This window comes from Camellia sinensis, chromosome 3, assembly GCF_055761805.1.
Source record: "Camellia sinensis isolate YWXY chromosome 3, ASM5576180v1, whole genome shotgun sequence".
NCBI lineage: Eukaryota > Viridiplantae > Streptophyta > Magnoliopsida > Ericales > Theaceae > Camellia > Camellia sinensis.
In genome coordinates this window covers 223850696-223922784 of record NC_138963.1, presented here as the reverse complement: position 1 = coordinate 223922784, position 72089 = coordinate 223850696, and the positions used below count along the sequence as shown (strand labels likewise).

General features: G+C 40.7%; 4 protein-coding genes and 1 long non-coding RNA gene across 9 annotated transcripts in view; 4 read left to right on the top strand and 1 right to left on the bottom strand.

Moving 5' to 3' along the window:
* The first annotated feature begins 34629 nt into the window (after positions 1-34629).
* On the top strand, positions 34630-45758 carry LOC114283063 (serine/threonine-protein kinase/endoribonuclease IRE1a). Of its 4 annotated transcripts, XM_028225891.2 has the most exons (7): positions 34630-34957; positions 35214-35313; positions 41564-41798; positions 42093-43717; positions 44264-44436; positions 44737-44983; positions 45189-45758. In XM_028225891.2, the coding sequence occupies exons 4-7, from the start codon at positions 42102-42104 to the stop codon at positions 45637-45639; spliced, it is 2487 nt and encodes an 828-aa protein (XP_028081692.2). In that variant the 5' UTR covers positions 34630-34957; positions 35214-35313; positions 41564-41798; positions 42093-42101; the 3' UTR covers positions 45640-45758. The 4 variants fall into 4 exon arrangements, with proteins under 4 accessions (XP_028081692.2, XP_028081689.2, XP_028081691.2 ...); XM_028225888.2 differs by lacking the exon at positions 35214-35313; XM_028225890.2 differs by lacking the exons at positions 35214-35313; positions 41564-41798.
* LOC145823129 (uncharacterized) lies at positions 37558-38258 on the top strand. Its single transcript, XR_014365326.1, has 2 exons — positions 37558-37704; positions 37959-38258. It is a non-coding gene; the product is annotated as an uncharacterized LOC145823129 (long non-coding RNA).
* Positions 45759-50495: 4737 nt separating the features above from the next.
* On the top strand, positions 50496-52922 carry LOC114283066 (glucan endo-1,3-beta-glucosidase 12). Its single transcript, XM_028225896.2, has 2 exons — positions 50496-51982; positions 52674-52922. Exons 1-2 carry the CDS (start codon positions 50611-50613, stop codon positions 52703-52705), a joined length of 1404 nt encoding a protein of 467 aa, XP_028081697.2. The 5' UTR covers positions 50496-50610; the 3' UTR covers positions 52706-52922.
* Positions 52923-53750: 828 nt separating this feature from the next.
* On the bottom strand, positions 53751-65178 carry LOC114283065 (glutamate receptor 3.3). 2 transcript variants are annotated; one of them, XM_028225894.2, is made up of 7 exons: positions 64844-65178; positions 64251-64631; positions 62352-63697; positions 61950-62227; positions 60950-60981; positions 60451-60857; positions 53751-54427 (listed from the first exon to the last, which is right to left on the bottom strand). In XM_028225894.2, the coding sequence occupies exons 2-7, from the start codon at positions 64513-64515 to the stop codon at positions 54017-54019; spliced, it is 2739 nt and encodes a 912-aa protein (XP_028081695.2). In that variant the 5' UTR covers positions 64516-64631; positions 64844-65178; the 3' UTR covers positions 53751-54016. The 2 variants fall into 2 exon arrangements, with proteins under 2 accessions (XP_028081695.2, XP_028081696.2); XM_028225895.2 differs by having other exon boundaries at positions 64251-64566; positions 64844-65170.
* Positions 65179-71008: 5830 nt separating this feature from the next.
* The window catches only part of LOC145822264 (uncharacterized), a 19319-nt gene continuing 18238 nt past the window's right edge, over positions 71009-72089 (top strand). The window contains exons 1-2 of the mRNA XM_082918884.1: positions 71009-71508; positions 71596-72089. The exon at positions 71596-72089 is cut by the window's right edge and continues 89 nt beyond it. Coding sequence (XP_082775010.1) covers positions 71122-71508; positions 71596-72089 — 881 coding nt within the window. The 5' untranslated portion in view covers positions 71009-71121. The remainder of the gene's footprint in view (positions 71509-71595) is intronic.

Sequence of the window (72089 nt, the reverse complement as noted above, 5' to 3'; positions counted from 1 at the left end):
GACTATGGGTTTGGTTTTGATTCTGAGTTTGAGGTGGAAGACAACTGTGATAACCGGGTACGTTATTTATCTCGTTCCTCTTTGTTTAACCTTGGGTTTGCTTTTGTTAAAGTGTCGGGTTTAGTCGGGAGTCTTGGCTGGAGAACAGAGCTGCACGTGCGGAAAACAATGTGTCACGACCCAAACCCGCCCCTAAGGGTTTAGCATCGTAACCGGCCAATAATCCTTGGATTACCGAAAGCCTCTGAACAGAATAATATATATAACGGGGCTGCAGAAGCAAATATACAAAGTTACATAGTCCATAGAGTTGTGCAGACATATATGGAATAGAATATTTGAAACTTTTCATATACATGTTTGCATACATACATATGAGGCATTTAAACACAATAGTCTTACATCATCCAAGCCACATGTACAAGATTACTACATGTTCAGGCCAGACATAAACATTTCAGAAATACAAAAGTCCCATAGACAATGAACTCGGGTAGGTCTCAAAATGGAACCTCCGCGGGAGGCGTGATAGCTGGCTGACACCAAAACTCACCAGGCGGCACCTTAGGCTTGGTTACGTGCTTGCTCACCTACATAAATATAAATAATACAGTAAGCTAGAGCCCGGTGAATAATAACTAGGTAAAGGATTAAATGAATGATGTCCATCACAGATTCAGAAATCAGAGTTAATATCAGAAACAGATTCATATACATATTCAGATTTGTAAATAGTTATATGTGGTACACCCATTAACAGACATATCAACTTGGTCCTAAGACCCACATGCATAGTTGGTACCGACGACCATAAATCTGAATATGTATATGAATCTGTTTCTGACAAGCAGAGCAGATTAATCAAATGGTTCGAGGCACGCGACCTACACGAACCTACATACAAATTCACACTTGAATCACACGCTCAAATTATGCGTAACTTGCTTTATTTGTTATGGGTGTGTTTCTAGTCTTTAACCTCATTATAGTGTCTTAAATATGGCCTAGGAATGCCTAGGATGGAAAGAGGATACCACAATGCACTTGAAAATAGTTCTCAAATGTTGCTGAAAACAGGGTCCACGCTCGAGTGTACATGCAAGATGTGAAGGCTCGCTTGAGCGTGACTTTCCCCGCTCGAGCAGACTGTAAACTTTGAAAAAGTACTGGTTGCATGTTTTTCACGCTCGACGGACGCTCTATCCTCGCTCAAGCGTGAGACTCAGGTCTACACTCGATCGTGAATCCCTTCGCTCGAGCGGACTGCAAAACATATGAACTTCTGGGTATATGCATTTCACGCTCGAGCGTGACTTACGTCGCTCGAGCAGAAGCACGCGTACTCAGAGTGTCCGCTCGAGCGTGGATCAAATTTCTGGAATTTCAAGATTTGATCCACAAGTTCAAATTCAACCTCTAAGGTACCAAACTCAAATTTTCTAGGCCAAAACTTTGGAAAACTCATAGAGGCTCATAAAATAACATGTTTCAAGGATTAATTCGAGAAATCATGGCCTAAAGACTTGCCAATTGAACAAAATTCAACATGAAATTCAAGAATGTTTTATGAACATAACATGCATGAACTTTCTTGAAGCCCAACACTTCAAAACATGATCAAACTTGATGAATTGATGGAAAACATGGTAATTTCTCAAAATGTAGGTGAGATGAGCACATACATGATAGAAATCTTTGAAATCATGCTCAATTTATGGGAAAATGCACATGCATGCATGGTATGGCCTAATTCTTCTCAATTCTAATGCAATTCCTCCATGAATTCACTTAATTCATCAATAATCTTGTAGAATCCAACATAATGACTCAATGAAGAGTTCAATTTCTTACCTAAGGGCTTGAATTCCCAAGAGGTGAAGTTAAAACTCTTAAATCTTCTTCAAATGGCAACAATTTTAGCAATCCATTGATTTGAGCCCAAATTCCTCAAGTCTTGAACCAATTCTCCCCTCTCTCCCTCACTCTCACGTTTGTATCATCCAAGGAATGAATTGGGAGTGTTTTGGTGCTCAAAGAAGTCCACTAAGGCCTTAATTAGATTTGGACAAAAGTGTAATTAATTTAAGGCCAAATAAAATCTAATTTAATCGTTCCAAATCAATTTTTAATTAAACTAACCATATAATCCTATAAATCTTAATTAACATACAAATCAAGTTAATTTCTGAGTCAGATGCCGATAAAGCTTTCAATTCACAAACCGAAACCAAAACATGAGCAGATCTTCCTACGCAAAACAAATATAACCACAGATAATGCAACACACACATGCCAATTAATTCAGAATTCCTCTTCAATTAATGATTACGCATAATTAAGTATGGATTAACGTTAATCAGGGATCGGGGTTGTTACAGTCTTCTCCCCTTAAAAGAGTTTGGTCCTCCAAACTCGAATTACCTTCATTTCAGAGCAACATTGGGTCCAACGAAAACAAATCCGGATATCTCTTCATCATGTCTTCTTCCGTTTCCCAGGTTGCATAGGTTCCCCCATGATTCTGCCAATCTACCTTCACTAACAGGATTTCTTTGTTTCTTAGTCTTTTAATCCTGCGGTTCACAATTTGAATAGGCCTCTCCTCTTAAGTATAATCATCCTTTAGGAGTACATAGGTCGGCTCAATCACATGTAATGGATCCCTCAGATAATCCCGAAGCATAAAGACATGAAAGACATTATGCATACGCTCCATAACCGGTGGTAAGGCCACCCGATATGTTACTGGGTTGATTTTCTCTAGAACTTCATATGGCCTAACATATCTTGGCGCTAACTTACCCTTGACACCAAATCAAGTTTGCCCTTTCATTGGAGTTATTTTAATAAACACATGGTCCCCAACTTCGTATTCCTTAGCTCTTCTTCGAACATCAGCATAACTCTTTTGTTGGCTCTGTGCGGTTTTCAGTCTCTGCTAAATCAGCTTAACGTTTTCAACTCTTAGAAGGCAGACTCTCTCTGATCATTCCAATCAAATGAAACATTTTTCTGAGTTAACTGGGTCAATGGCATGGCGAGTTTTGAAAAGTCCTTCACAAATCATCTGTAGTAACCTGCAAGCCTCAGCAAACTTCTAACTTCTGATACATTGGTTGGTCTTGACCAGTTAACAATGGCTTCAATTTTCTGTGGGTCCACTGATATACTATCTCGATTGATTACATGGCCCAAAAAGGCTACACTATCCAGCCAGAACTCACACTTGGATAATTTTGCATATAATTTCCTTTCTCTCAGAATCTGTAAAGCAGTTCTCAGATGATTCTCATGTTCTTCCCTGTCTTTAGAATAAATCAAAATGTCATCAATGAACACAACGATAAATTCATCAAGGTATTGTTTGAAAACTCTATTCATTAGGTCCATAAAAGCTGCTGGTGCATTTGTTACCCCAAAAGGCATGACCAAGAATTCATAATGTCCATATCTAGTTCTGAATGCAGTTTTCTCCGCATCCTCAGCTTTTACTTTTAACTGGTGATACCCGAACCTAAGGTCAATCTTAGAAAACACTTGGGCTCCCTGAAGTTGATCGAACAAATCATCTATTCGGGACAAAGGGTATTTGTTCTTGATAGTTACCTTGTTCAATTTTCGATAGTCTATGTATAATCTCAAGGATCCATCTTTCTTTTTGACAAATAGGACTGGAGCACCCTAAGGTGGGGTACTCGGACGAATGAATTTCTTGTCTATGAGTTCCTGAAGTTAGATTTTCAATTCTTTCAATTCAGAAATTGACATCCTATATGGAGTCTTGGAGATGGATTGTGTTTCAGGTATTACATCAATGGTAAATTCAATTTCCCTATCAACTAGATCCCCAAGTAGATCATTGGGAAACACATCAGGAAAGTCACAAACCACTGGAATGGTTTCCACACCGGTGCTATCTAAAGATTCAGTTAGTGCGCAACACAAGTTGCCTCGGCAACCTTTCCTTAATAATTTCTTAGCTTTCATAAACGAAATCAAATATGGTAGAGGAACTAACCCATTCCCAGTAAAACTAAATTCAGGCATACCTGGTGGTCTAAACACAACCGATTTACTTGCACAATCAATAGTAGCACAGTATTTAGTCAACCAGTCCATACCTGTAGACGCGCCCGCGTGAGGCCCTCGTGCTACAGTTCGGACTCAATTTGTGTCACGGTTCTTAATCTGAACCAAAGAGTCCAAATCAGGCAAATCGTTTTGAGAAAACAGATTTTTGAAAGAAGTGCCAAACATGGACTACTTTGCCAGATACAGAGTCGCCACCTAAATATTTTATTTTGGGGGAATTTAGGAAACCCTGACTCGGTGCCAAAGGCCACGTGTCCGTCATCACCAAAGTTGCCTCGGCTCGGGAACTTGGGTACGATTAGGGAAGGTCAGCTATGAGCACCCCCTCTCGCCCGATCCGAAGATCGGCCTCTACTAACCATGATATCCGTTTTTGAAAACGTTATGTGTTCTTATTCCGGTTATTAGCCTAGAATTACTATGTTATGCGCACAGCACAAAAGTATAGACTAGATCGCCTAAATTGGAAATAAGCATTGCATATCCGTTTGTTTTGAAAAATGTTTTGGAATTTGTTACTCGCAAGTAGGCTAAAACATGGATTTCAATGAGCTATTCCAACTCAAGCAATCCAACCTTCATCCACAGGCATTCAAGCAATTTATAACACATAAGCATCTAGCCACATGGTAAGCATACTGTCATGTTAACATTCACACTCATGCGAGATGCTAAAGCATAAATACTTACATCGTATTCCGTGTCAAAACAAAGAACTCGTTAGCAATTAATGCATGATCCAAGTCCATGTTTAAATGCCTAATGCAACACATACGGAATGTCACTAGAGTAGGCTCGGCTAGTCTATGAATGACATGTGAAAATGCACCAACATCATGTATTCAAGTTAGATTTGAAATACTAATGCAGTTAGCATGATGCGCCGAGCCCGGTGCATGCAATACTGATGATGATGCACGCATGCATAGCATAAGGTATGCTAAATTAAACATGACCTATTACTAACCATCAAAGCAGGTAAGTAAAAGGGAGAAAGAAGTGGGGGTTGGAAGACATGCACACACTCACCCATACCTATTACAAATTCGCCCTCGCTTGGAGGGACCGAAAGAATAATACAAATTAACTAATCCGCAAGCTAATTAATTATTACAAATCACCTAATTAATTAACAAATTAACTAAACTAAGAAAAACAATAAAAGGGGGCCTCGGGAAGAGGGTCCAATGCACGCGTGCTCGGGTCTTGCTCGGAAGTCCACTGCCATGCACAAGCTGCCTCTGTTTTCCCTGCTCTGCTCCTCTGAAGGCTGCCAAAGTCTCAGGATGTGCTCACTATATGTTGGGGAATGCCACCGGCTGGAGGGAATCATCATCGGCTGTGATTTGGTGTCGATCGGCCAAAAATGAATCCATCGGCCACCGATGGATTGCCGGTCGGCACTCTGTGCAGTCGATCGGCAAAAAGTTCCTGCAGAATCTGTTTGACAGCAGTAAAGGACAGAGCTTTGCATGGCAATGCAATTCAAGCAATGTATGCACCAACCATATCCCTTATCATGTTTATGACTCAAAGGGACATGGTCCTTGGTTCTCGGACCATCAATCGCACATTTCAATGCATGATGGCCCAAGAGACCAAGTTATGCATGTTGATTTCAAATGCAATGCAAACCAACAAACAAAGGCCCAACTCCCATCACTAAATCAAGGAACAAGGCATGCATGCTAGATGGAGTGCAACTTAGGCATGTGAACTAGCATGCAACGTGGGCATACAATGCATTTATGCAAGTATGCAAGCAAACATGCAAGGTAAGCATGCAAACAAGCAAATGATGGACTTAAGCTCGTTTTGGGCAGCCCTTAAGGAAGCCCAAAACAGTGGCCATCAACCAAGGAATGAGGCCAAATGCACATGCAAGCATACATGACAACATGGACCAACACTTAAGCACATAAAGGCAACTTTTAAGCGCACTTTAAAAGAGGCATAGCATAGACAATTAACATGCAAATGAAGCTCTGAAAATCATGCTATGGGAGGTGCCAAACCAACTAAACAAAGCAAGTAAAACATGCCACAATGGCCCAAGTGCTTAAGACAAGCCAAGGAGGCTTAAACCAAGGTCAAGTCCACCAAACCTCACAAGGCTAAGGGGACTTAAAACAAGTCAAATGCAGACTTAAATAAAGCCAAGGGTGCACTTAAATAGCATCTAAGTGGTCTAAAAGTGCAAGCATACTCCGAGGCCTAAACAAGGGACATAAGGTAACAACCTTTAAACACATTGAAGGAGGATTAAATGCAAGCATATAAGCATGTCATAAGGACTGGGATAACATGTTAAGCGGTTCCAAACCATTGAAATGATACAAACAAGGCATGCTACACACTTATATACTTAAGGCCAACAAGCCCAAAATGCAAAAGGGGCATGCAATGCAAGCTATGGTCGACCAAAACAGCCAAGGACAGACCTTAAACATGGCAAAATAAACATGAAAGCTTCACAAAGCCAAGCCTAAAGCATGCTAGAACAATGGTTTACAACCTAAGGTATGTTAAGCCAACAAAATGGCATTACAAGGCATGTATGCTAAGCAAGCATGGTGTACCAAAACCAACATACAACAATGCTATATTATGACATAATAAACATAAAAAATAGCCATGGCATGGTCAACAAGAGCCTAAGCTAGGTGCTCCCTCAAGAGGCAAAAAGTGCCCTTTTCAAGGACAACAAGGAGAGGGGGTGGCCCTCTCCTTCTTGGGACCTCAAGGCACCATCCTCACCTCTAAAATCCCTCAAGATTTTAGTGGTGAGGAGGCCCAAACACCAAGGTCTCGGAGCTCACCCAAAATAGCACAAAACAAGGGCCAAACAAGGCTTAAGAGGGGTCAAACAACCCCAAAGCTTAAAACACTCTTAACAAACTATTTAGAGGCCTTAAAAATAGAACTTTTATGTATTATATGCAAAGGCAAAAAATAGTTGCAAGATAGGTAAAAGTAGTGTGCAAAAATGGGGGAATAAAAGGGAAAAATGATTACCCTTGTAGACCTTCTTCAACAATGGAGCTCCAGCAGCTTCTTGAGGTTGAAATCAACTTCAAAACTCTAAAAACAACCCTCAAGGGCCTCAGCTCCAAGGAAAGGTGTGGTAGTGTGTGTTTGTGTACAAAACTAAGGCTTAAACACACTCAATACAAGAGAATGAGAGATATAGATATAGGATAGATACAAAACCCTAAACCTAGAACCAGAGTTTCTCTAACAATGTTTTCTCTAACCCTAATGCCAAGAGAGGAGGCCTCTTCTTATAGGCAACTCCCTGTTGTAAGGCTTCCAAAACAAGCCATCCAAGAGGGAAATCCCTCCATACACGTGTATGGAGGGGAACAGAGTGGGTAGTAGATGAACAGTGATCGGCCATCCAAAATTGCCACTTTGACAAAATAAATGGCCGATCGGTAACAAAGAATGCCGACCGGCAATATATATTGCTGATGGCATAAAATCACTGGCCGGTGGCCTCGAGCCATGGCCAGTGATGTGTGGGGATCCCTCACAAGGCATTCCCTGCCCCTTCAAAGCAAAACACAAGTGTTTGGTACAAAACCAAATACAAAACAGTCGAGTCGAGAGGTCCTGAGGCAAGGCGCGTAGCTGAGACCTCCGGGAACTCAAGACGAACACGAACATAGATGATCACCGAGTGTTCGAGCGGTGACGTCCAAGTCTTGAGGACGGTCAAAAATGGGGTGTCTACAGTTGCCCCTCTTTGACAGAACTCGAAAGTCATAACAATGACGGGAGTGAATGTCAAAGCCTAGAGACGACCCATTTTTGACAAGGCCGAAGACTTAGACAAACATGCAAGACAAACAAGATATGCGCCCGAAGGCAAGGGCAAAATGCAAGACAATGCACAAAGCCGAACATAACTTATGATCATGCAAAGAAAGCTGTAACGAAGCACAACATGCGACAGTTTTAAGCTAGCATACACCAAACTACACTACAATCCAGAAAGGATGTAAGAGAATTATACGATTCTCGATATGTCTCACTCGGAGTATACCATACCTGTCCGGTTCGTCGGGTTGCACCAGCCTTAAATGAACCGTACATACAATATCGTGCCTGCAAAGAAAACAAACTTAACAGGTACAATGTGATTAACAACATGCATATTAATGTACTTGAAAATGTGTGACAACGCAAAGCAAGTGGGAAGCATAACAATGCTGTGAAGGCACAGACATGTAAGTGGAGCACGCGGTCTACGCAGGCAATGAAATTGATCATAAGCATGCGGTCTACGCAAGCAATGAAATTGGTTTCAAACGTACGGTCTACGCAAGTAGAACATGCGGTCTACGCAAGTAATGAATTTGAACAAGAAGAACATGCGGTCCACGCAAGCAGAACATGCGGTTTACGCAAGCAAAACATGCGGTCTACGCAAGTAATGAAATTGATTACAAACATGCAGTCTACGCAAGTAATGAAATTGATTACAAACATGCGGTCTACGCAAGCAAAACATGCGGTCTACGCAAGTAATGAAATTGATTACAAACATGCGGTCTACGCAAGTAAAACATGCGGTCTACGCAAGTAATGAAATTGATTACAAACATGCGGTCTACGCAAGTAGCGTAATTAATTATGAACATGCGGTCTACGCAAGCAAAACATGCAGTCTACGCAAGTAATGTAATTAATTATAAACATGCGGTCTACGCAAGCAAAACATGCGGACTACGCAAGTAATGAAATTGATTACAAACATGCGGTCTACGCAAGTAATGAAATTGATTACAAACATGCGGTCTACGCAAGCAAAACATGCGATCTACGCAAGTGAAACATGCGGTCTACGCAAGTAGCGTAATTAATTATAAACATGCGGTCTACGCAAGCAAAACATGCAGTCTATGCAAGTAATGAAATTGATTACAAACATGCGGTCTACGCAAGCAAAACATGCGGTCTACGCAAGTAATGAAATTGATTACAAACATGCGGTCTACGCAAGTAATGAAATTGATTACAAACATGCGGTCTACGCAAGCAAAACATGCGGTCTACGCAAGTAATGAAATTGATTACAAACATGCGGTCTACGCAAGTAGCGTAATTAATTACAAACAGCGGTCTACACAAGTAGTGTGTATGAGAAGAGTTGAATGTATACATGTAAGTAAAAACATGTTATTCACGATGCTGGAATGTAAAGTACTGTAACACAGCATAATTGAAGCGATTTGTGGAATCCACAAGACATGAAAAGGATACGGGAAGGGACGTTCTTCGTACATACCGAGCATCGCTAGTAGAAGTTGTGGCCTGAGGTCAACTCGAAGGTTCACGTTTCAAAAGTGTGCTTTCCCGCATTGTCTCGAGTGATGAAGGTTCCAAACCACACATATAACCCAAAAAAGGATGTAGGAGGCTCCAAAACCACTGTAAGAGACCACCGAATACCCACCGGCCATCAAAATGAATCACCGGCCGTCCATCGGCCATCACAAAATTCCATCGGCAAAAATATTTTGCCGACCGGCCAACAGTGTGGCTGACCGGCAAAATGTTCCTGTATCGGGGCAGTTCAGTCATTTGGCCACGGGTCTTTTAAAATAGGGCTTCTAGCCCTATTTTCTTCACTTCCTCTTGCTCGAAATTTCTCCCCCTCTCTCTTTAGATCATTTTCCTCCTTTGATTTCCTCGTTTTCTTGCGTTCTAGCCTCCATTCCGTCGTCCGATTCGCGAATACCTTTGCGTTTCGAACGTTTTGAACCGAACGAAACTTCGTTTCGGTGTCTCGTTTTTGACTTCCACCACTCGGGGCTTGTTTCCCTCAAGTTTTTCTCGATATCTGTGCCTTTTTCGCACTTCAGCTTTTCTGGCCTTTTCCAGCCCTCTCGGGGTTGACTTTTTGTTAACTCTTCACGTTCTCGCCCGGTTTTTCGTCTTCTGGCCATTTTCACATTCTCTTCGAGATGGCGGATGATCTTCCACAGGACGGGACCCCTCCAGAGCACGAGATGGATCCCGAGGCCGAGCCCTTGCCACTTCACATCCGGCCATTCGATCCGGAGACCTACAGACCAGTGGTTCATGTGATGCTCCCCGATGGACTGCGCCAGTTCAGGGGCTTTGAGAGGGACGTGGCACCCGAGCTATTACTACGTGAGCCTACCTCTCATCTGTCTTTCGGCGCTTCCGAGGTAACATTCTTTCCTCTGCTTTACTTTCCGCAATGTAGAATATAAAACTGCCGTAGCTGGTCATATTCTGTAACTGTTTAATTCTGATACACTGATGTACTGTACACTATAGTTGATCGCAAACAAACTTACAACTGGTATCTGTTTGAAACTTACACGTGCACACACACTGCACTGACCCTGAATCACCCAAACGCACGGCGCATACTGTATTTCACTGCATACACACTGGTACCCGGTATCTGCTTGAATCTGAAAACATGCACACATGTTGTATATCTGTATGCTTCTAAAAACTGCATTTTGAATATTGCCTCGCAATTGTTGTTTTTGATTACAGAGGGATTCCCATACCATCCGCGGGTATGGGAACGTCGTTGCTCGAGACTGGTACATAGAGCTGCCAGACGTGGTTTGCCATATCGTCGATGATGCCGGTTTCGGCATCTTCTGCAGGGGGCTCTCCCGACTTACGACCTGCAGGCCCTTGCTTGCTGCTCTAGTGGAGAGGTGGTGGGATACCACCAACTCCTTCCACTTCTCTGCTGCGGGGGACATGACGATGACTCCCTATGATTTCTCGATGCTCACCGGCATCAGGGTAGGGGGTGATCCGATCCCCTTCGATACCGATATGGATGAGTGGGACGCCGCCCAACTGTACCTGCTCGGCACTCAGCCACCCCTTGCCCGGGCAGGGTTTGTCAGGTACTCGTGGTTCGAGAGCCACTTCCGAATTCAGCCAGCCTTGGCGGAGGAGGCGCAGATGACCCCGGAGGAGGTGGATCAGTATGCACGGGGTTTCATCATGTTTCTGCTCGGGACGACCCTTTTCGCCGACCGGGCGAACACCGTGCCTCTATGTCTGTTGAGCGCACTGGTGGATGTCAGGCGGATCCGCCGTTATGACTCGGGTGGCGCAGGCTTGGCCACATTGTATGGTTACATCAGCTCTTCTTCCCGCCTCAGCGGACAGCTTCTTGGCGGCTACTGGCGAGCTTAGGAGGTACATCTTCTTCCCCTTTTATATTTCTGCTTCGCGTTTTCTATATTCTGTACACTGCACACACCACGGTCTGCCTCTCACTGACTATATACTGCACACGCGGCACACATATACTCTGCTTTACTTTGACTGTATATTGCACACACTGTATACTCTGTACAATACACTACACAACACACGGCTCTGCCATTTCTGCTTTATTCTGTATTTTGCTTTATCTGATAGTCATACTTATATCTGTTCTGCAGTTGTGGGTGTATGCCTACTTTCCCAGGCTTGCCCCAGTACCTGATGTGGAGACCCCACTCGGCGCCCCCTTTTGTCATCGCTTTGATGTGCGATGCGTGCGGAGACCAGGGGAGTCTTTCATTTTCTTCCGCCGCTACTTCGACACCATCACCGCCGCGGAGGTATGTTCAACTTTAGAATTTGCTTAGGCTTCGCTTAGCACTGTATGTTTGATAACAGATAGATAATAAACTGCATATTTACCAGCAGATCACCTGGCAGCCCTGGGCTCCGTTGCGGGCCGTGGTGAGGGATCACTACGAGGGCACAGAGGAGACTGCCCGTTATCGAATTCTGTTGGAGGGCCCGGTCTGTCGGGCTTGGTACCTGGGCGAGCGTTTCTTGCGTCAGACCCTAGGTTTACCGGAGCAGATAGTTCCGGGTCTGCCTCCTACACATATAAGGCATACAGAGGGATTCTCTTTTGAGCACATGAGGGACTACACCGTCGGTTGGGGTGCAAAGTGTCACAGAGGCGAGGGCGACTACGCAGAGTATGTTCGGACCTACATTATGCGACCCTTAAGTGGTGGTCGTCGGGCTGAGAGGGAGAGGCCAGCGGTGTCGGCAGTTGGAGCGGGAGCGGGGGCTGGAATAGGAGCATCAAGGAGAGCTCGAGTCCGCGGCAGGGGCGGAGTTCAGAGAGGGCGGGGGACCAGCTGGCTTGCCCTGCCCACTACATTGACATGCCGAGGGCAGGGTAGGGCGACGTACCAAATTCCCTTTGCTCCTCCTCCGGCTGACCATGAGTTGGTCGGGTTCTATGACTTACCTCCGGTATGTACTACTTCATCTTGCATCTTGCATTGTCATTTTATTTCAGTTTATTTTGATATTCCGCAGAATACTGATGCCTTTGATACTTTTGCAGGCGTCCTCCGAGTACACCCGACAGTCCCTGGAGTTGAATGCCTCCATGATGGGGATGCTACAGCGGACCTTCGACCTCCTGGCCCTTTATAGTATTCCGATATGTCCTTCTGATCACGGCCTCAAACCATACACATAAGCTGCTTCATATAATCTAGTGCACAACACAACACTTGATAAGCTGCTCACGTCATTCATACACTGTACTCATATACTGCATTCTACACTGATAAACTGCTCACAGTATTCACACTGTACTCATACACTGCATTCTATACTGATAAACTGCTCACAGTATTCACACACTGTACTCATACACTGCATTCTGGACTGATAAACTGCTCACAGTATGCACACACTGTACTCATACACTGCATTCTGGACTGATAAACTGCTCACAGTATTCACACTGTACTCATACACTGCATTCTGGACTGATAAACTGCTCACAGTATACTGATGCGTTTGTCGTTTGTGCTTTTCAGCCTCCCTTTCAGATCCCTACCGCAGGAGGTGCTCCAACGGGACCCTCTGTTCCTGCCGGAGGAGGTGGCAGAGTATATCCCCGCACCAGGGCGGGGCGCACTCACGTTGGGAGTAGCTCACCGGCACCCGTCCTTGATGATGATGATGAGGAGTCGGAGGCGGAGGTGGAGGCAGAGTCGTCGGAGGAGGAGACCGGAGACGGCTCGGACTCGGGCTCAGATGACAGTGCTGATGATGCTCCTGGACCTTCGTCCAGGAAGAGAACGAGGACGGACCCTTAGACCCACGGCCTTTTGTCATTGATCCAGACTTTTGCTGGTTTTTCTTTTTTTCCTTTTCTTTTGTACTTTTTTTGCTGGTAGTTAGAGCACCTCGTACTGCCGCACACAGATTTTTATTTCCAAAACTATGTACTTGAAAGAGATGATGAAATGAAACAAACCTTTCTTCTGAAAAAAGTGTTGTATTTGTACATTTTGTGTATTGCAACGCATTGCGTCATGTTGCACCTCAATGTAAATGAAATTGATCTGTTGTCTGAAAATTGAACACTTGCATTGTACTAATCAGATAACGAACCAGTCAACAGCAAAACAACCCATACCAACCACTGCACATTCTGAACATTCGGCTGATACTCTACTGGGGATTAATCTGCATACAACCCATAACACAGCGCTTGATTCATTTTGCACACAGCGGATCCTGAACAAACAGCCCAAATCTAACAAGACGGACCATGAAGGTTGAATCTGCTGAAGTTGAAGCACACTCAGATGCGATCTGGAACCCAGAAGCTTCAAAGAAACCCATGTTTTTTTTTCTGTTCACACTTATCGGGGGGTGGACCCTGCAGTTTGTATGAAAGAACCAAATCATGTTTTTGCGCAAATGTGGAGAATGACACGGCGTTCTGAGCACAAAATGATTAATTTAAAATTGAAAAAGGGTTCTCAACCGGGTATTGAGCCTACAACTGAACACAGCATACTATGACTCAACAAAAGGTACACGACCTAAACACATGGAGTAACACTCGAAAAAGACTCAAAACAAAAGTTGAGGTAGACAAAACAAAAGACATGATACACAGACGTGTTACAAAGACAAGAGACCTCAGATCTCGAGGAGCCAGTTCCTCCGGGTAGTGTTTCCCACCCTTTCTTATTTGTGATCCTCACATCCCTCTGGCACTCAAGCTCAGTTTTTTTTTTTTTTTTTCACAAAACCCCTTTGGCTCGCTTTTTCTCTCAACTTACACCTCTCTATTCTTTATTCTCTCATTTTTTATCCCTCCCCGGGGTGTTTAATGGGCGAATAGAAAGTTGTGGGTTCATGCCCAACGCCGTTAGCTCACAGCTATTTCTTCTGGCGGGTAGAGTGCCCTCCTGGCAAGTATGTTGACGACGGGGGAAAGACAGAACGCCTGACTCAACTGTGCCCCTAGTTCATCATTTTGACCATTTTTTGTTTTGGTTTTCTACTAAAACAATTTTGACCAAAATGAGAGTCGGATTAACACACTTGTTCGATTTTTGATTTGAAAACCATGCAAGTCAGACTATAAGCACTGAAAATTTTCCTTCTTGGGTCCAAGAAACTGGTCCAGTTTTGAAAAATGAAATAATTTTCGAGAAAATGGTCAACCTCAGTAAAAATTCTCAAAAACTATTTTTTTTGGGGGCCGCCGCCCAACGAGCGCGGAACTCATTCTCGAGATGCACAACCTCGGATCGGAGGTAATGAAAAATTGCCCCTTGTTTGAAGGACGCTGCACGGCAACGGAAAGTTGCCCCTGGTTTGAACGGCGACTCATGGCAACAGAAAGTTGCCCCTTGTCTGGATGATGCCGCAGCATATTGTAAACAGTCCTTACCAGTGATGATCACGACCGAACTTTCTCGGATACAGAGAAGACGAAGATGGTCAAAACCAATATATGGACACAGTCACTTTGAAGGTGTTGAGGGCTGGACTTCAGGACGAAGTTGCCTATGTATCTGGTTGTCACAACCGAACTATCGGATTCGGGGAGGGCAAGAATAATCAAAACCATTACATGGACTGAGGCCCTATGAAAGCGTTGAGGGCTGGACTTCAGGATGAAGTTTCCTACGTATCCCAAAGATGGGAATCAAGCCTTACGTAGTTCCGGTTAAGGTACACTCGGGTATTTTAACCTTCACTTTTTAGGCTCTAACTTTTGCCAAGGCGCCCGTTGCGGGTTTTCGACCTTGCGAGCTTTTTTGTATATATATATTTTTTTCTTCTTTTCTTTTCTTCTTTTCTTTTTTTTGTATTTTTCTTGTATATATATTTTTCTTTTTTTTGTATTTTTCTTTTTTTTTTTTTGTATTTTTCTCTTGCTCTAACTTTTGCCTACGTCGCCCTTCCGGGTTTTCGACCCAGCGAGCCTCTCAAAGGGTAAAAGTATAACAAGTCCATGCCAAATGGTTTTGAGATCCCGAAATCATCTGAATCCAGGAGAATGGTTGTTGCGTTGATTTGCAGAAGGATCCATCACGGTTGCTTCACACGCTTCTTCCGGTGAGATCTGATCTTCTTGATCTGATTTTGGTGCCTCTTGTTCGAGGGCTACTTCTAATCTGGCCACACAGACCTTACATGGCAGTTGACCGTTGAACGTTCTGAACGGGTTCAAGGTTTGAAAACGAACGGGTTGAATCTTGAGGCCGAGAGTGATCCTAGGCTGCACAATCTCAAGAGCGATTCCACACAGGTCTTCACAGAGCCGCGCAAAACATTTGTTTTTGAAAGTTTTTAAGAAAGCGACAAATCGCTCGCGCCGAAGATAGTGTGGAACCAATCTGGATCAAGCCAAGGTCCTTCTCAGTGCTCATGCTAACAAGCATGGTTTCATTCATTAAAGGCTTAGCATGCCTCTCCTTTTCTCAAATTGATCAAAGTTTTGCAAAACTTGAGGAATTCCTTCCTCTTTGTTTTCACCGCGGTGTTAAAGAGGTTTTGAAAAACATAGGTCAATGTAATGATTTTCGGGGCACAAGAGAACAGGTGGAATGCACGGCCGTTCGATTCAAATCCTTTGGCACAACTAGCTCAAAATTAGCAATAAGCACGGAAACATGATAGCCGCAGCTACTCCATTCAAATTCCCTGATTGTAACTGGCTCCACAACAGAGACAGACTTAAAACAAAAGGGTATTTACAAAACCAAAACGGTGTTCAAGGCAACAACCCTAGAATCACCTGACATCCTATACAACGGGACTAACTCGGTATCACAAGACAGACCCAAAAACAAAAAGACTGACTCAAAGCAAAGAGGCAGACTCAAAAAAAACAAAACCGAGAACTGACTCAAAACCCAAGCCAGAAGCTACAAAAATGCATTTACAAATGCTCAAAAAGTGAGTGCCAGACGCCACATCTTAAATACACCAAGCGCCGCCCGCAGGTGGTCCAACCCCTGATCACATACTCGCAGTATCCTCAAAGTCCAACAGCTCGGTGGTAACAGACTTCGCTAAGGTAGGTGGAAGAATGACCTCATTATCGATCAAATCCTGCACTTCATGGCGAAGGCGGAAACAGTTGTCGGTGGCGTGACCGGTCTGTTGATGGTACGGGCAGTACAAAGCAACATCATGTGTGAGAGGGAGATTCTTCGGGAGAGGCCGAGGTTCAAGGGGTTTGAGGTGCCCCCTTTCGGCAAGAATCTGAAGTGCCTTAGACAGAGGCATGTAGAGAGCATGAAAGATCCTGCGCCCTTGGGGCAGGTACTTTGAAGTCTGAGTATTCTTACTAGACGCACTAGCAAAAGGGTCGGCAGGCACTGCCTTGGTTTTCTGATCTTTCCCAGGTGCAGGGTCGGGAATAGGAGGAACTGTTCTGGCATGACGGGGCCAACCCCAATTCTCTGACTGACTTGAACTACCCTCAGGTGGAGTGGGGAAAACATCCTCCACAGTTTTTGCCACAACTGCGGATATCTGTTGCTTGTTCATCCCCCCGGCTTTCAAAGCCTCGACTGCCCGCAGTAGTTGTTCAATGGGATCGGCATCTGCCTTCATTTTGTTTTTGCCTCTGGCCTCGGCCTGATCGGGGGTTTGGGTTACTACATCAGAGCGAAACCCGGTTGTTGCTGACACGTCGTTGCTGTAGCTGGAGGCAACCTCTGGTTGGCTGAGCTCTATCACAATCCGCCCCAGTAGCGGGGGCTCCTGTGGTATGAAATTCCCGGCATACGGTGCCGCTGGCGGCGAAGCCGACATTCCGTAGGCGAGATCCGCCACAGACCTCTAGAGGTCACCAATCATTCCCATCAGCTCGAATGTAGTGGGCTCGCGAGCCTGATACAACTGGGGGGTCCAGACCGGGTGCGCGACAGGCGACCTAGGCGGATGCGATACATCAACATTGGTTTCATCCCGCAGGGTGATCCCTTGATCTAGGGTAGCTGTCATAACCACAATCTTATTGAATTCTGCGTCATCATAAGTCCTGCCTCAGCAAGGGGGAACACTAGCTATTCTGTATCAATTCTCTAGACACTCTGAACTAAAAGGAAAAACAAACAGCATTTCAGCCCAAACAGATCAAACACAGGTGTAGCCGAACAACTGCACTCTACTACTGATCACTGTTCCCCAGAATCACTGTTCTCAAAACTGAACTTGATACCCGCAGATAACTGATTTCTCAACAACACTGATACTGGTGGCCTCGGGCCTGATACTCAAACTTGCAAACTGATATGTACGTTCCTGTAGAGATGCACTCTAAAAGCACATAGCAAATAAAGAGAGCCAAAACACCCCTATAGAGGGGTAGGGTTTCCCTGTCCTATTTTGTCAGGAGCTAGGGTTTCACTATGCACGCAGCAGTTTTCAAACAACCTAACATCGGGTAAGCAACCTGTCTTAATTTGGAATGGTCACTATGGATTTCGATATGCACTAGGTCGAATGGTCGAAAAGAGTGCCCAGGTAAAACCAGGGTTTGTGTTCCCATACTGTCAGAGCCCACAACCGGTCAGCCTTATGGCATGCTTTGACAAAGTCAAGCCTCGGGCAAACCGTTCAGGAATGGCAGATGGCAAACACGGTGTCCTAGGCGCACCAATGCACATGCAATGCAAAGAGACACATAAATGAAATCAAAACATGATATCATGAGTTCGAGTCAAGCTCTCTAAACTCCCCAGCGGAGTCACCAAAAACTGTAGACGCGCCCGCGTAAGGCCCTTGTGCTACAGTTCGGACTCAATTTGTGTCACGGTTCTTAATCTGAACCAAAGAGTCCAAATCAGGCAAATCATTTTGAGAAAACAGATTTTTGAAAGAAGTGCCAAACATGGACTGCTTTGCCAGATACAGAGTCGCCACCTAAATATTTTATTTTGGGGGAATTTAGGAAACCCTGACTCGGTGCCAAAGGCCACGTGTCCGTCATCACCAAAGTTGTCTCGGCTCGGGAACTTGGGTACGATTGGGGAAGGTCAGCTATGAGCACCCCCTCTCGCCCTATCTGAAGATCGGCCTCTACTAACCATGATATCCGTTTTTGAAAACGTTATGTGTTCTTATTCCGGTTATTAGCCTAGAATTACTATGTTATGCGCACAGCACAAAAGTATAGACTAGATCGCCTAAATTGGAAATAAGCATTGCATATCCGTTTGTTTTGAAAAATGTTTTGGAATTTGCTACTCGCAAGTAGGCTAAAACATGGATTTCAATGAGCTATTCCAACTCAAACAATCCAACCTTCACCCACAGGCATTCAGGCAATTTATAACACATAAGCATCTAGCCACATGGTAAGCATACTGTCATGTTAACATTCACACTCATGCGAGATGCTAAAGCATAAATACTTACATCGTACTCCGGGCCAAAACAAAGAACTCGTTAGCAATTAATGCATGATCCAAGTCCATGTTTAAATGTCTAATGCAACGCATACGAAATGTCACTAGAGTAGGCTCGGCTAGTCTATGAATGACATGTGAAAATGCACCAACATCATGTATTCAAGTTAGATTTGAAATACTAATGCAGTTAGCATGATGCGCCGAGCCCGGTGCATGCAATACTGATGAATGATGCACGCATGCATAGCATAAGGTATGCTAAATTAAACATGACCTATTACTAACCATCAAAGCAGGTAAGTAAAAGGGAGAAAGAAGTGGGGGTTGGAAGACATGCACACACTCACCCACACCTATTACAAATCACCTAATTAATTAACAAATTAACTAAACTAAGAAAAGCAATAAAATGGGGCCTCGGGAAGAGGGTCCAATGCACGCGTGCTCGGGTCTTGCTCGGAAGTCCACTGCCATGCACAAGCTGCCTCTGTTTTCCCTGCTCTGCTCCTCTGAAGGCTGCCAAAGTCTCAGGATGTGCTCACTGGATGTTGGGGAATGCCACCGGCTGGAGGGAATCATCATCGGCTGTGATTTGGTGTCGATCAGCCAAAAATGAATCCATCGGCCACCGATGGATTGCCGGTCGGCACTCTGTGCAGTCGATCGGCAAAAAGTTCCTGCAGAATCTGTTTGACAGCAGTAGAGGACAGAGCTTTGCATGGCAATGCAATTCAAGCAATGTATGCACCAACCATATCCCTTATCATGTTTATGACTCAAAGGGACATGGTCCTTGGTTCTCGGACCATCAATCGCACATTTCAATGCATGATGGCCCAAGAGACCAAGTTATGCATATTGATTTCAAATGCAATGCAAACCAACAAACAAAGGCCCAACTCCCATCACTAAATCAAGGAACAAGGCATGCATGCTAGATGGAGTGCAACTTAGGCATGTGAACTAGCATGCAACGTGGGCATACAATGCATTTATGCAAGTATGCAAGCAAACATGCAAGGTAAGCATGCAAACAAGCAAATGATGGACTTAAGCTCGTTTTGGGCAGCCCTTAAGGAAGCCCAAAACAGTGGCCATCAACCAAGGAATGAGGCCAAATGCACATGCAAGCATACATGACAACATGGACCAACACTTAAGCACATAAAGGCAACTTTTAAGCGCACTTTAAAAGAGGCATAGCATAGACAATTAACATGCAAATGAAGCTCTGAAAATCATGCTATGGGAGGTGCCAAACCAACTAAACAAAGCAAGCAAAACATGCCACAATGGCCCAAGTGCTGAAGACAAGCCAAGGAGGCTTAAACCAAGCTCAAGTCCACCAAACCTCACAAGGCTAAGGGGACTTAAAACAAGTCAAATGCAGACTTAAACAAAGCCAAGGGTGCACTTAAATAGCATCTAAGTGGTCTAAAAGTGCAAGCATACTCCGAGGCCTAAACAAGGGACATAAGGTAACAACCTTTAAACACATTGAAGGAGGATTAAATGCAAGCATATAAGCATGTCATAAGGACTGAGATAACATGTTAAGCGGTTCCAAACCATTGAAATGATACAAACAAGGCATGCTACACACTTATATACTTAAGGCCAACAAGCCCAAAATGCAAAGGGGGCATGCAATGCAAGCTATGGTCGACCAAAACAGCCAAGGACAGACCTTAAACATGGCAAAATAAACATGAAAGCTTCACAAAGCCAAGCCTAAAGCATGCTAGAACAATGGTTTACAACCTAAGGCATGTTAAGGCAACAAAATGGCATTACAAGGCATGTATGCTAAGCAAGCATGGCATACCAAAACCAACATACAACAATGCTATCTTATGACATAATAAGCATAAAAAACAGCCAAGGCATGGTCAACAAGAGCCTAAGCTAGGTGCTCCCTCAAGAGGCAAAAAGTGCCCTTTTCAAGGACAACAAGGAGAGGGGGTGGCCCTCTCCTTCTTGGGACCTCAAGGCACCATCCTTACCTCTGAAATCCCTCAAGATTTCAGTGGTGAGGAGGCCCAAACACCAAGGTCTCGGAGCTCACCCAAAATAGCACAAAACAAGGGCCAAACAAGGCTTAAGAGGGGTCAAACAATCCCAAAGCTTAAAACACTCTTAACAAACTATTTAGAGGCCTTAAAAAAAGAACTTTTACGTATTATATGCAAAGGAAAAAAATAGTTGCAAGATATGTAAAAGTAGTGTGCAAAAATGGGGGGATAAAAGGGAAAAGTGATTACCCTTGTAGACCTTCTTCAACAATGGAGCTCCAGCAGTTTCTTGAGGTTGAAATCAACTTCAAAACTCTAAAAACAACCCTCAAGGGCCTCAGCTCCAAGGAAAGGTGTGGTAGTGTGTGTTTGTGTACAAAACTAAGGCTTAAACGCACTCAATACAAGAGAAGGAGAGATACAGATATAGGATAGATACAAAACCCTAAACCTAGAACCAGAGCTTCTCTAACAATGTTTTCTCTAACCCTAATGCCAAGAGAGGAGGCCTCTTCTTATAGGCAACTCCCTCTTGTAAGGCTTCCAAAACAAGCCATCCAAGAGGGAAATCCCTCCATACACATGTATGGAGGGGAACAGAGTGGGTGCTAACTATCACAGCTGGCACAAAATATCTACTAAAAGTAGATGAACAGTGATTGGCCATCCAAAATTGCCACTTTGACAAAATAAATGGCCGATCGGCAACAAAGAATGCCGACCGGCAATATATATTGCCGATGGCATAAAATCACTGGCCGGTGGTCTCGAGCCATGGCCGGTGATGTGTGGGGATGCCTCACAAGGCATTCCCTGCCCCTTCAAGGCAAAACACAAGTGTTTGGTGCAAAACCAGACACAAAACAGTCGAGTCGAGAGGTCCTGAGGCAAGGCGCGTAGCCGAGACCTCCGGGAACTCAAGACGAACACGAACATGGATGATCACCGAGTGTTCGAGCGGTGACGTCCAAGTCTTAAGGACAGTCAAAAATGGGGCGTCTACAATACCCAAGATGCAATCAAAATGGTCGATATTCAAAGGCAACAAATCTACGTATAGAGTCATTCCACCAATCAAAACATCACATGCCGGATACACATATGCACATACCATAGAACCCCCAGATGGCGTAGATACAGACAATAAATAATTCATGGATTCTAAGGGTCTAGTTAGTTTCTGAGAAAATGCATGCGATACAAATGAATGTGTGGAGCCAGAATCAATCAGCACATAGGCATTCTAAGCACAAATAGAAATTATACCTGACAACACAGATTCGGTGTTCTGTACATCACCGGGCACAAGTGCGAACACCCTCCCTTGCCTCAACATTTCATTGTTAGTGTCACCTCTAGCATTGGTCCTTGCATTTGATCTTGCTGTAGAAACAGACCCGGCTAAACTTGTCATAGGACGGCTAACCTCATCGGGTCTCATCGGGCAATCCCTAACCATGTGGCCAATCTTGTCACATCGAAAACACGTGCCTGATGTTCGATAACAAGCACCTTTGTGTTTCCTTCCACAATCGGGGCAGCTTGGAGTAGATCCGCTACTTTGACTAGAGCTGCTGGAAAACCCTGTATTTCGTTTCTTCGAAAATGACCGGCCCTTCTTAAAATCAAACCCGGTCCTCTTTCTTTTCCATTCGGTCGTCGGAGTTGTAGTCTACTTCTTAGTTGCTATTATGGCTTCGGCCATCAGTGCCCTGTCGAGCACCTCTACATAAGTAGGCAATTTATGGACACCCATTCGGTCAAATACTTCCAGGTCTAGTCCTCCCTCAAACTTCCGCACTTTCTTGTAGTCAGTGTCTACCATGTGGGAGCAAAACGAGCTAGTTCAGTAAACTTAGCTTCATATTCAGCCACAAACATTCTGCCTTGTTTGAGTTCTTGGAATTCAGAAACTTTTTGGTCCCTGAAGCATTGGGAAAAGTACTTGTTGTAGAATATCTCGTTGAATTGTGCCCATGTCATGTCCCTATCGTTATTTCGAACCAACAGCCACTATCTCTGGGCTTCATTTTTTAAGGTATAAGTAGCCAAAAGGACTTTCTGAGTTGCAGAGCATGGAAACACTTCAAATAGCTTTTCCATTTTCAATAACCAGGTTTCTGCCTTCAATGGCTCAATACCACCCAAGAAGGTCGGCGGCTTCATTTTCATAAATTTCTGAGTCAAATTGATGATGTCATTATTGTCCGGTTCAGCTAGTACTGGTGGAGGTGGAGGAGGTAAAGGTTGTTGTCTTTGTTGTTGTGTCATAGCTTCAGTCAATGCCGCAAGCATTTGTTTCATTCGGCTCATGTGAGCCTCTGAAGATTCACTCACATCATTTCCCCTCGCATTCTCCATGTTGCTATAGAGACACCAAATGATAATAAACATAGGAATAATCTCATTCATTTCTTTCAATTCATTTACTCAGATTTACATTCAGTTTTCATATCCATTGAGATTACCACACACTCACACATGCAGATGGAATGCCCCAAATCCTTACTAGGACATCCTAAGCTCATATGGACCCGTGTGTGCGATAGAACACGTGCTCTGATACCACTCTGTCACGACCCAAACCCGCCCCTAAGGGTTTAGCATCGTAACTGGCTAGTAATCCTTGGATTACCGAAGGCCTCTGAACAAAATAACATATATAATAGGGGCTGCAGAAGCAAATATACAAAGTTACATAGTCCATAGAACTGTGCAGACATATATGGAACAAAATATTTGAAACTTTTCATATACATGTTTGCATACATACATATGAGGCATTTAAACACAGTAGCCTTACATCATCCAAGCCACATATACAAGATTACTACGTGCTCAGGCCAGACATAAATATTTCATAAATACGAAAGTCCCATAGACAATGAACTCGGGTAGGTCTCAAAATGGAACCTCCACGAGAGGCGTGATAGCTGGCTGACACCAAAACTCACTAGGCGGCACCTCAGGCCTGGTCACGTGTTTGCTCACCTACATACATATAAATAATACAGTGAGCTAGAGCCCAATGAATAATAACTAGGTAAAGAGTTAAATGAATGATGTCCATCACAGATTCAGAAATCAGAGTTAATATCAGAAACAGATTCATATACATATTTAGATTTGTAAATAGTTATATGTGATACACCCATTAGCGAACATATCAACTTGGTCCTAAGACCCACATGCATAGTCTGTACCGACGACCATAAAGGTCCACATCTTGCGCGCAAGTAGCCATGGTATTGTTACCCCCAGGCGAGGGCCACGTGAATATAGGCCTCGATATTGTTACCCCCAGGCAAGGGCCACGTGAATATAAGCCACAGTATTGTTACCCCTGGGCAAGAGCCACGTGCATATTGGCCACGGTATTGTTATCCTCAGGCGAGGGCCACGTGAACTAAGGATGCCATAAATACATTTCAGAAAATTGGACATTCATTCATAACTCATAAAATAGCATTTCAGAAAAACAGATCGTATCATATAAGTCAGAAAATACTTAAAGTTAAACATAACTTTACAGAGTTATTACTCACAGTTGGCTTTGGGTGCAGACAAACAGAGCAGATTAATCAAATGGTTCGAGGCACGCGACCTACACGAACCTACATGCAAATTCACACTTGAATCACACGCTCAAATTATGCGTAACTTGCTTTATTTGTTCTGGGTGTGTTTCTAGTCTTTAACCTCATTATAGTGTCTTAAATATGGCCTAGGAATGCCTAGGATGGAAAGAGGATGCAACAATGCACTTGAAAACAGTTCTCAAATGTTGCTGAAAACAAGGTCCACGCTCGAGCGTACATGCAAGATGTGAAGGCTCACTCGAGCGTGACTTTCCCCGTTCGAGCAGACTGTAAACTTTGAAAAAGTACTGGTTGCATGTTTTTCACGCTCGACGGATGCTCTATCCCCGCTCGAGCGTGAGACTCAGGTCTACGCTCGAGCGCGAATCCATTCGCTCGAGCGGACTGCAAAACATATGAACTTCTGGGTATATGCATTTCATGCTCGAGCATGACTTACGTCGCTTGAGCGAAAGCGCACGTACTTAGAGTGTCCGCTCGAGCGTGAAGTCCCCCGCTCGAGCGTGGATCAAATTTCTGGAATTTCCAGATTTGATCCACAAGTTCAAATTCAACCTCTAAGGTACCAAACTCAAATTTTCTGGGCCAAAACTTTGGAAAACTCATAGAGGCTTATAAAATAACATGTTTCAAGGATTAATTCGAGAAATCATGGCCTAAAGACTTGCCAATTGAACAAAATTCAACATGAAATTCAAGAATGTTTTATGAACATAACATGCATGAACTTTCTTGAAGCCCAACACTTCAAAACATGATCAAACTTGATGAATTGATGGAAAACATGGTAATTTCTCAAAATGTAGGTGAGATGAGCACATGTATGAAAGAAATCTTTGAAATCATGCTCAATTTGTGGGAAAATACACATGCATGCATGGTATGGCCTAATTCTTCTCAATTCTAATGCAATTCCTCCATGAATTCACTTAATTCATCAATAATCTTGTAGAATCCAACATAATGACTCAATGAAGAGTTCAATTTCTTACATAGGGGCTTGAATTCCCAAGAGGTGAAGTTAAAACTCTTAAATCTTCTTCAAATGGCAACAATTTTAGCAATCCATTGATTTGAGCCCAAATTCCTCAAGTCTTGAACCAATTCTCCCCTCTCTCCCTCACTCTCACGTTTGTATCATCCAAGGAATGAATTCGGAGTGTTTTGGTGCTCAAAGAAGTCCACTAAGGCCTTAATTAGATTTGGCCAAAAGTGTAATTAATTTAAGGACAAATAAAATCTAATTTAATCGTTCCAAATCAACTTTTAATTAAAATAACCATATAATCCTATAAATCTTAATTAACATACAAATCAAGTCAATTTCTTAGTCGAATGTCGATAAGGCTTTCAATTCACAAACCGAAACCAAAACATGAACAGATTTTCTTACGCAAAACAGATATAACCACAGATAATGCAACACACACATGCCAATTAATTCAGAATTCCTCTTCAATTAATGATTATGCATAATAAAGTATAGATTAACGTTAATCAGGGATCGGGGTTGTTACACAGGGAAAGTTTTGGGTTGGCTACTGCATTATATGCAGGTGCAGATGGAGGTACAGAATGGGAGCGCTGCACGTGCAGGAGGTACACTCTGCACGTGCGGGACGGTCTGTGTCCGAAAATCAACTTTTTCCTCCTCCTTAGACTGTGTGTTTATCACTTTTGTATATCTCTTTTTTACTCTAAAATCATCTTTTGCTCCCCGTTCTCTCTAAAAACCTCCACCAAACATTTTAAACCCTTAATTTCTCCCAATCCATTGGGGTTTTGACCCATCATCCTTCACAAATTTTGGAGAGCTAACCGAGGGCTTCATCTTATGCGGTGGAAATTGGATTTCAACATCGTCAAATTTGGTGTTTTTACCTCTTTTCCTTCAAGAAACTTGAGGTAGGAATCTCTTAGAGTTATATATATGTTTTTGCAATATTTGTGTTGATTTTTGAGCTTCCTTGATGATATTAAGAAAGTTTTGGTTTTTGGTTCAAGAATGATGGAGTTTTAAAAGTGAGTTTAATTTTTGACTCTTTCTAAACTAATTCTTGAGAGTTTCAACCACATTATGTGAGAGAAGATGCTTTGTGTGAGTTTCTTTCAAAAAGGTGAAGAGGTGTTTATTTTTAGTCAAAAACCTAGAATTTGAGATTGTTGAAATGGGTTGAGAATCTAAGAATTTTTGTCATTTATTAATATGTTACAATGGATGAATGAAATGGAAAATTTCTTATTTGCTATTTGTGTGAATGACGAATTTCATGGAACATATGAAATATGGGCTTAGAAACTTATTGTTAAAATTGTAAACATAGTCATGAAGTGACAAATTTGTTGAGGACACATGAGATGTGGGAATGTTGTTTTTAATGCAATTGAATAGATATATGGTTATCTTGTGAAATCACATTGGGATAAGGAAATTGAAAATTGTGACCTTCATGGTTGAATTATGCGAAGGAATTGAAAATGGAAGGGATGTTGCATTGTCTTGATAATTGTTGCATTGCATTTTAATTCATTCGGTTATGGTAAATTTTGATTTTTGGATTTGAAAACTTTTGCATTGAAAAAAGAATGTTGTAAAATAAGTTTTCATGGAATTGCTTTGGGGTAAATACGTTGATAAGTTCGGATAGGGGGTGCAGTGAAATTGATTTAAGTTGGCCTGAGTGTCCGGGGTGAAAGACCGAAAACACGCGCAAATGAGGTACCACTTCCCTTTCGATTAGCAACCGGTAAAGTGATAAGTCCGGATAGGGGGTGCAGTGAAATTGATTTAAGTTGGCCTGAGTGTCCGGGGTGAAAGACCGAAAACACGCGCAGATGAGGTACCACTTCCCTTCTGGTTAGCAACCGGTAAAGTGGGGTTTTGGTAGTGCTAGTTATGCCTACTTGCAAACACCAACCTAGGGATTACCTGAGTTGTATTTACCGCCCTTTGAACTAAATTGATAATTTTTGAATTGTTGAGATTTCAAATGATCATTGAGTTTGATGGTTTTCTAATGATGTAAATGTGATTTTCTTTCAAAAAGTATAGCATGGCATGTGCATTTCATTTGGTGAGGCTTGTATAAAATGTATATACTTTGTTAAGAATTTCCTATTGGGCTTTATGTTCACCCTATGGGATTTTAATGCAGGAAAAGATGTGGTGATTCCGCCGAACTAGGGTGTGGATGTATATGTTGAGAACACAAGGCTCTTGTTTTGTTGTGATATATTTTTCTAGCCAAGGGCTATAACTATATGGGTTCGAGAGACCATTTTTGTGTAACCGAGCTTAAGCCTTGGAATTTGTTAGCCCTTGAGGGTATTTATCTTTCTTTTTGATTTAATGTCCCACGTGCTATAGATTCATGTACTAGGAATCATTGAATGTATACTTGCATGTGAAATTATTTTGTATGAATCTCATGATCATGTAATGCACGTGTTGGAGATTTATTTTGGGATATCATAAAGAGCCATAGTTATTGTACTATTATTTTGCATAAATTTTTGGGGCGTTACAACGACCCACCTATTTTCTCTTCTTTCTAGACTTTTGGTGGTTAAAAAAAAAAGAAAAAAAGTTGGCCAGCTGTCATTTTGTTTAGCTGGCTAACTTTTTTTTTTGCGGCCAAATGGTTTTATGGCCGGCCGACTGGTTTTATGAGACAAAACAAAAGGCAACACAAAAAGAGAGAGAGAGAGAGAGAGAGAGAGAGAGAGAGAGAGATGGGAATTTGAGAGAGATGAAAATTTTACACCAAAGAAAACACAAGATCAAACATTTAAAAGCTAACCGATTTCACATTTTGTTTGGTAAACAGAAATCGTAGGTAAATAAATGAAAAAAATTGAAAACTTTGCCCCCAACAATTTTCTGAGCACCCAATCAGACATTAAAACAAGAGGAAGGAAAAAGAGATGAGGAAGGAATAAGAGGAAAAAGAGAGGGGGAAAGAAAAATAAAAATAAATTGATTTTGATTTTGATTTTGATTTTGATTATGAGTTTGGATTTAGGAAGAACAGAAGAAAAAGACGAAGGAGGAAAAAGAGAGGAGGAAGAAGAAGAAGAAGAAGAGAGGAAAAAGAAAGAAAGAAAAAAATAAAAAAAGGTGCCAAAATGACATTGTTTTGGCACCTCGAGCCATTCGAGCTATAAATTATTCGAGCTACCTAGTGGGGTTGTTAGTTTATATTTATCAAATTGACGACTTTACCCTTGAAATTGAGTAATGATATTTTTAATTGTCCTCATTTGGAACAAGATTCAAAATTTAAGTTTAAATGTATCACAATTGAAAAATCAAAGACCGAAGTGATATAAGTTTCAAACTATAGAGACCGTTAGTGTAATTTGCTCAAAAATATACTAAATTTTCAATTTTTTTATTTATATTTTTGGTATTTAGTAAATTTTAAAAAGATTTTTTTCACAAATATTATATTTTTAAAATGTTTTTATGTTAGGTTTATCTAAAAATTTTAAAAAATTTAATAAAAACAAAAAATATGAAAAATAAAAAATAAAAAATAAAAAATTTTAAAAAAATGAATCATGAGTTATGAAATTAAATAATTTATTGAGTTTTAATTCCAACCACTGCAATCTTTTTTGTTGCCATAAAGTTATGGACACCAAAACCCCCTCTTTCCACCATCCTTTCGGGCTGTCAATGAAGGCTTTCAATGTAAATCTTTACACCAATGTTTTGAAAACAAAACTAGATTGATCCAATGAAAGTGTTTCAAATAAAAAATTGATGTTATTTCGTAAAATCGTCTGAATCGGCGATTTAATGGGGAAACAGAAAAATCGGAAGCAGATCATCATAATCGATTCCATTAGATGGGTTTGGGAGAGAGATTCCATTCCATGTTTGGCTTCGCGATTCGATTGCAGATGGAACGGATTAGAAAAAAATCAATTCGTATCTGTTCGCCGGATTCACGGATGCAAATTAAGCGAATTGACGAATGGATGTGAATTGGTTTGGTAATTTAAATTTTTACAAATTTTAAACATAATACATCAACTTGTCAATTTTTTTTGGATAACAATCTAACTCAACATAACTAAAAGATTATCAAGTAAATTTTCAAATACCAATAATAAATACATATGAGAAAATCATGTATTATAAAAACTATTTCATTATTTTTTTATTCAAAAATTATTTAATTTGATTTTTTTTTAAATGACAAAATTAAGTTTTATATTTTCCTCATAAAAATACTAAATATCAACACTTGTCATTTGATAAAAGGATTTTTAAATTGAAAATACAGTAGAATATCTAAACTCTTTTCCAATTAAAAATACAAACTGAATATCCAAATAAATTAAACATACAAATTCTTTCAAATTACTAGGGATGCTCACAGTTTGACGATTCGGTTGTGGCTAAAAGAATTTCAAATCTGTCATCCGTCTAAAACTAAACAGATTAAAAAAATCAATCCATAACCCTCTACTCGTCATTACACATCTATCCAAAATACATACATCAATTCGATTTGTTCAGTTTAAACGAATGAAAAGATTCGCTACTGTAGACACCCCATTTTTGACTGTCCTTAAGACTTGGACGTCATCGTTTGAACACTCGATAATCACCCATGTTTGTGTTCGCCTTGAGTTCTCAGAGGTTTCAGCTACGCGCCTTGCCTCAAGACCTCTCGACTTGTTTGTTTTGTGTTTGGTTTTGTACCAAACACTTGTTGTTTTGCTTCTGAGGGTGGGAAATAGCTTGTTGGCCATCCTCACACCTCACCGGCCATGGCCTGAGGCCACCGGCCTTGTTTTCTTGCTACCGGCCAAAAGTGTTGGTCGGTCGGCAATGTTTTTGGTCGGCCGGCTATTGTTTTGATCAATCGGCCACTTTTTCTGGCCGAGATCTTTTCTCGAGGAGGTTTGAACCTTTTGAACCCTAGTTTTATCTTCTTGAGGAAGTTTGAACCTTTTGAACCCTTGGTTTTAGCTTCTTGAGGAAGCTTGAACCTTTTGAACCTTTGTTTTAGCTTCTTGGAGAAGCTTAAACCTTTTAAACCTTTGCTTTAGCTTCTTCAAGAAGCTTGAACCTTTTAGCTTCTCCAAGCCCTTTTGTTTTGGCTTTTTAGAGAAGCTTGAACCCTTTGCTTAACTTCTTGAGGAAGCTTGACCCCTTTGCTCTAGCTTCCTCAAGAAGCTTGGCCCTTTTGCTACAAGCTTCTAAGAGAAGCTTGGCCCCTTTGCTCCAAGCTTCTCCAAGAAGCTTGGACCTTTATTCCTCTATAAAAGAAGAGCTCCTCTTCCATTGCAAGGGTTGAAAAATTGGTCTAGGCACAAGAGTTGTGTCTCTCTCTATATTCAAGCTCAAAAGTGCATTGTTCTTGCACCTTTGCATACCATCTCCTAACCTAACCCCTCCACCATCACTCTAAGCATCTTGGAGGCCATTTTCAGAGGCTAAGGGACTGATTTTTCGGACCAAGAAGCTACTGTCTCCTTGAGCTTCAAGGGTAACACTTCTTTCCCTCTTTTAAGCATTGTTTTGCTTCATATTTTTTCCATACTTGCAAGCATATTTGGGCTTTGGCATAAACTGAAAAAATTCTTATTTTGATCTCCTTTTAAAGTTTGTTTAAGATCACTTTTGTGTTTGGGGTTGTTTACCCCCTCTTAGGCCTTGTTTGGCCTCATTTTTGTGCATTTTTTGTGAGCTTCGGGACCACCTTGTATTGGTCCTCTCACCACTGAATTTTTTAAGGTCCTAAGAAGGAGAGGGACATCCCCTCTCCTTGTTGTCTTTTTTGTTGCCTTTTTTGGCCTTCCAAAGAAGCATGCCTCTCTACATTTTTTAGGTTTAGTTCAGGCCATTTTTTGTGACTTCTAGGACCTGCCTTGGCCCTGTCCATGGCTGGTTTGGTCATATTTTGCATGCATTTTGTATGTGTAGTGTAACCCCATTCATAGCTCATCAAAGTAGCATGTTTGCTTAGCTTGTGTTTGAGTCCATTTCAATAGGTGTTTGGTGATGTTTTACCATGCCATGGATTTGTTTTTGGTTGGTTTTGTCACTCCATGTTTGCATGATACACTTGTAGTGTAAATCCCCTAAACTAGCTTCACATGCTTCATGCTTTGTCATGTCTTGTTAGCTTGTTTAGTTTACATTTCAGCATGTTTTTGGTAATGTTTTGCCATATCATGACCCTATCCATAGTTGGTTTGGTCCTCCTTTACATGCTCCATATAGGTGTAGAACAAATCTTGTTTACTAGCCTCTTGTGCATGATGTTTCGACTCATCATCCTAGCATATTTTGGCTTTACTCTAACATGATTTTATGCTTATTTTGGGCTGTACTAGGACTGTTTTGGGCTGCCATGGCTATATCACTCATGCTTTGTATAGCTATAGTGTAAATGTTTAGGCTAGTCTTGGGTTTTGAGGCCCCTACCATGCGTTGTGTGAGTGTTTGCGTGCTTCAGAGTCATTTTGGAGTCATTTAGTATGCCATTTCAGAGCTGGAATGTATGCTATTGTATGCCATGCTCCATCCTTGCATTGCTCTTAGAGAGTTGCATTTTGTGCCTTAGGCTTGGAGCCCTTGCATTGTGCATGTTTGCATGAATCTTGGGCCTTGTTCTCATCTCATATGGCCACTGTTTTGGACCTATTAGAGAGCTGTCCATCTTGGTGTAAGTCCATCCTTTGCAGGTTCTTGCATGCTCGCCTTGCATGTTGTTACAGACTTGGCTTATTAATATGTTATTGCATGTTTAAGTGATATCGCATTTGGCATGCATCTTTGATGTTGCACTTTGCATACTTGCATACTTGCATGTTTAAGTTGCACTTTGCATGCTTGTTAGCTTGCATACTTGTTACATGCTTGCATGTTTGCATGTTTGCATACTTGTTCACATGCTCATATTGCATACTTAGTTTGCATGCTTAGGTTGCATATCATTGCATGCATCACATCCCTCTTGATCAATCATGATAGAGATTGGGGGCCTTATGTGTTTGTGTGCATTACATTTGACATTGAAATGCACACTTGGCTTCTCGGGCCATCATGCATTGAAATGTATGATTGGTGGCCCGAGGACCGAGGGCCACACTCCCTTGAGTCCATAACATGATGGGGAGGATGGTTGTGCAAACATTCGCTTTAAAAATGCATTGACATGCCTTATCTATCCTCTGCTGCTATCAAACAGGGTTCTGCAGGAAGAAATGGCCTACCAACCACATTCAGTGCCGGCCGGCCATGCATTGTTGGCCGAGAGCCTCACAACTGGTCGATGACCACTTTTCCATAGCCGGTGACCATCTCTCTTGGCCGGTGACATCCCACAGTGTTCAGGGAGTGTTCCAGAACCAACCTTGGGACTTGTGCAGTCTTCAGAGGTGTAGGGCAGTGTAAACAGAGGCAACTGTGGCATGGCAACGGGTTTCCGGGCGAGGCAAATCGAGCATGCATCATCCCATCATTCTGAAGCGGGGCTGCGGCCACCTTCCTCCTGTAATTAATTAGAAGTTTTGTAATATTTAATTAGTTAGAGTAGTTAATTATTTATTTGGTTTGTATAATTTATTCGGACCCTCCGAGCTAGGGCAATGTTGTAATAAGTGTGTGTGTGTGTGTGATGTATGTCTTCCAACCCCACGTCTTTCTCCCTTTTATTTACCAGCTTATGATGGTTAGATTAGGGCACGTTTCAATTAGCATACTTATGCTCGCATGTTTGCATTCACTCATTTGTCTTGCATGCACCGGGCTCGGCGCATCATGCTAACTGTATTGTATTTCAATTCCGAGTTGAATACATGTTATCTGTGCATCTCACATGCTATCTTAGAATAGCCGAGCCTATCTTAGTTGCATTTTGCATGCGTTGCATTAGCCATCTTAACATGAACTAGGATCATGCATTGATTACTAACTAGTTTTTGTTTTGGCTCAGAGTACTCGGTAAGTGTTTATGCTTTAGCATCCTTGAATGAGTGTAAGTGTTGCCATGATAGCATGCTTACCATGAGGCTATGCGCTTATGTGTTATAACTGCCTAAATGCCTGTGGGTGAAGGTTAGATTGTTTGAGTTAGAACAACTCGTCGAAACCATGTTTTAGCCTACTTGCAAGTAGCAAATTTCAAATCGATTTCCAAATAAACGAATATGCAATGCTTTGTTCCAAATTAGGTGATCTAGTCTATACTTTTGTGTTGTGCGCATCACATAGTAAGATTAGCTAATTAATCGCAATAAGAATGCATAATGTTTTCAAAAATAGATATCATGGTTAGTAGAGGCCGATCTTTGATCGGGCGAGAGGGGGTGCTCATAGCTGACCTTCCCCAATCGTACCCAAGTTCCCGAGCCGAGGCAACTTTGGTGATGACGGACACGTGGCCTTAGGCAAACGAGTCAGGGTTTCCTAAATTCCCCCATAAAAAATATTTAGATGGCGACTCTGTATCTGGCAAACCAGTCCATGTTTTGCACTTCTTTCTAAAAATCTATTTTCTCAAAACGATTTGCCGGATTTGGACTCTTTGGTTCAGATTTAGAACTATGACAATTTGAGTCCTGAACTGTAGTGAGCCCAAAGCGAACGAAACAGGATTCATTCCTCCCGGGACGTTTGAGGACGTCTACAGCTGCTCACCCCAGTTCCGTAAGAATTGAGATCCTCCCCTTGCACTCCCTCCTTGTACTCATTCCTTGTAGGGCCTTCGGGCCCACTTTTAGGCTCAATTTTGATAATCCGAACCGTTTATATTTTAAGATTTATTAAGTATATCGTACCTGTAAAAAATTAAGTTGATCGGATATCAGAAAGTATGTGTTCGGAAAACTGTTTATTGAATTTTTAAAAAAAATAGTTTTTAATTCGATTTTTCCGAACACATGCTTTCTGATGTCCGATCAACTTGATTTTTTACAAATATGATATACTAAATAAATGTTAAAATATGACAATTTAAATTATTAAAATTAAACTTAAAAATGGATTCGAAGACCATACAAGATACGAGTGCAAGGAGGGAGTGTAACAGGAGAATCTTGACTCATTCCGTGACATCAAAAGGGAGATTGGCCAACCCAACCAGGAGAAACCAGGGACGTGGCTACAATAACGTGGCAAACGTTGGTTGGTTCCCTTAGATTGGTGGGTTCCGCGCAGAATTGCCAATTCGGGTAACTAAGATACAATGGTAGATGTAAAGCAGTCAATATTGGTTGTCTGACTATAATGATATTATATGACAGGTATACAGGTGGAAATTGAAATATGTTTCTCTCTCTCTCTCTCCTGTAGAACTCGAAAACCTTCCTCTCCCTCGATCATATTCCAGTGACAATACAATAGTTTCACATGATCAATTGACAATTTTCTTTCTGCAATGAAACGAGTTTTGATGATTTGTATCGTATGCTTCTTCTTCTCGGCCATCTCCGGCGGCCTCTCCACCTCCATCTCCGATCTAAATCGCGAAGAAGAAGGGGTCGACATGTTAAAACCCGCACCAACCACCTCTCTATTGCCAGTCACACCGTGAGTCTTTCTCATTTCTATTTATTTATTTTTTGCCTGAGATTTATTGTTTTGTAGAGCTGCATGCATCATCGCTTATGGCTTTGACCGTACGGCCTCCATTTCACTCTCCCTAAAATATGGGTAAAACTCAATTTGATATAAGTTTGAGTCAAGGAGTGGATAGGGTTTTGAGTTATTTTTACCCAAATTTAAATTTGATATAGATTTGAGTAAGGGTTGGAGATGCCCTCATAATAATTCTCTGATATTACAGTTGCACAATCGTTGTTGAGGAGAGGATTAGGCAAGCAGGGTACAAAATAAGAAAATTGAATATCCTAATGAGCTGGAATTAGATTACCTTTTCATAGCTGGTAATGTTCACTTGTCTATTTTTCAAAGGGAAAGTTGAACCTCATGCCATATGCTTGTGCTATTTCCATCTTGATGGGAATCATCTTCAGGCATTATATAACAAATTAACATTGATTAAGTGGAGTTGGTTACTGTGTGGGTGATTTTCTGACCACACTGCCAACTTAGTACTCAACTGGAGAACACCGACAGAATAGATTAAGCCCGAACGACTTGCAATAGAAAGAAGAGATTCCGGCGGTAGCTCGTCCACCCGGGGGCACTTTGACGATCAAGTCAATAAAATATCTCTCAAAGATAACCAATAGTGCTTAACTCACTAGACAGAGCATAAAAGACATACCTTAGATCCATGGGGGTGCCTCTCTTTTATAGCCAACATAAACCTAGTCCTAATAGAAGCCTAACTTTTATGGACTCAGGATTACTGCTAATCTTGGACTCCCAGTAAGATTAGGATAAACTCTCTAAGAGTCTTATCTTAATACGAACTGAAATCTTCTCTCATTCTAGGCTCTTGCCCCTCTTCCGCTTATTTCGGATTCTGATATCTTCAGAGGTAACCTCGGCCTATCCGAGATGACCTCGGCATAACAACCAGGACACGTGGCACCTCGGCTAACACGTCGGCGTCACCTTGGCCACGTGTTGGTACTCAGAAAATATATCCCCACAACCTATGTTACACGGACTCGGGTGTGGATATCGGGTGCGGGTACGTATCTAGGGGTCGGGTACTTCAAAATTAAAAATTGAGGATACGTGGATATGGATCCAAACGAGGATACGGGTACGGGGATACGTTAAATATTTAATTTTTAAAATATATTTATTATATAAAGATAAGTTAAATAGTTATTTTTTAAATATATTTATTATTTTTATCTTATGTATTACTTTTATTGATAATTTTTTTGATTTATCTATATAATTTTTTTTTATACTTTTAATTGACATATATATTATAAATAACAAAAATATAATAAATAAAGAATAAATATTTTTATTTTAATATATATTAATTATTTAATTTATTTTTTAAATAATGTGTTTTTATTAATTTATTTTATTTTATTTTATATTATATATGTATTTTTTTTATTAATATTTATAAATATATAAAATACAAAATATGTGTTATAATATAAGTATTATATGTTATATATTATATATTATATATATTATATGTATTATATATTATATATATTATATATATTATATCTTACATGTTCAAAGACAGAGGCGAAGAGGCGAAAAGGCGAGAGAGAGAGAGGGAGAGTGAAGGCGAAAAGGCGAGAGACGCGATCTGGTCGAAGAGGCGATCGAGTGAGAGACGCGCTGGATGGAGGTCATCGACTAGTTCGAAGGTCATCGAAGTCGACTGGTGCGACTGGTTCAAAGGTCATCGAAGTCGATTTTGTTTCTAAGTCATTGAAGTCGACTGGTTCGAAGTCGCCGATCAGGATCCTCTCGCCGACCAGGTTTCTCTCTTCTCCTTTACTCTTCGTCTTCTCTTCCATGCCATATCCACTTCTTCCATGCCGTATCCCGTACGTATCCCGTACCCGTACCCGTGTCGTGTCGTATCGACACGGGTACTTCGCCAAAACTGACGAGTCCGTGTAACGTAGCCCACAACTGTCCCTTAGGTTCTATTACCTCGGCATTCTGAGGTGATGGAACCTACACTATTCGTTCATTTGTGCCCCTCTGTCCGAGATCAAACTCGCCGACCTCAAAGTTCCCTGGACTTTATTGTCCACTTCTGTCAAGTATCAAGTTTCATGCTTTCCAAGCTGCTCGAGATCACACCTCCTAGCCGAGGTTCTTGTTCCATTAATTCGTAAACCCCAAGAGCTTTGCAACTGCTCCAGTCACATTTTTCGGTGGGTTCCGGACTTTCAGTCATCTATTTGACTCCGGCGATCTTCATATCGGCGTTTATTTCTCTTGGTAGGTTCATAAACTCTTTTATTAAGCTCAATCTTTCATAACTCTTCTGAATCCGTTTACTTGTCCTCTGTTGTCTTCTATTTTCGTCTGTTTTCAAGTTTTGAATTATTTGAATGCCTGGCACTGTTCTTGCTATATCCGTTTTTTGTTGCTAGCATCGTATCTAGGTCATTACTTTCTTGTTCTTCACATACTTACTTAGTGCCTGTGCACTTGGCTTTATTCTTGAACTTTGTCATCTTCTTGACTCTGATTTTTCTATTCAATCCTCTGGCTTTTTCTCTTTTTAGCTCTTTTGCTTAAATCCGTCATTGTTCCAAGCTTTCAAGCTCTGCAACTGTTTTCGTTCCTCTCCTCCGGTGAAGCTTACGTCATTCTGTCATTTTCGCATCCGTCGTTAGACTTCGGCAATTCTCATTCCGGCTTCCCTCTTTCTGGTACGCCACTGTTCCTCCTGGTTTTATTTCTTGTTGCTTTCCAAGAAGCTCTGCTTCATTGTTAATCACCATTGTTGTTTTACCCATTGTTTCCAAATCATCTTCTTGAATACACACTGTTCACACATCTGTTGATTTCTGCCACTGTGTTTGACACACCTGTGCAATCTTTTTGTCTTGATTTCCTGATAGCTTCATCACCATTTTTTATTACGAATTACATTTTTGTTTCTGTTTTCTGTGTCTTTTTCCAGATTCTTGCTTTCAATCCTTGCCTTCAAACTCCAAGGTGCCAATCACCGAGAAGAGCTTTGATCAAACTCTTTCGGGAGATCGATGCTGAGCTCAAGGCCGAGAAGGCTGCTGAGAAGTCTTCCCAACTGTCTTCTATATCCTGCCATTGATGCCGAGTAGTTTTGTTTCCTTCTTTTACTCCTTGTACCTTGTACTTTGTCCTTCTTTGTATGCTTTTAATCCGGCCGACGTGCCATTTTTGTAGTCTGAATAATTTATTTTTCAATATTCAAGCCGAAGTGCCTTCTTTCTTCGTTAAATGCATTTCTCTAATTTCTTTTTTGAATGAATGTCTTCTTTTTTCTGCTCTTGTATGATTCTACACTTAGAATAATTTGCATGTCTGCAAAGTGCACCTTGACTGTGCAATCTCTTCGGGTAAAATACCTCTGTCACAACTTCTAATCTTGCTCATCTCAGCCTTGTCCTAACACTTGAAAATATTGTAACAAATATTTTTACAAGTGTTGCTTAGGATTTGTCACTTTCTCAATGTCTTCTATCAAGACTTCAGTTTTCCATATTTCAAGTTTTGACAACCTGGTAGTCTCGGCAAGTACGCAGATATTGCTTGAGCTTGACTTTAACTTGTAAATTTTTCTCAAAAATTTCAACAAGTGTTTTAACCATCATCCTTTATCATAACCTCGGCTTAACTTCAGCTTGTAAATTTTTATCAAAATTTCAACAAGTGTTAAACCATCTTCCTTTCGATACGACCTCGGTTTAACTATAACTTGTAAATTCACACAGAATTTCAACAAGTGTTTAAACCAATCTTCTTCTGATATGACCTCGGTTTAACTTCAACTTGTAAATTCACACAGAATTTCAACAAGTGTTAAATATCACATCGGTTTAATTTCAATTTGTAAATTCACATAGAATTTCAACAAGTGTTAAACATCATCTCGGTTTAACTTCAACTTGTAAATTCACACAGAATTTCAACAAGTGTTAAACATCATCTCGGTTTAACTTCAACTTGTAAATTCACACAGAATTTCAACAAGTGTTAAATATCACATCGGTTTAACTTCAACTTGTAAATTCACACAGAATTTCAACGTGTTAAATATCATCTCGGTTTAACTTCAACTTGTAAATTCACACAGAATTTCAACAAGTGTTAAATATCACATCGGTTTAACTTCAACTTGTAAATTCACACAGAATTTCAACAAGTGTTAAATATCACATCGGTTTAACTTCAATTTATAAATTCGCACAGAAGTTTAACAAGTGTTAAATATGACCTCGGTTTAACTTCAACTTGTAAATCCACACAGAATTTCAACAAGTGTTAAACATCATCTTGGTTTAACTTCAACTTGTAAATTCACACAGAATTTCAACAAGTGTTAAATATCATCTCGGTTTAACTTCAACTTGTAAATTCACACAGAATTTCAACAAGCGTTAAACGTCATATCGGTTTAACCAACTTGTAAATTGCTACAAATTTCAACAAGTAGTAAACATCATATCGGTTTAACCAACTTGTAAATTGCTACAAATTTCAACAAGTGGTAAACATCACTTGTAAATTGCTGCAAATTTTAACAAGTGGTAAACATGTTCTTCTTCTCTCTGCCCCCTGCATGGCTTCCACATACTGCTTTGCGAACCTTATAAAATGTCTTCAACTTGGCTAACTGTAGTCCAACCTTGTGTGTTTTCTTTTTTTATCTTTTGGGATCTGAGATCTACTCACTGAGCTCTTCTCTTCTCAGATTTAAGTGCCGAGATCTTGTCTGCTAGAATCTTAGATTTGCTCACTCAGGTTCAGCTCTTCTCTTCTCGGACCTGCTCATCTAGGCCGAGATCATGTCTTCTAAGATCCGGGATCTGCTCATTTAGGATGAGTTCTTTTATACTTGAATGTTATCTCCTTGGGAGCGTTCATGCCCCCTGTCTTTGCATCCCTTCTGGAAGGGTCTTCGTTCCTTCACAGGTATCTATCCTTCCATACCTGGAGGTTATCTTCGTTGTAGTATCCGCTTCGATCTGTTGTCTTTGGTACGTTACCTTTCTGGCCGGCGTCTTTCACTCCGTGACTCTGGTCATGAGTTTCTGTGTTGCGGTCGTCCCCTTCAACGTCGAGGTTGATAGGTCTCCCACTCCCAGCAGGTGCGTTGTCTCCAATCTGATCCTTCTATCCGTCATTGGCCATCTATTCTTCTTTCTTTCATTGGCCATCTATTCTTCTTTATTTCCCACATACGGCGCCAAATTGTGTGGGTGATTTTATGACCACAGTGCCAACTTAGTACTCAACTGGAGAACACCAGCAGAATAGATTAAGCCCGAACGACCTGCAACAGAAAAAAGAGATTCCAGCGGTGGCTCGTCCACCCAGGGGCACTCCGACGATTAAGTCAGTAAAATATCTCTCAAAGATAACCAATAGTGCTTAACTCACTAGACAGAGTATAAAAGACATACCTTAGACCCATGGGGGTGCCTCTGTTTTATAGCCAACATAAACCTAGTCCCAATAGAAGTCTAACTTCTATGGACTCAGGATTACTGCTAATCTTGGACTCCCAGTAAGATTAGGATAAACTCTCTAAGCGTCTTATCTTAATACAAACTGAAGTCTTCTCTCATTCTAGGACTCTTGCCCCTCATCCGCTTATCTCGGATTCTGATATCTTCGGAGGTGACCTCGGCCTATCCGAGATGACCTCGGCATAACAACCAGGACACGTGGCACCTCGGCTGACACATCGGCGTCACCTTGGCCACGTGTTGGTACTCAGAAAATATATCTCCACAGTTACTAAAGTTATGTAGCAGCTACTCGAGTGACCATAGTGAAAGTGGAAGTGATTTTGCTTGCTTTGCTAATGTCATCGGGAAGTGTGATATTTGATTCGGTTATTCAACCTGCAAACCATAAGCTCAGGTGGAATAATTAAATTGTATATCATATTTATGCGAGTTAATTATACAATGTCAGCAGAAAAGACACCTGCAAACCATAAGCTCAGGTGGAATAATTAAATTGTATATCATGTTTATGCAAGTTAATTGTACAATGTCAGCAGAAAAGACAATTTAAATTCTTTTGGTTTAATTCTAGTGATAGTTATTGAATGGATTTTTTTTTTTATAGTCATTTTTCAGGAAAAAAATGTTAAAATTGGTAGAGTGATAGTGAATGATATATATTTGGTTTTGCTAAGGTGACCAAGAAGTACAAATACGGAATGATGGTTGAAGGAATTACATTTTTACAATGTGAGATAACTACCCTAACCTTGTTAAACTATCTCCTTAGGAATAAAAGCTCAAACTCTCGAGGCAACCATCTCGATTTGAGAATAGATAGTATCTTTTTTATGACTAGTTGGTCTCAGTAAAATAGATAAAAATAAATAATAAAAAATTAAAATTTCCAGTTTTTCTGCCTCACACAGGCATTGTGCATGTCATGTAACTTGTACAGATGCATGAGTTTCATTTTTGTTTCGTATTTGAATGGCTTTGCCAAAGATGGATGATTTTAATCTCATTATCTGTCATATTAATTCATCTGTTATGCTTTTCATCTTCGATTCAGTAAACATAATACTGCTCTAGTGGCTGCTCTAGATGGAACAATTTATTTAGTGGAGACCAATTCAAGAAAAATCCTGTGGTCATTCACATCAGGCCCATCAATTTATTCTTCATATCAGGCTCTTCCTCCTACCCATGACAGTGATAATCGTAATGACTCTGAACTCCAAGACTTTTTTATAGATTGTGGAGATGATTGGGAACTCTATGTGCATGGTCCTGGCTATAAAAAATCGGTATGTGAGAATGTGTTTAGTTTAGTTGTAGCTATTCTGATGTCCTTGTTGGAACCTGGGCATTTCCTCGTCTTCAAACTTTTAAAGATTTGTCTATAAAATCTGTTCTCACTGTTCATATAATCTGAATTTTTACGAGAATAATGTGGATATACGCTGATGTGATGTTCTCATTGATAAGGACGAGTCCTTCCTAGAGACTTGCTTATGTGCATATACTGTTGTTGCAGAAAGTGTGCCCATTTACACCACGATAACATTCCTTAATGTGCCATTATTCTTATTGTGCTCCAGAAACTCCCGATGAGTGCTGAAGAATTTATCAAACGCACACCAATAATATCAGCTGATGGGGGAGTCTTGTTAGGATCAAAAAATACCACAGCGTTCCTTGTTGATGCTAAATCTGGAGCAGTTATTTATGCTTTCGGGTCGGCTGATCATTCTGCAATAGGGGCTCAGAGTGCTGAAGAAAATGCAATCCTACCAAGAAAAGATGTAGAAGGATGGGTAGAGTCCGAAGTTGAACAGCCCCTTTATGTTATTAGGACAGACTATGTATTGAAGTATTTTTCTCGAAAGACTGGCAAAGAATTATGGTACCTAAGGTTTGCGGAAATTGAAACTTCCTCTCAATGTCAAGAGGCTGGTAATTATTTTGGTGAAGGTTCCCGAAATCCTGAAGATGATTTTGGTCCAGAGTTGAAGGGTGATGACGAGTTGCCATTAACATGTCAGAGAAGGGCTGTTGTCTACAGAATTCGTGATCATAGCTTGTTAGAGCAGCTCTTAGGGTCTGATAGACTACCAAACACTCATCTTGGAGGTAGGCTTCCTCCTTTACCTGCTCCTGATCTTAATCCTCTTTTAAAACCTCTTGTTAGGTTATCAGAGGTGCATCAGAATAAGGCAGGCAAAGTTGTGCTTGCTTTGCCCCCTCCAGAGACTGAAGACTTTGGCATCTTGAGTTTGCATAGGGGAGGTTCTGGTAAAATGTATACTGGTGTAGCTCCTGAAATTGTGCATCAGAATAAGGCAGGTCAAGTGGTGCTTGCTTTGCCCCCTCCAAAGACTGAAGACTTTGGGATCTTGAGTTTGCATAGGGGAGGTGCCTGTAAAATGTATACTAGTGTAGCTCCTGAAATTTTGGCAGCGTCTCATATGTGGTATTTTGTTGTTTTTGTTGTCCTCCTGTCTTTTATAGTTGCTTTCCTTTTCTATGTTAGTCCTTTAGCAGTTGTGGAAAAGGTTAAGTTGAATAAATGGTCTGAGGAGGGCAAAGTTCAAGCTATGATGTCTAAAAAGAAGAAAGCTCGGAAATCGGGAATCCATAAGAATAGTGCTGGAATTGAGCCAAGTTGGGAAGATGTTTCACATGAGACTATGGTTGGAGACACAAATGGACTTCTAGAGAATCCACATGTTGAGAGAACTGTAAGGAAATCTCAGCTGACTTTTTTCAATCCTGTTGATGGTAGCATAGATGGACGTAAGATTGGTAAATTGTTCGTCACTAATAAAGAAATTGCTAAGGGAAGCAATGGAACCATTGTACTTGAGGGAATATATGATGGTCGTCCAGTAGCTGTTAAACGCCTTGTGCGGACACATCATGATGTTGCCTTGAAAGAGATTCAAAATCTTATTGTATCAGATTTTCATCCAAATATAGTTCGATGGTATGGAGTGGAGTTTGATCAAGATTTTGTTTATCTCTCTCTGGAGCGTTGTACCTGTAACTTGGGTGAATTGATATTTTCATACTCCTGTACTTTGCAAAATCAAATAAAGAACAAGGACCAAGACCCAAACTTCTTTGATGAATGCACTATCCGATTACATTCGACAGTAGAAAATAAGGATTTTGAATTGTGGAAAGCAAATGGGCATCCATCATCTCAGTTGTTAAAACTTATGAGGTTAGTTCAAGTCTTTTTGCTCCCTTATTTAAATTGCTTCATATTTCTCCAGTTCTTATTTTGTTATTCATAGATGGCTTTCTTATTTGTACATATGATAATGGCACTAAACATGTTGTCTGACATTGCTGGATATGTGGAGTCACTTCCTCGCCGATTTGTCAATTAACTACCAAGTAACTTAACTTGAGGCAAATATCTAGTCCGGATAAGCGACTTTATACCTGAGTTTTAGTTTGGATGTAACTGATTAGCCAAGTCAAAGTGATACCTGATCCCATTGAGTTGAAATGGAACATGTGAGCATTAAAATCTTATTTAACACTTGATACAGAATTTTTACATTTAAACCAGTGGATGAGTTTTTCAGTCCGATTCTCCAGTCTGTATCCAAACCACCCTCCATGCTTATACTGTTCTACATATACCAATGCTGCTTCTGCAACATGGTTCTATAATTATTGCCCATGAAGTCAATGAAAATTTAAATGAATTTCCTCCTATAATGGTGAAAACTGATCTTTTTCTCAATCTTGATTTGTGCAGGGATATAGTTTCTGGGCTTGCCCATTTGCATGAACTTGGAATTATTCATAGGGATTTAAAGCCTCAAAATGTACTGATCATCAAGGGCAGATCTATATGTGCCAAGCTTTCAGATATGGGCATTAGCAAGCGCCTTCCTGGGAACATGTCATCTTTAACTCAAAGTGCTACTGGTCAGTGTCTTCCATAATTTGGTGTTAATGTTCCTTATGGGCATGGAGATTTGGAATCAATCTTGCATAACAATCCTCCAAATTCATCTTTTTGTCATTTTTACTTTTATGGATCCTGCAGAGACATTCCAATTTTTTTTTTTTTACCAAAAAAGGAAATATCAATAAAATAAGATAGGAATTGGAGTAGCTTCTTTTTTGACCTACTCTATGGGCATTGTGTGTCCTATTACTCTCTGCATATATAAATTGGAATTGTATATTTGATTTCTTATTTCTCTGTTTTGCTACTTAGTGTAGGTTGTGGGAGTTCAGGTTGGCAAGCGCCTGAGCAACTTCGTCATGAACGTCAGACACGAGCAGTAGATTTATTTGGTTTAGGCTGTGTGCTCTTTTTCTGCCTTACTGGGGGTCAACATCCATTTGGTGACAGTTTTGAACGTGATTTAAATATTGTGAACAACCAGAAAGACCTCTTCTTGATAGATAATATTCCAGAAGCTATGGATCTTATCAGTCACCTCTTAGATCCAGACCCAAATTTGAGGTATGCCATTAGCTCATGTAATTTTCCACATCCCACACAAACAGGCCCATGCACCCTCATGAATGCATTAAGCATTGTTGTTTCAATTGATTTCATATATACTCTGCTTAAGAGGCCATTTTTTTTAATTAAAAATAAATAAATTACAAGCATAGTGTTTCATTTTCTTCCGTATGTGATGAATATCAATGTATATGCTGTCTAGGCCAAAAGCTGTGGGTGTATTGCATCATCCTTTGTTTTGGAATGCTGAGATGCGACTCTCATTTCTTCGAGATGCTAGTGATCGGGTAGAATTGGAAGATAGGGAGAGTGAATCTGAACTCTTAAATGCATTGGAAAGCATTGCACCTGTGGCTTTGGGTGGTAAATGGGACGAAAAGATGGAAAGTGCATTCATCAGTGATATTGGCCGCTACAGACGTTATAAGTTTGACAGTGTTCGTGACTTGTTGCGGGTCATCCGCAACAAATTAAATCACTATAGGGAACTTCCTCAAGAAATTCAGAGAATTTTAGGGCAGGTTCCTGAAGGATTTGACAGCTATTTCTCAAGCCGATTTCCACAACTTCTAATTGAAGTTTATAAAGTCATTCACAGTTATTGTGGGGAGGAAGAATTCTTGCACAAGTATTTTAGAAGCAATCAAACTTGACTTCTCTGTTGTTCTTTCGTAGTTAACAAGATACTAGCTTCTGTAAATATTAAATTTTACCAAGTTGTGAGTGATAAACATGTAAATTTGTTGAGTAACGGTCACACGTATTATTGTTAGCCCTTTTGTCTCTTGTTCCTATTGTGGTCATCATCTTTTTGGAGATTTTACCACTATCATTGGGCCTCCTCTCTTAAGTACATCTGATTCAGTTCCATTAGGGTTTCGAATTACGGTGAAAAAGTGACAGCACCATTTTGCTGAAAAAGTGAGAACAGATATATGTAATGAGGGAAGAAACTTGGAAGAAATAAGTTGGCCCAGTTTTAAACACTCAAAACATAATGCCAGGAGTTGCAACCGTGGCTTGATCGTAGACTGATTGTAGACTGCTTAACAGAGTATTCTTGTACCTGAGCAACAGGCATGCTATGGTTTGGTAAGTTTTCCAGAAATTTTACTCTGAATTTTGCATTTTGTTTAGATTAGCTACCTCTATTATGCGTTTTTATTTTAATTTTTTCTGCTGTAGACTGGTTCTTTAGTTCTGCTGCAGATTCAACCACTTCGATTGTGTTTTTGCAGATATAATTGGGAGAGGTTTGGTTCAATAGAATTGTTGACTGATTCCAAGTGAACTCATCAGAGCTGAAACAGTCTTTGAAGAATGCAATGTTACTGATGTCTGTAGAACGCATGGATGTCATGTGGTTCAGCCTTCAGGTATTTAGCACGGTACCTCTCGACGCCTGTCTTGATTAGGACAACAAACCGATTTTGAATATTTTGTTCTGAGTTATGGAATTAGAACAATAAAGTTTTGTCATGTATTGCTGAATAATCCTCACTTATTGTTAGCAAAAATTTGATTTAGGTCAAATCGACAGAGAAGATTTGGCAGAGAAACCAAAATTTTCACAAACAACAAACAGATCAAGCAACTGTGGTTGATATCCTATGCCTTGACAGATTCAAGGAGTTCTTTGGAGGTGATCGATAGAAAGGAACAAACTAAAAACTGATATAGCATTGCTGAAATTGTTACTTGTTACAAAGATTTGAATAAGAACAAAAACAAAAATACAAAAGAATCAGAAAAAAAATTACTGATTACAATAACCAAAAAACGATTATAGAACTATTAAATTAAAACTACTCCTAAAGGAAATAAACTACTCCTATGCTAGAAGCTATCTATTTCTAATTAAACTCATGTGGAGTTGTGTTGATAATTCCTCTCTTACTGTTCGTTTTTTTCTAATCAAATTTATAGGCATTGATCTTCGAGTAATTGCACCAAGGCAGTTTTCCAATCCATATGCACAGTTAATAGAAATTACAACCCCCTCATTTGTGACACACGTTGTACCACCTACTAGCCCACTATTTGCAAAGTTGTTGCGTGTATCCTGCATTTCAATAAAACAAACAAAAACAATAATAATAATAATAATATGAAATATAAATATATATGTGGCTATAATTTTATGTTAAAAATAATTTATATTCTGAATCGACAGATCAAAATTGAGAGACCACAGTCAATAAAATTAGACTTTGTCATAATCGACAAATCATCATAAATTAAACGGGATTTAGCCATAATAAACAAATTATAATAGCCAGAAATTTATTTTTTTTGGTCCCAACACTTATCTTTCATGTCTTTTACAAATTCAGTGGCAATACATCAGATCAGATTATATCAAAAATTTAATACTCAAATTTAGTCATCATAGCATTAAAAAAAGCGGCTTTTGAGCCTTTAATCTGGAGGTACATGGCCAGAGCAATAAGTCAGGGTGGGCCTCCTCACCTGTTCAATTCAGTATGTGATTGACTTGATACGAACCCAAGGGCAAGATGGGGTTTTGATTTTGCGGATATTACCTGTAAGTAATTGTAAGCCAGCCCAGCCCTGAACCTTTTCAAACCTAGCAGGAGTTATATTCAAGTATCCAATAATTATGTCTGCATTTTAGGGACATTGGCATCTGTTGGAAAAGATTCATTTGATCATTCATTCACACCCCAAACTCATTTCACTAGTTTGAGTTTAGCACGGTGTTGAGGTATAGAGTAATTCTGTGATTGGGCGGTTCGGTCTGATTAACCCATCCAACCCCAATCTAACCTTCTTAGTTACTAGTTATCTTATATATGAGGGTGTTCATGTTTTGGGTTTGAGGCAAATCAAGAATCAGGCTGGACTTTACAGTTCCTGAGGGAAAAAATTGGGTTAGATTTAAAAACATTTGAATTGAGAAATTCAACAATAGTAATCCCAGTTACATTTGGGAGAATTCGGTGCCAAATAATTGTTAATTTTTTTTTTTAACCAAACCAACTTTAAATTTAAAGAGCTTCTTATAGAGTTTGTTGAATTTTTCTTATTCCATTCATATTATAAATTAGCAAAAAAATTCCAATACCTAAGCGTATATCAAAACTTAATGAGTAAAATATAATATAAAAATTTAACGAGTAAAATATAATATAAGAAATAAATAAACAAAGGGAGGGTGGGAAGTAATGGGGTGTTTGGAAACGAAGGTTGGTGGCTAAAATTTATAAAAAGATAAAATATGTCTAAATAGTTAATAAAATAAAATGTCACATTAAATTTTTAATTTTTTTTTTTTTTTACAAATATCACAATCAACTATAAAAAAAAATAAAAATTCACCTTACTTGTTTCTACTTTTCAAAAAACACTTTTCAGAAAATTTTGCCTTCTTATTTTTTGTGTTTTTTGTTTTTACTGAATTTTTTTAATAGTTTAAGCATTTTTTTTTACTTTTTAGACACACCTAACATAAATACACCTAAAAAGTAAAAAAAAAAATGTAAAAAAATCTTTTAAAAATTCAGTAAATACCAAAAATATAAAAAAAAATACCAGAATTCAGTACATTTTTTGTATTTTTATGTATTTATTAAAATTTTAAAATATTTTTTCACAAATTTTTTACTTTTTAAATATATCTAAGTAAGGTGCATCTAAAAAAATAAAAAAAAATGTTTAAAATTTAAAAAATATTCACTAAAAATAAAAAAACACGAAAATTAAAAAAGTCAATTTTCAAAAAACTTAATTCAGAAAACTCAAACCAAACACACTGATTAATATTATTTCTAAATATAAATATTTTAGTCTATTAAAATATTTTATTTTATTTTTTTTACAAATATCACAATTAATTATAAAAAAAATAATATTCTTTTTAAATATAAATATTTTAGTTTACTAAAATAATTTAAAATTTAAATAATTAACTTTTCAAACGAGGCGAATATGTCAAACAACTTTTTCTTTTCCCTCTCGGCGTCCTCAGAATAAAAAGTGCAAGATAAATTCAAATACAATGTATAAAGAGAACTGTTTATTCAGATTGAAAGTCTTACTGATAAAAGTGACTTTTTTCACTATTTGATCAATTGATTGGTTCGGTGCAAATCATCCCCACTTTCAAGCGGACTTTGGGCTTGATTATCATTTTTCGCACAATTTTAAATCATCAGAATTTGTAATCGAATTTTTTTTTTCTTATATAGTTTTAATCATGGTTTATACTTTATATTTTTTTCAAAAGAAAACGACCTTTGAAATATTTCATCAGATCTTTAACAATTTTTACCTAACATTTTAAGTTTCATTATTTTTTAAATATGATAAATTTTATACATATACATGACTTTTATTATATAAATACATCCAATAAATGAAATAAGAAATAATACGGTGAAATAAATTTAATAATAAATAACAAATTTTAAAATATGATAAATTTAAATAGGAAATCATAAATAAAAGATGAAAATATCTAATTTAAGAGTAATTTTATTTACATACCATCAATCCTCTTACTACATATTATTTAACCATTAAATTTATATGACAATAATATCCTCAAGTAAAATGACTATTAAGGGTAATATGAGGGTCTATATACTCATTTCAACAATTCACATATGAAAATGTAAATATCTCTATACGCATCATCACTTACAACAAATCCCTTTTGTATTATTTTCCAAACTCAAAATATTATTGTTTTGGAAGATTTAGAGTTTTAAAATATTAAAATCAATTGATTTGAAAGATTTACATATTATAGATGATATTGATTTGGAACAAAATAGTAATGAAAATATCAGTTTACTTTGTTATTTATCTTGTTCGTATTGATTTGGAACGAAATATCGTTGTTCATCTTTACAACAATGACTTATTCGTTTCGTGCTCATGCAGAGTTGAACATTTACAAAATGTTCAATTATTTTTATTTGAATAGAATCATTTTGTTTATATTATTAAAGTTGAACAAGCATTAAAGATTCATACATAAAAAACTGAACATTTGGGTTTAGCTCGAATATAAATTTGTGAACATATTAAGTTTTTTTGACACTGTATTTATGAATAGTACTAAAATTATTTTTTTGATTTAAATTTTTACAGAATACCACACTGATTGTTTCGTTGCCATAAAATTTCAGTCTGCTATGTAGTTATCGCCGTTTGCTCTCACGTTGCTTCCATAGATTCAACACAAATGAGAAAGAGAGACACATATGAATCGAAAACTATTGTAAATTATATTTTGGACCTTATTGTCTTTTTAACTTTGATGGTGTGTATATCATCTTGTATTAAAGTGTACATTGTGTTGTGTGGGTTAAGTTAGAAAAATAATATTTTGGTGTGTGTTGAATGAAAAATAAAAAATTTAAAATATTATCGTTGTGAATTAAGTAATGATATATACTAAAAAGATTGATGGTGGGTAAATACAACCCCTCTAACCTAATCTTATAATTCCCTTAATTATTTGTTGACCCTTAAAATCAAGACCCGACGTCATTGGTGCAACCCGGTCTGGCTGTCCAGCTATAAGTAGTGACTATTGAATTGACAAACTCAATCACTCAACCAAACCTTACTCTTTCACACAAACACTCGGACAAAAAATGGCTGCAAGACACCTCAAACAGTACTTGGTAATGCCACTAGTGCTACTCATCCTCCTGCTCATCCCTTTTGGCTGCGTTTCGGGTGTCGGAATAAACTACGGTACCCTTGGAAACAACCTCCCTTCGCCAAAGAGAGTAGCTCAGCTCCTCCAATCCACCATCATCGACAAGGTCAAGATCTACGACTCCAACCCTGAAATCCTCGAAGCCTTTTCCAACACCGGCATTGATCTCATCGTTGCCGTCGAAAACTACCACGTGTCTAACATCAGTGCCACCACTTCCGCCGCCGACGAGTGGTTCGCCACCCGCATCCTCCCCTTCATTCCGGCAACCTCCGTCGTCGCCATCGCTGTCGGCAACGAGTACTTAACCACCGACACTGATCACTTGGACCCCAAAGACCTAGTCCAGGCCATGCAAAACCTACATGAGGTGTTGGTATCACGTGGATTGGACCGTAAAATCAAGGTCACAACGCCACACAGCATGGCTGTTCTTGCTTCTTCGTTTCCACCTTCGGCTTCCACATTCGCCATGAACTTCATCCCTACCATGACCTCCATCGTAGACTTCCTAGCCGGCACAGGTGCACCTTTCATGGTGAATGCATACCCATATTTTGCCTACAGAGACAACCCTAACACCATCAATCTCCAGTACGCATTGCTAGGCAATGCCACCACCGGGGTCCGTGACCCCAAGGGATACATGTACACCAACATGTTGGACGCACAAATAGACTCCGTTCGAGCCGCCATCTCCGCCCTCGGATTCGGAAATCAAACAATCCAAATAACGGTCTCCGAATCCGGGTGGCCCTCAAAAGGGGACTCCAGCGAAAAAACCGCCACGCCGGAAAACGCAAAGACTTACAATACTAGACTCATCGAACGAGCCCAGTCCAACAAAGGGACTCCCATGAGGCCCAAAGACAACATAGAGATATTCGTGTTTGCTCTGTTCAATGAGAACAAGAAAAAGGGAGGTGACAGTGAGAGGAACTTTGGGATTTTTAATGGGGATGGTTCAAAGGTGTATGACGTGGATCTGAGCTGTGAGTTTTGCAGTGGTGGTGGTGGGAAGCTAGGGTTTGGGGAGAAAGTGTCGGGTGCGGCGAGGGGGCCGTCGGTGTGGTGCGTGGCGAAGCCGCATGCGGACGAGAAGGTGGTTCAGTCGGTATTGGATTTCTGCTGCGGGCCGGGGGGTGTGGACTGTAGGGAGATCTATGAGAGTGGGAATTGTTATGAGCCGGATAAGATTCATGCGCATGCATCCTACGCCATGAATGCTTATTATCAGATGCATGGGAGGAACTACTGGAACTGTGATTTCAAGTCCGTTGGCCTTGTTACCTTCAGTGATCCAAGTAAGTAATACTCCTACTAATTAACTAACTAGGCTACCTACTACATTAATCACATTTCTCTTCCTTCTTCTCCCACTAGTCATTGTTTGCAAGTTTGGTTTTCTAATTCATTCACAATCATTTGATTGTTTCGAGTAAATTGGAACAAGGGAATTAAGAATTTTTAGAACAACGGATCTGGCTGTGATAAATGTTATTGTCATTCCATTTGTACTAACCAATGAATGATTCTCTGTCCTTAAATCCTTGTACTTTATTGTTTCAAAACACTTATAATTATTATTAGATTATATGAGAATTTTGAGACATAATTTAATTATTGTAAGTATTTTTGAAATGAAATGATATAGGATTCTATGTCATTGATGCTTGATCATTCATTTAATTTGGCCAAGAAACGATCGATCTCCAAAATTAATATCCCTCTTTGTTCTCAATACTCTCTTAAGATGTGAGAATTTTAAAATATAAACATCTCCAGATATGATCTTGTGATTAAGATTAATGCATTAGAACCAAAGGACAATAATCTTATAAACACAGGAATTTGTGTTTTTTAATTAATAGTTTTGGGTATATGAATGTTTTATATTATGTTATGGACTCATAAATGCATCATATTCTTGTTAATTAGCAGCAAATTGAGTTTAATTTTTTTATATTTTAAACACCCGGTTTAAATTGTGATCAGGTTATGGAACATGCCGGTACTCCGAACAGTAGTAAACACACCGAAAGATGAAAGAGACAGAGAAGTAGTTCAATAATGTGGTTGACAGCTCTTTGGTTTATGTCTGATTGTACTACTAATGCGTGGGCTTGTTTACACTTTTCAGACCCTAAATTTCTTTACCACACCACCCCCAATTATTACAAAATGTCAAAGGGATCTTCTGTTAAGGATTTTGAATGTTAGTTTGGTTTGTCCTTGTCCAGCAAATGAGCATAAAACCCTTCTTTTTTTTTTATCTTTTTTCTTTTTTCTCTTGGGAGAAGATAAAGATAAAGATAAAGATGAGCAGAAGATGTACATGATGATAAAAATTGAACATCTCCGTGATCAAAGGCTGTTTTTGTGGTCTGAAAAAAGTGCTTACTCCTCCTTTCCACCAAAAGGGTAAGAGAGATAAGTTTTTATTATTTTTATTGACTTTAGTCCTTTTACCTGTTCTTTCTCATAGCAAATAATACCAAGAAGCAATTTCTTCTTTCTGCAACAATAACAAATATTAAATATAACGGTAACCCTATCTTACACGCTTTCCCTCTTGGATGAACCATCTGATTTTTAACCCGAGTCTAGGGATGAATTGTGTTTTGTGGTAAAGAAAAGATGACCACAGTTAAAAGTGTGATCACTCTCAATTGCAAAACCAGTCATGTGTAGAATTAAAAGAGGCCTAAGTTGTGCCAAAAGTTCAGTCAGTGAGTACCCCTATTTTGGAAAATATCAGCACGCCGGTTTGCTTATCAGGAGACTCCCCGGTAGGTCGTGTTATTGTATCGTATCGTTTTAGATCCCTCTATTTTTTCTTGCAAACAATCCCTGAAACGAAGCCAACAACAACCCTATGCATTTGCTCTCATTTGACAAAGGCAGAGCGGGGAACAGTTTGTCTCCCCAATGTGCAAAACTAATAATAGGAAACCAACCGTAATGAAAATGGTAAGCAAGAATCTCATCTCTGACCATTAGAAAAACATGGGATGCAAATGAAATTTTCCTACATTAGAGGTTTTAACATTCAAGCATATATAGAATTCAGAATTGTTGTAAACAATCAGCATTTAGTTCAGGCTTCAAGAAAGCTAATCAAGTCAGTTCCATACAACATTTCGTTGATTTTTCCAAGTTATCAACTGAATCCCTTTGCATAAAAACTATAATTAATATAGTATTCTTTAGAAAACTGCTCCTCTTTATGTTAACAATTAGTGTCAGGAAAATATAAAATACGGATGATCTATTCACTGTCTTCAATTGATTGGATAATGTCACTCATTCTCTGGATAATTGTGTTTTTCAAATCGCCTTCACAATTCATTCTCGGACGATGATCTCTCAATCTTTCTTCTCTTAGGCTCGCTTTTTGACGGGTCTTGCTTCTCGTCAATTAATGACAATAGCGTCTTGAGACGTCTGATGCGTGGGCGTGAACTTCCCTCACCATTTGAAACTGATTCAGTTTGTGCAGTGCGGTAAAACTTGCGCATGATCTGGAAGAAGTATATGGCGAGAGAAACCAAGCAAGTGCTCCCAAATATGAGAAACAGGCCCAAGAAGCTCTTCAGGTGAAGTTGCTCTGATTCAATCTGAGAGTTGTCTGAGCTACAAGCTGTGCTCATCAACCACTTGTCATGGATCCGTTGTAGATCCCCACTTTCAGAAAGTGTTAAAATTGCTGTTGATAGGTCAACAGCCAAAGGAGAGTCCCGTGGAAATGCCTAAAAATTTACATCGAACAACAATATTCATTCATCATGAAAGAAATTGAGAGAGATTGAGAGAGCAAATTAGCTCTATATTTTTGATGTATTCAGTATGTATATTTTTTGTGTGTATTACAAGAGACTGGGCTCTCTCTATTTATAGAGAGGAGAAGGTACATTAAACTATTGCTAAAGCTTTCTTTGTGTGCTGGGGTGTGCTAGTGGGTGTGTGTTGGTGTGTGCTTTACAGTGTGATCCGAACATGTGATGTTAGTGGGTGTGTGCTGGTGTGTGTGTGTGCTTTACAGTGTATTCGTTGTATACTTGCTGGTGTGTGTGTGTGCTTTACTTTACAGTGTATTAGTGTGTATTCTTTATATACTTTAACAGCCCCCCGCAAACTCAAGGAGGGGAGGCAGCGACCAAGTTGAGTTTGGAAACAAGATCACGGAAGCGCCCAGGAGGATGAGCCTTGGTGAAAATATCAGCAGGCTGATCGGCTGAAGTAATAGGGAGAAGATGAACAGTACCACGGGTAACATGCTGTCGAATGAAATGACAATCAATCTCAATATGTTTGGTGCGATCATGAAAAACATCATTGTGAGCAATCTGAATAGCACTCTGATTGTCACAATAAAGAGAGGTAGCACCAGAAAAGGAAACACCCATATCAGTGAGGAGCCAGCGAAGCCAGAGAAGTTCCTGAGTAGTATCAGCAAGAGCTCGGTATTCAGCTTCGGTGCTAGAACGGGCAGTGAGGGATTGTTTTTTGCTACGCCAAGCAAGAAGAGAATCCCCTAAGAAGAAACAGAAGCCCGTGGTGGAGCGTCGATCCGTAGGATCCCCAGCCCAATCAGCATCAGAAAAGGCACGCAGCTCAAGAGAGGAGGAAGAAGAGTAGTGAAGACCATGGAACATAGTGCCTTTGAGGTATCGAAGTATGTGGAGTAGAGCAGTATAGTGGGGAGTGCGAGGAGCCGACATGTACTGACTAACAATGTGAACAGCATAGGCAATGTCAGGACGAGTTACTGTGAGATAGACAAGACTCCCGACGAGCTGGCGATATAGAGTAGCATCAGAGAGAAGAGTGCCATCAAGAGGTGTAAGACGACTCTGAGGCTCCAGGGGAGTTGAGGCAGTCTTGCAATCGGTAAGACCAGCACGGGTGAGAAGATCAGATGTGTACTTAGCTTGAGAGAGAAAAGAACCAGTGGAATCATGGAAGATTTCAAGACCCAAGAAATAGCTGAGAGGACCAAGGTCTTTCATCTCGAAATGATGGCTAAGAAATTGTTTAAGATGAAGAATACCATTGACATCATCACCGGTGATAATCATATCATCCACATAAAGAAGAAGCAAGGTGGTCCCTTGAGCAGTTCTGCGGATAAAAAGTGCAGTATCATAAGAGCTGGAGGTGAAACCACAGTCATGAATAGTAGAGCTGAACTTGGCAAACCAAGCGCGGGGAGCTTGTTTGAGACCATATAAAGCACGTTGAAGTTTGCAGACTTTATGAGGTGGATAAGTAGACCCAGGGGGAGGTTGCATGTAGACCTCCTCAAGAAGAACACCATTAAGAAAGGCATTTTTCACATCCATTTGATAAAGATCCCAGTGTCGGGTAGTAGCAACTGCAATGAGGCTGCGAACAGAGGTGAGACGAGCAACAGGAGCAAAGGTCTCCTCATAGTCAATACCATATTCTTGATTGAAGCCTTTAGCAACAAGGCGAGCTTTATAGCGTTCAATAGAGCCATCAGAACAGGTTTTGATTTTGTATACCCATTTACAGCCAATGGCAGTCTTGCCAGGAGGAAGATCAACAATGTCCCAAGTGTGAGTTTTGTCTAAAGCCTGTAATTCATCAGTCATAGCTTGCTGCCAAAGAGGATTAGAGCGAGCCTCCCGATAGGAGGTGGGTTCATAAGTAGAAAAAGCAGTAGAACCAACAATAAAGTCACGAAGACGAGTAGAAGGTTGAGTTACCCGGTGTGGTCGAGCAGGAGGAGGAGGAGCCAGAGGAAGAGACTCAACAGGGGGTGAGGAGTCCGAGGGAGCAAGATCAGGACCATCAGAGCTGGCAGATGCTTGAGAAAGACCAATAGGCAAGGCAGTCTCAAGAGAGTCAGGCATGGGCAGTGGAGGAAGCTCATCAGAAAACAGATCTGCAGAAGGGTTAGTAAAACACAGAGAGGGTGAGGGAACGGATAAACGGAATTGAGAGAGGGAGGAAAACATTGTGTGTTCCCAAAAGACCACATGACGAGAGATACGGAGACGCTGGGAGAGAGGATCCCAACAACGATACCCTTTATGTTCAATACCATACCCTAAGAAGCAACAAAGGCGAGAACGGGGTTCAAGTTTGGTACGTTCATGAGGTTGGAGAAGAACAAAACATGCAGAGCCAAAAACCCTAAGGATGTCGTAAGGGGGACGGGTGCCATGTAAACGCTCATATGGAGTGTGATTATGAATGACCGGTGTAGGGATACAATTGATAGTGTAAGCAGCAGTGAGAGCGGCTTCACCCCAAAAATTTTCTGGACAAGAGGAAGAGAGAAGGAGGGCTCGAGTAGTGTCAAGTAGATGCCGATGTTTTCGTTCAGCACGGCCATTTTGTTGGGACGTACCTGGACAGGAACGATGAGGTTGAGTACCATGACTCCTAAGGAAGGAAAGAAAGTCAAAATCTTTATATTCCATGGCATTGTCGGAGCGAAAAATCTTGATAGTTTTAGAAAATTGGGTTTTAACCATTGCAGCAAAATTGTAATAAAGTTGTTTGAGTTCAGAGCGATTTTTCATAAGAAACAACCACGTAAAACGAGAAAAATCATCTATAAAAACAACAAAATAACGTGCGCCTCCCATAGTAGGAGTAGGAGAGGGTCCCCAAATATCAGAATGAATGAGATCAAAGGGCGCAAGAGAAACAGAATCACTTTTATTAAACGACAAAGCAGGTTGTTTTGCAAGTTGACAGGACACACAATTGAAAGCATCAGAACTTACAGTACCCAAATGACCACTAGAAATTAAAGACTTCAAACGACCAACAGAAAGATGGCCCAAACGATAGTGCCAAAGTTGAAAATGAGATAAAGGAGGAGCAGTGGTAGCAGTGGTAGGAGCAGTGATTTGAGAGGAATCTGGAACATGAAGATGGATAAGTTCGTAGAGACGTCCTTGCTTACGGCCTATCCCAAGAGTTTGCCCGGTCCGAGGGTCCTGCACCAAACAACCAGTATGGGAAAAGGTAACAGTTAGACCATGCTCACATAATTGACTAATGGAGATAAGATTTAAAGTGAGAGCAGGCATAAGATATACATGGGATAAAGATAAGTGAGAGGTGGAAACAGACCCAACATGACTTACAGACAGAAGAGACCCATCAGCAGTATGGATAGAAGGAACATGAGGAGTCGAAGAGAGAGGAGTAAAAATAGTAGGATCAAAGGTCATGTGATTACAACAAGCGGAGTCAAAGTACCAGGAAGTGTTACCTGCGGTAGTAGACAAAGCAGAAGATGGAGGAGTACCGGAATGCTGCCAAAAATGTTGAAACATGGCTTCAACATCGGTATGAGAGAAGACCGGAGTGGAAGGATCTACAGGGACAGAAGAAGGTGAAGCTTCAGAGGCGGCAGCAGCAGTGCGTGGAGCAGGCATGTTTTTAAATGGAGTCCCAGAACGGTGAGAGTTGCTGCGGGAAAAATTCCCGGTGGAAGGACCATGGCGAGAGGCACGGGTAGGATTGCGGAAGCAATCTTGTTGGAGATGACCGGGGCCAGTCTTGTTGCAAAATCGACAAAGACGAACGGGACAATGAACCAGAAGATGAGTCGATGGAAGATTGCGGTTGTGACAATAGTTGCAGGTAGTGGACCGCTGTGGGGAAGGAGAACTCCGAATCTGGGGAGTAGCAAGAACAGAGTCCACAGGGTGTGGATGGAGAGTACCAAACCTGGTTTCCTCGGACAGGAGTTCAGAAACGGCTTGCTCAAGAGTGGGTAAAGGAGTGCGATGTAGGAGAGATGCGCGGACGGGCTCAAAACGAGGAGTGAGAGCCATGAGAAACTGAACCAAGCGCTGTTGGTCACGGTAGGTAGTAAACAAGGCAGCATCCTCAGTATGAGGCCATGGAGGCTCAGAAAGAGCGAGTTGATCCCAAACATAATACATTTGGGAGAGGAAATCATTAATGGTCTGAGTGTTTTCTTGGCGCATACGGTGAAGATGACTCAGAAGCTGATATTGGTGAGCAAGACCGGTAGTCTGATAGCGTTCTTGCAAAAAATCCCAGATGGCCTTGGCTGGAGAGGAAGCAGACTCAAGTTGGAACCTACCAAACTGAAGGCCGATGGATGTAATAGAAGTATTGCGAAGCCAGGTGATGATCTGATAGTTTTTACTATCCCAATCTTCTAGTCGGTCGATATATTTGGCAGCGGAGTCCGTGGCAGCGGATTCCGTGGTTGTTGGGACTGGTTTGCATATATCCCCAGTAATGATACGCCAAAGTTTCTTGCCTTTGAGGAAGCCAGACATGGCTTGTGCCCAAAGGACATAATTAGTCCCGTCAAGAATAACGGAAATAGGGTGATTAGAGGAATCTGGGCGATCCATGAGGGAAAAATAGCACAATGGAGGTAGAATCTGAAAAAACCGAGGTTACCAGTGAATTCAGAAGGCCGAAATTAGTGGGAATAGGAGTGAAAACGTCCCAAAATATGACCACAGAGGCACAGAAATGAGAGACAAAGGGGCGCGGCGCACGTTAGCAAGAAAGGCGCGGCGCACGTTAGCCAAACAGGCAAGGCAGTGCACGGTAGCAGAGAGGGCTGACGTGTGCTGACGTCAGAAACACGCGGCGCACGTTAGCAAGGTAGTGCGCGGCGCACGTTAGCACGGGACAGTCTGGAGGACGCGTGGAGCGCGTGTGAGGCGGAAGGCGGAAGCAGGCGACGCGCCGGTCACAGAAGTGGCGCGTGAGAGCGCGTGTGACGTCGAATTGGGCTGAAATTAGTGGCGTTGGAATCGTCTGGAGGAGACGAAGGCTCTGGTGTAGTGAAACCTTAGCTCTGATACCATGAAAGAAATTGAGAGAGATTGAGAGAGCAAATTAGCTCTATATTTTTGATGTATTCAGTATGTATATTTTTTGTGTGTATTACAAGAGACTGGGCTCTCTCTATTTATAGAGAGGAGAAGGTACATTAAACTATTGCTAAAGCTTTCTTTGTGTGCTGGGGTGTGCTAGTGGGTGTGTGTTGGTGTGTGCTTTACAGTGTGATCCGAACATGTGATGTTAGTGGGTGTGTGCTGGTGTGTGTGTGTGCTTTACAGTGTATTCGTTGTATACTTGCTGGTGTGTGTGTGTGCTTTACTTTACAGTGTATTAGTGTGTATTCTTTATATACTTTAACACATCAAAATACAAAGGAAAAGTAACAGAAACAAAATTCAAGCCATGAATGCAGAAAACTTTAATTTCTTTTATTTTGGACAAAAAAAAGAAAAGAAAAGAAAAGAAAAGAAAAGAAGAGAATACCCCTTTTTCTTCCTACAGAAAAGATTATCAGATATAGTTCCATGAAACACATAACACGATGTTGGGGATGTATAGTTGCATACAATATTTTACATGAATTTGACATATACAACTCAGAGACTAGATGAGTCACTTTGTCTTGTTTCGTTGTGATCAAATGAGTCTACTTGCTTCTCTCAACACTTTTTCAAATGTGAGCACCTGATGAAAACATGATTGCCTTTCTTTCAATGATTTGATTATCAGATATATTAAGGGCTCTATATGATGTACTAAAATCATAGAAATTATATTTTTGCTTTAAAACGCCATGTCAGCATTCCCCTACTCTAATGAACTTGTTTTCTGAACAAGAACTGAAGCAACCTAGTAATATAGATGCTCAGCAGACAGATATAAAGATATATATATATAGAGAGAGAGAGAGAGAGAGAGGCAGAGAGAGAGAGAAGAATGTGATGTAGATACTCACAAAACCCCAGCCACTTTTGGTGAACTCTTGACCAACAATCCTGAATGTGCACTGGCTTGACAAGAAAAGCTCTATATATGGTCGTTCATCAACCACAGCAGCAACACCGCCCTTTTTAGGGCCACGTTGGAGCGCCACAGCATATTCTTCTGGTGATCCAAGGGCGACTAGCCTAGATTTAGGTATACCAATTTCCTCAATCAAATAATTCTCGGCAAAAGAACCCACTTGGTATCCAACAGGATCACTGCTTGTTTTCAAGGTTTCAATACCTTTAATAGGAGAAGATAACTGTTGCACGGTGAGGATTGAGGTCAAACTTGCGGTATAACTAGAGTTGATTATCAGGACCACAAAGAGCCATATAAATAACACTATACGACCCAGGGTGCTCACTGTGTTCTCTCCTGCATAAAAGATGTAGCTAAACTAATTAATATTATTGCTTCAAAGCGACATCATAATCATAATTATCCATTATAGTTGAAGTTTCACTTACTGTGGGCAAAAAACAAGGTTGAGAGGCTAAACCTGCAAATAAAGAAAACAAAAAGATCATCAAGCACTGGTCATTTTTAAAAGGGGAAATATTTTTTCCTACTAAAGAGTGGAATGATCAGTGTCACCAATGATGCATCATGGAATTATAAAAATAAAAAAAAACTACATCCCATTTTCCAATCATACAATTTGAAATAAAATAAACCATAATCACTCTCACTTGTCATAAATTGTATGATCATTCATGTTTGTTCAACTTTGTAACTTCTTCCAAGAGCACCACAAAAAACCGGTCAATGGCACATTTAGCAACTACAGCAGTTAAGCAAAATGCATGGAAAGGTTTTAATTTTCATCTTGGCTAGTAGTGCTCTGCTACATATACAGAACGTGAAGTGACAATCAACCTCCCCTGTAATTTCTGTTTTGAGTTTTTGGAAATAGAAACATATCCAAACGACCTCGTACGTGCTTCCATTTAGATTTCAAAGAATCCTGATCTGTATTTAGGAAGTTCAAGTGGAGCACTGCTATAGAGAAGCTAGTGGATGTGTGGATGTGCTGACAAAACAGGCAATTGGCAGTTCATTCTCAGGGCATGCATGATATATAAACATACTTGTATAAAATATCATCAGACAAACAAAAAAATACCCTTAATTCATTTGTATCTTAATGTGACAAATGCATGGCTATTGGCAGCTCATTCTCGGGGCATGCATGATAACCCAAAACACCTCAAGTATTTCCATGTCACTAGTTTATGAATAAGAGAAATCGAAAGGGTGAGCACAATCAACTTCCTTATGGTTTGCGCTGATCAACTCCCGTAACAATCAAAGTTCCTTATATGTTGCTATCACGTGATAGATTATCCTACGGGAACTCTAAATTTAGAACTTATTATGGACTTATGAATAAATAACAAACAAATAAAGACTAAATTGTTGACAGAAATTAGCTATGTACGACTTCGCATGTTCCAATGTAAAACTTACCAGAGTATGGTTATAAGCTGTTTCCTAGGCGGCCCCCTGAACTCATCGTTTATACGATGCTCGAGAATCCACACAACTGTCCCCACAACAATGAAACAACCAGCAGTGACACCCCACATTATTGGAGTAAATGGGCGCGAGAAAGCCCAAGCACCAGTGTTCAACTTCTTAAATGGGGCCACTACAAGAAGTCCGGAAGCTGCATATGGCTGTGTGAAATCCACAATCTTTGTCCTGTTCATGACAATGGCAATGTCACCAACAGCGCCATCAAAAAACTGTGACAAGGAGATAAATAAACAAATAATTAGCCACCCACAAACTTTGTGTTACTTTGAACAGCAAATAAAATCTTTGACCAAAATAAAAAACAGTAAACAATGTGTTTTTCTGTGAACTTACACCCGTTGTGATCAAATGCACAAGCTCTGAGTAGCTTGGGTTTTTCTTTCCATCTCCAAAGGAGACAAATTCATATGGAACAGCATACGGTAACAGGTTGACAGCAGCTGTAAATACATCTATGCAGAACCCTTTAAAAGTATTATTAGTGCCTCGCACTTGTGATACAAATTCCCGGTAACTCACTCGATTAGGTACCCCAATTCTCAATTGCTTCCCATTGTTTGGGAAAACCCATCCACGTGGTTTCATCGTTGTATCCCCAGGCCAAATAACACTAAATAGATGTTGGTTTGCACTGGAACGATTAGGTGGCCTTGAGTAGAGCGTCTCAGGAGGCACAGTTGATAATCCGGAATAGTTAGACCAGTAACCAATCTGTCTAAACCCATTCCCAAGCACATTAATAACATCATATGCAGGAAGAATTAGACTCCTGTCAGGATTAAACTTGATTGGACCTGTCAAACCGACTAGATTACTCTGCAGTATATTCTTCAGCAGGAGTGCTCCTCCATCAAAAATACCCATTGCATCAAGATGAAGATTACTTGTTTTAACAGAACGCAGCTTAGAATCATTGGAAAATGAAATAATCCCTCCCTGATTGAAAAATGAATCAATAGCATGGGCAAGCAGCCAAATAGTATCATAAGCATAAAGTCCATAAGAATGTAGCCCAAAAGAGCCACCGGCCAGTTTGTTCCATCTAGAGAAGAAAGATCTCTTTTTATCTGAATCTGGCGTGTGTGTACGCAAAACAATAACTCCTTGCAATGTGTCCATGGTCTCAGATGGAAGAGGCAAAGAAGAATCTAAAACGGAAGAAAGCCAATCAGTAGCTATCCAAACATACCCACTACCCATCAATCCAAGATAGTGAGCCACAGAAAATACCATGAAACCCGAATCAGGATTTGCGTGCAAAACGATAACTCGAGACTCCAATAATGCAACCTTAACAAGGATGTTGGTTATGTCACCACGACTAACCCCAGACCCTGGGGGAATTCCAACCTTGTAGGACACTTTACAGCGCCTAGCTGCAAGTGCATCATCTAATGCTGACACACCATTCCTTCCGTAATCATCATCAATAAATATTGCAATAACTTCCTTCCAACCATAATAATCAACTATTTCAGCTATTGCATTCATCTGATACAAATCGCTTCGAGTCGTCCTAACAAAATAGGGAAACTGAAGAGAAGATAGAGTGGGGTCCGTAGCTGCAAATGACAACATGGGAACTTGGAGTTCATTTGCAACATTTGATATTATATGGGCAACTACAGAAGATTGTGGACCTATAATTGCAACAACATCAGTCTCCATGAATTGCAAAGCTGCAAACAATAACCAGTTATTAGCTTATCTACCGGAGAATGGTTGACTCTTCTAAAACACAGTTCCTGAATAAAATTAAAATACAAGGAAACAAGTATGCTCTATTTAGTTGCTAAGAAAATGTGGGAGAACCAAAAGCCTAACAACAATAATAATAAAATTACTCTTTGCTTGGGAGTTGAGCAAACCAAAACCTCCATTCAAAAAGCCAAATTCTACTATTTGGTTTTAGTTGGGGCCACCTTTTCTAAATATTGAATAGCATAAAACATAGAGAAATATAGAATTGAATGTTCTTCCCATTCCCTAACTTCTCTCAACAACCGACCAGGGTAGTAGCCCAAGTGGTCTTGAGAGAGCACTTTAGTGCTAGTGTGAAACCTCATGTTCAAATCTATGGAGATATGGAGAGATGTGACCTACGTAATAATCAAACTGCTAAATTGCTAACATCCAAAGGGGACAAAAAAAAATTTAAAAAAATAAAAACTTCTCTCAGAAACCAATAGAGGGTAATTGAAGTTTGGGGAAAAACAGAGTAAAATAAAGTACCTCCAATCAGGCCAAGGAACCCACTGCAATTGGAATCTTGCATCCGTAGCACAAGTTTGGTTCCAGGGAGAACACTAGCATTGGAGTTCACGTCTTTCACAGCCTCCTCAATTGCAATCTTGGCCACTCTACCAATGGTGGATTTAAATGTGAAAATAGCTCCAATATTCACAACAGCAGGTCTTGAAGAAGCATTCCCACTAAACCCATTTGCAAAAATGCCAACAAGGAGCAACAGCAATGAAAGAATCCAAATCATACTCATTTTAGATGGGTAGCTCTGATATCTTTGTACCCTCAAAATGAATCCAATCACCTGCTTCGGAAGAGAATTCTTTGCATAATTGATTCATGGGTTTGGGGAATTTGAAAGAGCCATTACTTTCAACAAACATGTAAGATACAACAGTGAAATCATTCAAAGAACTATATTAAAATGATAGAAAATGAAGGAAACAAATGTAACCCAAAAACAGACTGAAGCTAAAAGAAAAAGGAAGAAAAAGAAAAAGGGAAAACGCCGAACAACAGCAGAAACAAGAATCAGATTCTCTTCTTAAAGTAAAAATTCAAAGAGCCATTAAAATACCCACCATTGGTTAAAGGATAGAATCAAGCATATTATGTCTTCAAGAAGCACAGAACAGAAACCCAACAGAAAAAGAAGGAACAATCTTGATGCCAAAGATAAGATGGAGGCAAATAGAGTGATGATGTGAATCACGCGGTTTTGTGGTGTAAACTGTAATCAAACCCAAAAAGACAAGGAAGCTCAAAGAGAGAGAATATAAAAATAAAAATCTGAAAGTAAGTTCATGATTCACATTGTAAAAATGGGTTGAAATTGATTGGGGAAGTAGGATTTTCACTCTCAAGAACACAGAAAACGAAAACTAAAAATCCACCTTAGTGGGAGGGAGTCAGTTTACAGTTATACTAGCGGGCTGGCTGCGTGTTCAATTTAAATAATTTAAATAAATAAAATATTTACTATATTTTGTGTGTATTGTAAAAAATTTCTTCTGACTCAAAGTCTAAGATTCAATTGGTGAGTGAGATAGGTGTTCACTGAAAAATTTGAATTACTTACAATATTTTTGTAAAATAAATTAAAAACAAAAAAATATTAAAACAAAGAATCTTGGTGAAATAAATTGCAGAGATGGCAACAAGAAAAATGTTTGGGACCTCTAATTAGAGGTACCACTAGTGATGTGGCAGTGGGTGCTGTGTCTTGGTTTTTTTTTTTTTTTTTTTTGCCTTTTCTACCTCATTAGAAGTATGTTTAGAGCCTCTAAATTAGAGGTTTCTAGCATTGTCCAGGGTAACAAATGACTGACTGGTGACATCACATGCAAATATTGGGCGTTTCCAACTTTGGGAAAAGAGTGAATGATAGTTGACAAAGCTGCAGATCTTAAAAATTTTACTAAAAATTTTTTATATGGGTGTTTTATATGAATTTTGGTGTGGGATAATTTGTGAATTATTAAAAAAAATTGTAAAACTATAAAAGCATAAGATTTTATTTTTGTATCATAATATAAATTCTACATACACTTTCATAATTTTAATTTTAATTTTAATTATTTCTAATAATTTGTAATTCTCTCTATAATTTAAGTTTTGTAGGAGAGGGTTCAAGAAAGGAGTTGGAAAATTCGAAGATCTTCAAAGATCCTTGAAGAACAACTTCAAATTCTCTAGAATATGATGAGAGGCTTAGATTCTTCAATAATCTCAACTTAGGAACACAACAACAAAGGAGATGATGGAGATAAGAGATTGGGTGAAGAAGAAGGCAAAATGGCTAGAGAATAGAATAATGGCAAGGCTCTCCCATTGATCTCCCACTTTCACTCTCAAGATTGATAATGGAGAAGGGAAATTAGTTCTTTCCCAAGAGTTAAAAAATCTCCAAAATCCATCCCTTGTAAAGCTATGGGTGGGTGCTATTTATAGGCACCTCATGATGTAGGATGGAGCCCATGTGCAAGGCACATGGGGGATATTCTCTCTAACCACCTTGTCCGAGGAGGTGACCTCTCCGAGGAGGTGACTCCTCCAAGGAGGTGACTTCTCCGAGGATGAGAAAACCCCGAAGAGGAGATCAATCCCTCGGCGAACCCTTCTTCTTAGCCACACCTAACCAATGATCCCCAATCATCCCAAAGGGTCAGGGGTAGTCCCAGAGGACGTCCTGCCGCAAAAATATTGCCGAGTCTCATGGACCCCCCGGGGTCGTGCCACCTCGACCCGGGTATAGGCTAGTTTAACCGAAGAGTGAATTTATCTCCACTCACCGTCCTCGGGATCGGGTCCTTTGTTCGAACTCCATTACGCCCATGGTTCTGGTGCGTAGATCCCGGAAAGCTCCGAGCCCGCAAGTATTCTGGGACTCATTAACGGAGCGACTTCTAGATTGCGTCTGAATCCGTTCGAAGCCAAGTACTTCGGATCTCTAGATTCGTGGGTCCGAATCCTTTCGAGTCCGAGTGCCTCGGATCTCTAGGCTTGCTTAATACCCTTTCGAGTCTGGGCCCGAGTAAGTCTCTAGGTTCGTGGACCCGAACCCTTTCGAGGCTTACAGCGATTCAATCCGTTTGATGGCGATAAATCTGGGCCCACCGATTCTTGGACTTGCGATAAATTCGGGCCCACTAATCTTGGGCTATTGGGCCTAAATAATTTAGTGGGCTCAAATTAGCCCCTCTTACATTTGCCCCTTGCGTGTATGAGAAATTTTAAATTTCTCAGACATGCATACTGTCATTTCTTCGACCCTGTTTCGCATCACGTTCCCAAAAAAAAAAAAAAAAAAAAAAACGTTTTGTCACGACAGAGCCTATGGATAAAGCTGATGACGCACTTCAATTTACAAAAAAAATTGACAAGCAAAAATTTTATTTTTTTGTACTTTTTTTCTTTTTTTTTTTTTTTTTTTTCAAATCAAAAATAAAAGTGCATGAGCCTTACCTTTTTATGCTGTAAAGTGAAACGTGGGCTAGCTGTACTCTAAAAGAAAAAGTGTGGCTTATCTTGTCAAGAATATAAAAATTGATAAGAAAGAGTTAAAAAAAAAAAAGAAAAACGAAAGGCTCTTTTATATATATATATATATATATATATATATATATTCAGAATACTTCTGGCATCACACCGGATCGCACCTTTTTTTTTTATTTAAGGAAATGGCAAAACCCTATTTGGCTCACCAACTTTTCGCACAGCCGCCACACCCATTTCAACTTCGTCTCTCATCCTACTCTCTCTAGATCGAGAGGCCATATTTCTTCCTCAACAACCCAGCACTGCTGCCATTTGCACGGACCTCCATCGCAGCTTCTAGCCCCGCTGCCAAAGATCCAGCCACTATCACGGTAGGTCAGCACCGGCACCAGCTCGTCACGGTCGCTGCCTCCTCGCGTTGCTAACATCTTGTCGCTGCTCTAACTACTGCAAACGCCGACTACGACCTACCACAAATGCCGACTGCCATTGCAATGCCATCCACATAGCTCAGCTCCGACTATCGCGAACATCACAGCCCAAGACAGCACCGACGCCGCTGCTACTGCTGGCTTCGACTGCCCAGCTTCATCGCCAATTCACAATCGGCCTTTCTGCAACATCACTGCTCCTCCACTGTCCAGCGTTCTTCCTCATCTTTGCTTTTAGTAGGCATTTCAAATATATATATATATATATATATGGCTCATGATGTATATATATTATATATTTTTATTTCATTATATTTTTTTTTTAGACTCCTCTTGAATGGGACCAACACAGTTTTTCTTCTTTGTGAACAAAGCAGAGCCGCTGCCGTTTGCATTGAACTTCCTCGTGGCTTCAAGCGACGCCGCCAATCTGCCCCAACGCCGTGACACAGCCACTGTTTTGTTTCAGCGTCACGACTGCCGCAGTCGTGTAATCCAGGCTGTTGCTCGCCCTTGGTGCTTCACTTCAGCTTAGTGAGCTTAGAGGTTCAAGCACGCCGAACCTTGGTTTCGCTCCCACAATCGCTGAAATCCGCCTCTATTTGCATATCGATTGTTGTCTCAACCCTCCGAGTGCCGCTGTCAGCCTCTCTCTGCTCCACCTCCGATCACTGTTGACTTCAACGGTTCCAACACAGACCACACACGTTCGCCCTCTCAACGCAACGTGTGTGGTCTAGCTCAGCCTAGCTCAATCTTGTTGATCTTGATCGACGCCGACTCAGCTACATCTTCAACACTGCCTCCGTCCTCAACTCTCCAACGCCGACTACGCACGTTGCCCTTTCAACGCGACGTGTGAGTGGGCCTACCTAGTACTGCTCGGCGTCGGCCTCAGGTGTGTCTGGCTTACGTTTTGTAGTCTTGTCACTACTTCCAGCCGTGCTCTTCTTCCATTGGCGTGAATCTGTGAGTAACTCTTTCAATTGTTTTATATATATATATATATATATATATATATATATTTGTGTGGTGGCAGCTCTTGTAATAAATAAATGAATAAATTCACTTTCCTTCTTATTGATGGATCTTTGTGCTCAAGAAATAGATATATAAACCCATGCATTGCTATATTAAATAAAATGAATCCATGCTTGAACTTCCATGTTCTGATACATTAAATAAAAATAATATCGGTGATTTGAAATCCCAATGTGAATCTTGAATTTGTTTGGGCTTTGCAATTTTTGAAATAAGTTGTGGGATTTATTTAAACGATTTTTCTGACTTGAAATTTGCCAAAGAAATTCTGGACTATTGCATAACTTGAACCATTGCTGCTGAATTTTTTGCCCTCGTAATAGAATATCTGCCACCTGAATTGAGCAAATAATATTGACTTGGGAAGAACATTCTTGTAGCTTGCACGTCAATCCATCAAATCTTGCTACTGATAAGCAATGTAATATACTTCGGATCTCGGGCCTGAAATTTACTATTGAACTTCACTGTGTCCAAATTTTGAGCCCCGTATAAATTGGACCTTTAATATGGAACATAGTGACTTTAAGAAATTGACCCAATTGAACTTCATCATGAAGCGACCTCTGACATTGCACCTCTTATTGATGATAGAAGGCGAAAATCTATATGTTGATGATGCACCCATTGGTATTAAAATTTGTTGAGCTTGAAGAATATCCGAGAAAATGAATTGTTGATGACGTCCGAAGTTGAATTTGTTGATAAAACCATCATGTTGCATGTAACAATATTCTGAATTTTAATACGGTCAACTCTTTAATATTTATACCGGTTATTTCAGCCATATGTCTTCTCGAAAGAAACCCGTTGTCCCGGGATCATCAGAACCGGCTCTCATGAAAGAGAGGGATGTACCTCCGGCATCTGAGTGGAGGAAATCTCCTTATTTTGGTCGGAAGGACCCCTTCTGGCGGGCGGCTACCTCCACCACTTCTCTTCTATCTCCGAAGGGGGCTCCATTATGTCTCACTGAGGACACTGACTCTGGACATGAGGCCCTCATTTCTCCTTCCTCGGTGCTACGCTTTCGGATTGAGCGGGGGGACTTTCCATACTGTTATCCTCAGTTCAAGGCCTTCTCAAACCCTCCTTTTGGTTGGCAGGAGTGGGTCGATGATGTCCTCTCGGACAAGAGCTTCTGTCAGCGGCTTCAAGAGGCCCGACTATTGATCCCGGTGAAAATATCTCGATCCCTATCCATCCGTCGCAACAATGCTAGCCTGGAAGCCATGGCTCTTCGGTGGAGCACCGAGACACACACCTTTATACTTGGCCAGCACGAGATGGGGCCCACCCTTGAGGATGTGTTCATGTTGCTGCGTCTAGAAGTAACCAGCCCTGATGCCTTTGACCCTGAGCAGACACCCCCCGAAGATGATTCTTTGATCCAATCTCTGAAACTAAATCTTCAAACTTGTGGTCGGTGGAGTTCCGTTTTCGATGGTTCAGCGAGGAGGACTAGTCGAGTAAGGACGGACCGTGCCTCCTATACTGCATGGATCCGCCACTTCTTCAAGGATCTTCAGCCCTTGGCCAGAGATGCTGACCCTGACTCTCGGGAGTATGAGGCCGGTCCGATGTATGGCTCCAGGCTCTATTTCTTGGGATTTCTGGCTTGCTTCCTTTCATTCTTCATTCTTCCGAGCACACCTCCGGATTCCCTCAATCCTTTCGTCTTCCCCTTGGCAGTCAGGCTCTTCAGAGGAGATCGGATCCCTTTGGCTCCCCTATTTCTTGGGAATCTCTATTATCGGCTGGATCTGCTACATCGAGATATGGTTCGCTCCGTGGGTCGATATGAGCCTGTCTCCTTCATTCACAGCCAGTTCCTGCTTTGTTTCTTCTTCGAGAGGTTCCCAAAATTTGCCCCTGCTCCGACTGTATTCGAGGCGGAGGTTCTTCGGGAGATAGTGGATAAAGATGGCATCCCCGTGCTCGATACTGATGGGTCTCGGACATTTGAGAAAGCGAAGTCTTGCCAGCCGTTGATTACACGCTGGTCACGTACCATTTCTACCTTATCCTTGAATACTCTGGTGGATGATCCCCGACGCTTTGTGGCACGGCCGTATGTATGCCCACCTGTGGGTGTGGCCACACCGCTTATCTATCATGGTTCCTCCCGCTCGGTGTCTTTTCCTTTGCCGAAGAACATCCCTGCGCCCTTTGTTGATATGCTGATTATGATCCGTCCGAGTTCATTACCGGTATGGCATGAGGAAGGCGTTGATAGTGCCGTTTATAGGCCTGACCGCGTAGCATATCAATTCGGGTTTGATCAATGTGCCCCGGGGCTAGCACCTCCTTTATTATCATTTTCAGCGAGCTACGGGCGCTTTAGTCGCGGGCTTGTACACACCGTGCTTCCCATAGCCGGCTCTTTGACGATGCCAGGCTTGAGTCGAGTAGGGGGTTTCACCTCCTCTTTCAGGCGATATTGGCAGAAGAATATCGATGCGTTTATTGCATTTGTCCAGAGCAGACCGACCGTATGTTTGCCTCCGCCGATTTATAAGAAGGATTCTTCTCTTCGGCTACCCGAGAGCCGAAAATCTGACCACATGTACGAGAGTTTCTTCACCTCATCTGCTCCAACTGACCCTTCTGCTCGGGCATCTGCTTCTAGCTTGGCAATTACTTCTCCGGAGCCAGTCCCTTTGGCAATTACTTCTCCGGAGCCAGTTCCTCGGACGACCCGCCTTAAGAAGATGGCTCACAAGAGGACTTCTGATGCCAGTCCTTCCGCTTCTCGCCTTTCCAAAAGGCTTCATGAGGTACCCGAAATTTTTGATTTGAAGCTACTTTCCTTTTTGCGACTATACCTTCTAAAATGAAAACTTTTATTTGTCCATGTTGTGTAGGATCCTGCGGTTGTTGACGTTCTCAGTACCGGGGCTCCTGGCCATGCTGCCTCCCCCAGGCCGGACTCAGACTTGGACGACACCCTTCCTTTGTCTGCAAGACTTGTGAAGATGCGCACCTCTCGTATAGCAGTTATAGATGATGACGATGATGAGGCTGAGTCCTCCGATCATTTTTGTGACCTTATTCCACGCATGCGTCGTCACTGCCCTACCGTAGTTGAGGAGGAGCGCTATCTTGGTGACGAGGTTATTGGGGCTCACCGTTCTGATGTTGAGATTACTGGAGGGACTGATGCCACAGAAATTGATGCCGTAGGCCATGCTTCTAGAAGCAATGTAGAGACGAGGTGCGCCTCTGGGAATGGTGTGGAGGTGGATGTGCTAGAAATCTCTGAGACTCGCTCTGGCACTTATGGTGATTCTCATCCTCCGGTCCTCCTTCCTTCTTCAGGGATGACTGCTACTGTTCAGGCTTTGTCAGACATTGAGAT

What these genes read in the sequence shown, in the direction of transcription:
- LOC114283063 (XM_028225888.2), top strand. Translation starts at nt 34,806, where the DNA reads ATGAAACGAGTTTTGATGATTTGTATCGTATGCTTCTTCTTCTCGGCC. An exon ending in GTCCTGGCTATAAAAAATCG is followed by an intron (nt 41,799 to 42,092) that starts GTATGTGAGAAT and finishes ATTGTGCTCCAG; the next exon opens with AAACTCCCGATGAGTGCTGA. An exon ending in CAGTTGTTAAAACTTATGAG is followed by an intron (nt 43,718 to 44,263) that starts GTTAGTTCAAGT and finishes TGATTTGTGCAG; the next exon opens with GGATATAGTTTCTGGGCTTG.
- LOC114283065 (XM_028225895.2), bottom strand. An exon ending in TGCATTTGATCACAACGGGT is followed by an intron (nt 62,228 to 62,351) that starts GTAAGTTCACAG and finishes TCCTTGTCACAG; the next exon opens with TTTTTTGATGGCGCTGTTGG. An exon ending in AACCTTGTTTTTTGCCCACA is followed by an intron (nt 60,858 to 60,949) that starts GTAAGTGAAACT and finishes TCTTTTATGCAG; the next exon opens with GAGAGAACACAGTGAGCACC.
- LOC114283066 (XM_028225896.2), top strand. Translation starts at nt 50,611, where the DNA reads ATGGCTGCAAGACACCTCAAACAGTACTTGGTAATGCCACTAGTGCTA. An exon ending in TGTTACCTTCAGTGATCCAA is followed by an intron (nt 51,983 to 52,673) that starts GTAAGTAATACT and finishes AATTGTGATCAG; the next exon opens with GTTATGGAACATGCCGGTAC.